This window comes from Phyllostomus hastatus, unplaced genomic scaffold (genome assembly GCF_019186645.2).
Source record: "Phyllostomus hastatus isolate PE091 unplaced genomic scaffold, TTU_PhHast_1.1 phas_contig_1162, whole genome shotgun sequence".
Lineage (NCBI taxonomy): Eukaryota > Metazoa > Chordata > Mammalia > Chiroptera > Phyllostomidae > Phyllostomus > Phyllostomus hastatus.
Window position 1 is genome coordinate 84,089 of NW_025333537.1, and position 71,797 is coordinate 155,885.

Below are 71,797 nucleotides of genomic sequence, written 5' to 3' on the forward strand. Positions count from 1 at the left end.
TCACGCCTGGCCCTAATGAGCTGCTATTTCTCTCCCTTTTTATGATGCTGATCTACTGGAGACCAGGGCATTAATATCACTGTAAACCAACCCCGAGATGGAGCAATTAGCGGCACAATTACTTCCTCTGCTCCGTTTTCACCAGAGCCCAGAAATAGCGTTCCATCTGCATGCCAGCCTAGGGCAGGGGCACCCATTTACCAGGACTAAGGGACGCTCGCTGTTGCCGAAGACGTCATTAAAATAAAATCCATGTTTATTCTGATCAGCTGGCTCTTGCAATGCAAATCGAGGAGCAATTTTTGTGGTGGTCGGATGGAAGGTTGAGGCCGCCGAGGTCCCCTCCTCTCCCAAGCTGAGCAGACTCGTCTCGTCTCCACTCAATTTCTCTCCTTTCAACTCACGCACACAGGCACACTCACATGCACGCACACACACACGCCTGCGGGCTATTTCCTTCCTCTTAATTGAAGTGATACAGAAAAGCTCTTTTTGTTTATCTTCATCTTTTCCATTTTCTTCCTGGGATGGTTGTTTGCTGGTGGATTATTTTCTGAGTGTGTGTGTGTGTGTGTGTGTGTGTGTGTGTGTTTCCTGGTCATTATTTTTCCCAACTACATCTCCACAATGAGTGGAAATCCAACCCTGTTTGGAAAATAAATAGTGCCAGCAGCACATTTGTTAGAACCGGAGTCTGTTGTCAAAAGCAGCCTGGCTGTTGGGCACCCCGTGCGGGTCTCCAGAGAAACAGAATAATTCACCGGGCCCCGTTCCCCGGCTAAGCCAGGAGCCTGCCTGCCTGCCTTCGCTCCTTTCAATACACAGATGTCCCAGCGTCTTTGTTTCCTGGTGTGATGAGAGTTGGACCCCAGCAGGGTTGACAGGTCTAGTTAAAACCACTGCGCTTGGTGACTTCCCATCACGTTAAGAAAAATTCAAGATGTAGGATGTGCTGAGGGTCATCTGTGTGCCGGCAACTGTGTGAGCTCCGGGTCCCCATTGGTCCCGGGTCTCCAGGTAGGATTCACCCAATACTCAGCATCAAATCAGATGTAAAAGGGGGTCTTAGTATTAGTAATAATAGCTAACATTGATTTGCATACTATATATCCTAGGCAATATGTGAGCCATTTATAGAGTATTTATATTTTTAGATTAATATTACAAAATCAGTAAGAGTTGTTTTTGTTTTCATGAAAGTATTTTGAATACACAGACAAGAATAGAGAACATATAATTGACACCAGCTTTGGAAAATCTTAGCCTCATGCTGCATTGGCTTGAGATCTCCGTCTCCTCAAACACGACACCCCAGCTTGTGCCGAGGCCCCTGTACACCTTTTCCAGGCCCAGATTTTTCTCCTCCCATGAGCCTAATGGGGAGTTTATTGTGCCAATTGATGTTTTTAAATGTGTGTTACACAATAATGCGCCCATAAACCTGTTTTGTTATTTACGTGTGTTTTTAAATTTTACACAAAGGGTCTCCAGTGGCACCCATCATTCTGGATCTTGCTGTTTTCTTCCCACCTTGCACAGATTACCACACCTGACCCTCACCGCGGTCTGAGGTGGCCAGCACCATTTCACAGAGGAGGAAGCTGAGGCACGGAGGGGATAAAACACTTACACTGCCGTATGCTGAAGCTAAACACGTCTAGCCTGTGACTCGGCACATCTACGTCTAAACGATGACTCAGCAGTTCTGTTCTGAAGTCTATACCCCCAAGAAATGAGTGTGTAGGGACACCAAAGATCTGCACGAAAGTGTTCATTGGATCTTTATTCCCAAAAGCTAAAAATGTAGAAATAACCCAAGTGTCCATCAACAGGAGAATGGATAAACACACTGGGGTGAAATCACACTGTGGAATATTATACACCCATGAAAAAGAAAAGGGCTCGTGAGAGCCACAACAGCATGGGTGCACTTCACAGCTATCATGCTGAGTGAGGGAAGCTGGACACAAACGGAGCACTCCATGTGCTTCCGTGTATATGAGACTGACAAACAGAACTCACTGATGACAACACGGGTCAGATCAAAGCGGTGACCACTTCTGGGGGTGGAGGGCAGGGTTGACGAGGACGGCCATGGGAAAGCACTGCTAGGCTGTTGGAAAAATGCTGTATCCTGACTTTGGTGGTGGTGACACAAGGCTATGCATGTGTAAAAATTCCTCAGGCTTTGCAGTTAGAGTTTTGCACTGTGTTCTGTGTGTGCCACACCTCCAGGATGACAGTGATGAGTATAAATCACGTGTGTGGAGTCGCACAGGCCATCTGTGGCAGAGCCCATTTGAACCCAGATGGCTTGACCACACTGGGCCACTGCTCTGTGAATATTTACAAAAGGGAAGTGGAGGGGCAGGTCGAGCTACTGGGCCAAGTTCATGAAAAGGAAGGATTACACCTAGTGCTGCCTGACTCTCACATCCTCACTTCTTTTCTCTTCCTCTGACCACTCCCAGGGCTCTCTGGGCATCCCGTTCTCCACCAGGGGGCTGGGTCTTCCACTCCTCGTGTGACTTATTCCATTTCCAGGACGCGTTTCACATCCATCTGCATAGCTTCTCATGGCCAGAAGCCTGCTGGGCAGATACAGTGGAGATGTTGCTCCATTTCACAGATGGAGAAATGGAGGCCAGGCCCAGCCTTGCATCTCCAGATGACTAGACCCCCAGCTTGCTGAGAGGTCCTGTGGATAGACCACAAAGCCTGGGGCAGGGCAGGTCAGACCCATCCAAGAAGCCCAGCTGGGGAGCCCAGGCCAGCCATGACTCTGTGTCTCTGTGTCTTGCTTTTCTCATCTGTCAAGTGGGAGCCGCCACCCTGGCTGTGCAGAGTGACCTGAATATCAATGAGCAGCGCCTGACGAGGACGCAGCACCGTGCCTAGCACTCAGTCAGGCGCCGTCTCCTCTCTGCCTGCCTCCTTTGCTTCCCTCGCGGTTCGGGCTTCCCTGTTCACTGCTTAGAGAACTGGTTGACCTCTGAGCCTTCTTGCAGCTTTAAGATCCTATGATTTATGGCATTTTATGCAAATGTCGATTAAGCACTCAGCTCTACACACTGCAGAGAAAAAGGAGGGGGGATAGGCTGGCATGGCCCCTGATTTCAAATGAGTAACAATAATGTTGGCGGGGGAAGTGACAAGTGTCAGATCAGCGTCCCCTGCTTTTCCCAAATGCACTCGGTATGTGATTGGCTCCTACATCTGGGCTCGTGTGGGATGTGGAAGGGAGGATGCAGTTTAGAATGAGTGGCCCCCTAAGATGAGGGGCCCTGGGGAACTGTCCCCTGGGATGGCCACCCCTCTCTAGGTGGCCTTTACTGCACATTCTACTCCATCTTGGCCTATAAAACCAAGAGGGAAAACAAAAACCTTCCCCTCTCACAGCTACATAAAAATAACCTTAAAAGGGGGCTGTAAATGCGGAGCTAGTAATTATTTTGGATCTAGTTAACCATGCAACAAAATGGAATAAACGCAGCTCCATTAACCTTATTTTAAAAGCACTCTTTGGTGATTCATGTTTATTACACTGTTCACATTTAAGAGTGGACACCCACCACCATTTCTGCTCTGGGACCTGGTACAGAGGAAATCACAAGCATCTGAGAGGAAGGGGCGTAGATCCAACAGAATGCATTTTTCTCTAGCCAGCCCCTGCTGCCACGACACCTCCCTGTCCATTCACTCATTCTGTTTGCAGGTGTTTGCTGAACAGCTGCCATGTCTGGGGGACTTGGTGAGGTGCTGGGGCTACAGCAATGAGCAACACAGCAACCTGCTCCCCAAGGAGCTGAGGTTCCCATGGTGCAAAACCAGGAAAAGCAAATCACTTCCAATGTGGCCCAGGCTCCCAACCAAAACCTCCGCCCAGTCGACTTCAAAGCGTTTAGTCCTAATCCTGACTTTTGGCATTTATGAAAGACAGCTGCCTGAATCTACTGATGTCGCAATGGCTTCCAAATGCTCTGTTCTAACGCCATTATTTCTCCACATGTATCAGCAACTGCCCAGGGCTGAGAATCGCTGCATCTTCTCTTCTACGTGTCTGTTTGTTGAGTGCAAAGGACAGATTCTTATCTGGCCAGTGGTCTGTAATCCGTTACTAAGGTCATAAGAAAAGACAGACTGAAAAAGTGTTCTGAAAGAGCCTCAAGAGGCATGACAGCTACACGCAAGGTATGAACCTGCATTGGGTCTAGCCTGGGAGAAGGGGATGCAGAAGTAGCTACACAGCACGTTACTGGGTCAATGGATAGAATTTGCATCAGATATGTGGTACCAGCTAGCCTGTGGTATCGATGGTGAATTTCCCGATTTTGATCATTGTACTGCGGTATGTGCAAGAATGTCCTTGTACACAGGATATACATACTGAAATATTTAATAGTTGAGTGACCCACCATCTCAGGCTGACACGACACTGAGGGCTTTCCCAACGCTAGAGCTAGGGACATTCCAGGCCCCCAGGACAACTGGCCACTCCACAGAGATGTGCATCAGTACAGCACCTTCGGTCCAATGGCTCAGGAAAACATATCCATTCACATCACACAGCTCTGGAGGCTAGAAGTCTGAGAGCAGGGCATCAGCAAAGCCGTGCTCCCTCTGCAACCTGTGGAGAGGAACCTTCTTTGCCTCTTCCAGCAGGAGACGACCTAGAAATGCAGACCCCAGGACGCCTAGATACAGAGAATCAGCATCTACACTCTACTGGGCTCCGGATGATTCGCCCATGCACTGCAGTGTGAGAAGGGCTAGTCTATAGGACATCTTCATTGGCCAACAGAGTCTTTACATGACCTTTAGAGGTCCTGAGATCTCTGGTTCTGCGCTGCCATCACTCCTTGTTTAGATCCTGCCTGGAGCAGCTGCCTGCAAAATCACCACAAGAACCCTACGAGGAAGCCCCACTCCCAGGCACATGCAAACGCTTCAGGTTACATAACACAGCACAGGTGGCTGAAATGAGATCACTTAAAGTGGATAAGAGGCAGGCAGTTCAGACTGTGTTTTAGAATAGCCACTAGCCCAGGGGAGGAGGGAAGACCCACTCCCCTGGAGGATGCCAGTTGATAACGAGGAAGGAATGGTACAGAATTAGGAAACCAGTCTTCAGCCAGCCCCCGATAAGATCACTGTTTCAGGCAAAATTATTTGGTGTTAAAGTCATTAGGTTATGGTTGAGGGGGATTTGGACCTTTGTATGCACGTCATTTCATCCTCTCAAGGGGAACTACAGAGTCCATGACAGGGATGACGCACTCATCACCCTAACACATGGCCGGTCTCACTAAACACCATTAAAGGGGATCATGCAGAAATCCCGCGTCTCCTGATGAGATGTGACAGGAAGAAGACGATGCTCTCCTGACGGGCTCTAGTCACAGGAGGCTACCTTGAATCCACTCAGCCTCTAGAACCAATGTCCGGTCTCCAAAATGCAGGGGCAAGGGGAACAGGCAAAATGACACAGCGAGGAGGCCACCAGGCTAACCCAGCAGGAGGGGCACTCTGCAGAACCAGCTCAAAGGGGTGAAAGGCAGGGGAGGGGAGCTTAAATGGAGACTAGCTGTTAGACAAGAGGACGTGGAAATGTGGAGCTGGGTAACTGAAAATGCATGCTACAAAGCCTGGTGGGTAGGAATATTTCATTCTGGTAAAAAAACAAACAAACACCTGAGTGGTGTAGCTCAGTGGATTGAGCGCGGGCTGCGAACCAAAGCATCACAGGTTCGATTCCCAGTCAGGGCACATGCCTGGGTTGCAGGTCATGGCCCCCAGCAACCGCACATTGATGTTTCTCTCTCTCTCTCTTTGTCCCTCCCTTCCCTCTCTAAAAATATATAAATAAAATCTTTTAAAAAACAACCATAAATAGATACACAGATGGGAGAAGAAACACTAAGGTATTAACAATGCAATCTCTGGAAAATAGGAACATGATGTTTTTATTTTCTTATTTTTTTCTTAGCTCTATCTTTAATCCCTATGATGTCCATTTACCGTTTTTATAATAGAAGGTATGTGCAGATGTGCTGATGACATTTAATCCCAGGTATCTGCAAGAGGCCATTTAGGCTTTCATTCCTTTATTCACTCACTCATTCCCCCAAACTTTTAATTAGCTATGATGACATTGACCTAGGGATGGAGTTTAATTCATGAAGATACACGACTTCCATCTCTGTCCTTAAGTTGGTCCCATCCTGGCCAGGGACACAGATACATGGTTATGAAGCTGATACTGACCTGCAGACAGCACCAGCAGGGAGGCAGAGAGATGCCCTGGGTATGGGAGGATGGAGACCCACTCCATGGATGCCAGAAAGAGAGGTTTGGGGTGGGGGGAGGGGTGGGAGCTGACACTGAAGGGTTTAATCCTTATCTACCTTTCAGCTTTCGTACTTCAATTCTTCTGACCTTCCTTGAATGACTGCCTCAGCACCTTTGCACATGCTGTTCCTCAGCCTGGAATGCTGAGACCTACCCCCAATCACACACGCACAGTTATACACACACTTGATTTTTATGAATGTTACCCCTACTCACCCTCTGGGTCTCAAGGATGCCACTTCCTCTGAGATGCACTCCTTAACTCTCTGAAGCCAAGATTCCTGTCATTTACCCCACAGCACCTGTTCTGTGCCAGCCTAGTACTCCATCCACCAGTTCATTAATCTATTTTGCAATTCATTGCTCAAACTCACTAAGGCCATTTTATGCCTTGTTCATTTTTGCAAACCTACATCTTAGGACAGAATCTAGCCCAGAGCTATTGCTCAATAAATATTTGCTGCCTAAATGAGTGAACAAATTGTATTCACGATTTGGTTCTGGAAGAGCCCTTCCTCGTGTTTGTGTTTCTTTAGTCACAGCTGATGAAAACAGGAATGATAACAACTGCTGGCGTTTGCCGAGGACTCGCTGTATGCCTGGAGCATTGCTAACTGTTATACATGCACTATCTTGGTGAACACCATCAGCAAACCGTGAGCATTAGTAATATACCCATTTGGCAGAGGGAAAATGGAGGCATCTAGGCAAAACAATTTCCCACCGACTGGCTGGCTCTTTGCAACTCAGTTCACCTCTTTGAATTTGAGTGCGGGAGGATTGTGGAGCCCGAGCGTGCAACACGAAACCCCAGCCCATGTCTGAGACATCCGTGTCTGCGAAGCAGAATAACACCAGCAACACCTCCGTTGCTGTGAGGTTGGCTGTTTGTGCCTGGTACCTGGCGAGCACTGTACACACTTGGACTGGGGGCTCCCCTGGGCTTGTAACTTCCAGAGCAGAATCGCTGGCAGATGGCCATTCTTTGAGATTGCAGTAACCACCAATCACCCCCCAAAGATTCCTGGACACAAGCACCAACTGTATGTGTTGTTTGCCCCTCCCCAGTCCTGTCTTGCAGGGAGACGCTGGACACGGCCACCAACTCAGTGACCTTGGCTGCCAACAGAGGCCAGGTGCAGAAGGGCCCTCCTGCCAACCTTCTGAAAAGATGAGTAAATTCAGCAGCCAGTGTGTCTGGCTCTCCCCTTGCCACCCCTGCATCTCCCTCCGAGTGCCTGGGCTCTGGCCCGGCAGCCCTTCCCGGGCATGTTTGCTCCATCTCAGAGGACAGCCGTGCCAGGGACCGCCAAGTGGCTGGTGGGGACTTAGTGTCTCCCACACCTCAGCTGTCTCTGGAGCGGCTTCTCCTTTGCTGCCTGACTCAGCGTTGCTCAAACACGAGCTGCGAACACCAGAGGCCTGGAGGGGACCCCGACGTTTTTCATTCACTAAGTTACTTTGGCTGGCTTAACTCAGAGTTCCAGGACAGCCCGGGGGGATCACGTTCCAGGTGCCCCACTTTCCTTGGGGCCTCAAGGCACTGGCTTCTGAAAGTGCAGACTGAGGACCCAGGGGGCCCAGGGTCAAGTCCAGGGCCAGCGTGCCTCGCACAAGCCCTTCCAACCCTCTAGCCTCAGTTTCCTGCCCTCGTGTTGAGACAGCAACAGTGTCAGCCTGGCCGGGGTGTAGTAAGGATCCATTAATTCATTGAGTTCTTGTCCTGGTGAGTGGTGAGTGCTTACTGTATACCCCACACCATGGTTACCTGACATAGATCATTTTGTGGAAAGTCAGGTTTTTTACCCCCATTATTGAAAAGTCATACTTAAAGTTCAGAGAGGTCGAGTAACCTGGCTGACATCACACAACAGAGGTGGGGCTCAAATTCGAGCCAGTCTGACACCAGGGGCTGAGCGTTTCACGTGCTGTGTCCTTCCCTGCTCTCAGCTACCCCCGGCTGCGTCCTTCCCGGGGCGTGCCGCGGGCTGCGCGCCGCTGTGCGCCCGATCAGAATCGCCATGGCTATAGTTTGCGTTTACTGAGACCTGACCACGTGTCACATGCTGTTACATGGATTACTCCCTGTACATGCTTTAGTTACGGTCCTCATGCTGATTATTTTAGATTGGCCTGGATCCGAATATGAAGCATCTCCAAAACAGAGGGGGGACTCTGAACTTTGGTCCACAGGGAACCAGAGAAGGTTTGTCCAGGAGACCCTGCCGCGATCAGGTTGGCCTATCTCCATCTGGCTCTGGCTGCTGAGATAAAGGCAGATAAGAGGGAGAGAGGCTAGAGGCAGGGAGGCCAGTGTGGAGGCTGAAGCAATAGGAAAGAATGGAGGCCAAAGGCCACCCTTTAGTCCTTCTCTCTTCCCAGGACATGGTGTATCCCAGAGAGCCCTGCCCCTCCCCCACCCCCCACTGCAGCACCTCAGCTCCCAGCGCCTTCTCTGCCAGCAGCCGGCTTGAGCTTGCTCAGATCGCAGCTCTCAGGTCCCCAGGCTCAGAGCACTCTGCCTGAGGGAGGCCAGGAGAAACTCATCCATACATTCACTCATTCAAAACCTAATTATTGAGATCCCACTGTATACAAGGCACTGAGTGGACAGCCTAGAGCAAGACACCCCCAAAACCAAGCTGGGAATCACAGACATGGGGTTCAAATCCTCCTGGCACCTTGCACCTTTGTCAATTCCACCTTCGGAGTCTCCATGTCCTCTTCGGTGAGAGGAAGCCGTGTTCCTACCCCGTCTCGGTGTTGGTGGGGGGCATGAGGAGCTGTAGAGGGAGAGGCGGGGTTTTAGTCTGCCTGGGGGGACTCGCAGGGTTTACCATCCTGAAGAATCACAAAGCAGGGCAGTCGGGGCGGTGGGGTGGGGTGCGGACAGGGGCCCAAGGGCAGAGAGCTGCTCTTAACCAGGAGTGGCTTTGCCCCCTGGGAACACTAGGAGACATTTTTGGTTTTCACAACTCTGGGGGTGGGGGTGAGGGGCTGCTGGCATACAATGGGCAGAGGCCAGAGAGGCCACTAAACATTTTTTAAAAGATTTTATTTATTTATTTTTAGAGAGAGAGGAAGGAAGGGAGTGAGAGAAGGAAAGAAACATCAGTGTGTGAGAGAAGCATCGGGAACTAGGGCCCACAACCCAGGCACATGCCCTGAGCGGGCATCGAACTGGCAACCTTTCACTTTGTAGGGTGATGCTCAACCGAGCCATGCCCGTCAGGGTACCACTAAACATTCCATAATGTACAAGACAGCCCCCACCACAGAGAATGATGTAGCCCCAAATGTCACTGGTACTGGGGTCCAGAAGCTCACATCTAAGGGGATGCTTCCCTCACTGTGCTGAGGAGGGACCTGGGGACCTCAAATTCAGCCTGTCCATGCAGGGAGCACCCAGCCACTAGCAGCCTGAGACACTGACAGCCAAGCCCACCCACCTGACCCACCAGATGGCTTTCACACCCTGGGCAGAGGGCAGAGGGGCCCCCATCTCCCAACAGACTCCTTCCCTCCCCTCCCCCCCAACTGTATGATCCCTGGGTGTTTACTCCCCCAGCCCACCAGCCCCACCGGCAGCAATCAGCTCCCAGAATCAACTGCTCCGCCCTGGGCTGGGTGTCCAACCTGTCACCGTGCGGCTGTGACTGCAGCCATCCCAGCTCCTGCCCCTCCCCGCTCTGCCTTGCTGGGATCTTTCATGTTGGCTGAGCTGGTGAAATTGTTCCACCCGCCTGCTGGGAAGCTGCCAGCAGCAGCAATGTGATGGCCGTCCCTGTGTCCCCAGCAAAGGGTGCTGTGGCAACAGCTCTCCGGGGCTGGGAAGCATGGGGGGGTGGTCACCTGAGTGGAGGTGGGGGACCTGGCTGTTCTGGGCTGGGAGGGCTCCCAGGCTGAGTTTCTTTGTCCAGCCCTGAGTTTCTTTGTCCAACCCTGAGTTAGCACACCCAGGCTTTGCCAGCCCCTGGGGAAGCATGGCAGAGCCTGCGGGTCTGATGAATTCTTTCCCCCGGGTAAGGAGCCTTTTTCTCCTGCCACTGGAACATAGCCAGGGACATACGACTGGTCCTGGAGTTGGAGCACATCTGTCCCCATGTGCCTCACAAGTCAAGCTGGCCTGAGGCTGGGCCATTGGGAGAGCAGCTAATACAGAGCCAGCACATAGCAGGTATTCAGTAAATACCTCCTCAGTGAATGAAGGCACGCACGAACGCACGTGAGGACACCTGATTTTTACACTCAGCTTTGCATGCGACCTGCCACATGACTTTGAGTGGGCCATTTTACGTGGCCGGGCCTCGGTGTGCTGGTCTGTCAAATGGAACTTAGCATTCACTGCTGAGCAAATCCCAGAAACAAGACAAAGGCCTTCAGGGTCGAGTAGGGAGGCGACTGTAACTGACATCATCTTTGTGAAATAAACCATGAAATCACATTTGTCATCCGTAGGACGGTGGTTTTATTAACATCTACTCCAGAAAGGCTGATCTTAAGCCAGCCACGTCACCTGTATTCATTATCCCCTGCCGCAGAGCAAGTTACCCCAACACTTAGCAATGGAGAACCAGCAGCCTGCGTTGTCGCAGTTTCTGTGGGTCGGGATTCTGGGAGGGGCTTAGCTGGGCAGTTCTGGCTCGGAGTTTCCCAGGAGGTTGTCGTCCAGCTGTCGGCCAGGGCTGCAATCTCCGAAGGCTTGACAAGGGCTGGCGGGGTCCAAGTTCATCCCTGAGGGCCTCGGCTGGAGGCTTCTGTCCCTCACCTGGGGGTCTCTCCACAGAGCTGCTCATCCTATAGCTTTTCCCAGAATGAGGGAGAGAGAGGGAGCAGCTAAGGTGGGAACTGCAGTCTTTTCATCACCGAATCTCAGAAGTGAGATGCCTCATACCCACCACAGTCTATTGGCCACACCGTCCACTCCTGGTATGGCCTGAGGGGGTGTGAGTACCAGGAGGTGGGTGACTTTGGGGGCCATCTGGGCAGCTGGCTGCCACACTGTCCGCTCTGGAGGCTGAGTCCAATGCAGAAGGCATAGGTGAGCAAGCAAAGGCCTTTCAATAATATCAGAATAAGGTTAAAAAGTAGGGAGGGGTCGATTTTTTTTATGTGCCCGTAGGCCAAGCCCCATCCTTGGCTATGCACCCGTATTCTTTTCCATCCCCTCATAGCTAACCCATGAGACGGCCAAATCACCGCCACTTTCCAGAAGAGGACATGGAGATCACGCCGCTGGTAAAGGACAAAGTCAGACTTGGACCTGAGCTGTGACTGCCCGGCACCCTGGGGGCGGCCACACCACCTGTGTCAGAGCCGGCTGCCGACGGAGGAGGCACACTCAGTCCAGGTTTCTGTTTGTTGTCCTAGAGCAGCACGGAAGCCCAGAATCTCCCAGGGAGGGCACGGGGAAGCACTTCGCCATGCCATCCCCACAATTCCTTCGCCGAGGGCTTTCCCATCCATCATGTCTTTCGGCCCTGTGTGTATGTGGGGGACAGGCCCTTGTCCCCACTTTACAGATGAAAAAGTTGAGGCTCTGAGAGCAGGTTGACAACACCAGGACCTCTCCATTCTTAAGCAACCCCCTACCTGCCATGTGCCCCGGCTCCCGTATGATGTCCGATGCACAGACGCCTCCCACCGGTGTCTCCACCCGGGAGTCCTGTGCCCAGCAGCGCAACCTGGCTCACCAGGCCTGACCCAAACTCAGGCCCTCCAGGCATACCTTAACCTGCCCGACATCCCCAGGAAGAACCCCAGTCATTTGACTTTGTGTGTGTGTGTGTGTGTGTGTGTGTGTGTGTGTGTGTTCATGGGCTCCGCATCTACAGATCCAACCAACCCTAGACCGGACATATTCCAAAGAAATGTTGCATTTCTGCTGAAGTGCACTCTACACTCGGGCCTGCGGCGGCTGCACCTGCACTGCACACGCGCAGACTTTTCCTTGTCATTATTCCCTAAGCAGCCCAGTGTGACAACTGTTTACCTAGCACTTATAAATACATTGTACTAGGTACTGTGAGTAATCTAGAGGTGATTTAAAGTGTACGGGAGGGCGCGCATGGGTTTACACAAACACTGTGCCGTGAGCAGCCGAGGAATTGGGTATCTGCAGAGGTCCCGGAATTAATCCCCCACAGAGACTGAGAGACAACTGTACTCACATATATATTGGGAAAGGGGACACAGGGGACCGTTCCCAATGTCTAAAATGAGCCGCAGCCAGGATCACGTCTGAGCATCCGCTGAGAGCATTTTGTTAGCTGGCTGCGTGACCGCGGACTCACAAATCAAGGAGAGGGGCTGAGTACACAGGGTGAAGGAGGATTTTCCCATTGGCGGTCCCTTCACTATCTCTTTTGAGAAGTTTTAATCCCTTAATCACTTTTATTAATCTCATAATAATCTTCCCAACATCGGTTTCATCCGTCTTATCTTGGTTAAGCGTTTTGGTGAACTCAGAGCCTCTTGTCACTCAGGGAATTTTTCCTTCCACTTAAGGCATCTGCTCTCACATTCTCTCTCTCTCTTTCTCTCTCTCTCATTCTCCTTCCCTCCCTCCAGCTACGCTGCTAGAATCCAAAAATCCTTGAGATTCAGAGCTAGGAAGAACTTCCAAGACCACGCAGCAGACAGTTCTCATTTTACAGCTGGGAAAAGCAGGGCTCTGAGATGGTGGCGCACTCATTCACGGTCACACCACAGGTACCGGTGAGCGCCTGTGCGCCCACTGGGAACAACAAGTCACCTTGTGGCCGTGAGCATGTTCCCAGCCTCATCTCCTCTGATCTGCACCTCTCAGGCCGATTCTGCCATTGGCCCCATTTTAGAGATGAGGAAACTGAGGCAGGGCAATCACTTACTCCGAGACCCATTGTGGGAGAAGCAGAGCTGGGAGACTGGAACCCAAGCAGCCGGACTTAAGGGCCCCAGTCTCCAGCCGCCACCGTGTTTAGGCACGGCTCTCTCCTGACAATGCGAGTGGGCCCCTCATCAAATGAAACACACGTACTGAGCGCTCCCAACGTGGCCACTGCTTCTCAATCAGGTTGGGAGCTCTGAACGCTTCAGATGGGGTCCCCACAGCCCAGCACAGGGTCTTCTTGTCTACAGAGCCCATGCCAAAGGTCTCTCTACTGACGTTCAGAAGGGTGCAGTGGTACAAGGCAGGCATCCCAGAGCTGGGGGGCTAGCCCTGGCCACACCCCTAAAACGTTCCCAGCAGAGGCCGCAGCCAATTCATTCTTCCCTAGGTGTCACTTCCTCATCTCCCAGCTGGAAAGAGGAGTCTGCAAACAGCCATCAGCTGCAGGGGCCGCTCTGGAAATGAAATACAATGTGGGTAGCCAAGAGGAAAAGCTCACAAGAGGAAGCCACCAGCGGGAATAGAGGTTTTGAATGGATGGGATAGGTACACTCCCATCTCTGCAAGTCCCCACGGGGCCCCGGAAGCAGGTAGGGCCTCAGACACACAGTGCTAAGGCTACCAAAAGGGATACCTCTGAGTGTATCCCATGGCCGATCTTCGGTGAGCTTAGCAACACCCCCGTTCTGCAAGCCCCGTGTCAGAAGAGAGGCTGGCTATCCGAGGGGCGGAGCCGTTCCAGAACCAACAGAGACACACACTCGGGGACCCTTAGGCACGCTACTCCCCGGTCCCTCCTGACCCCACGCGCCTCTCTGTCCCTCCCCATCACCTCCGTTCTCTCCTGCTCACCCCCTTCCCTCCGTGTCCGCCTGACAAGTAGCTGAGGAGGACGAAGATGGAAAACCCGCCGCCGAACTTAGAACATAAAAACGCCCCAGTCGGCTTTATTAATCTCCTGAAATATGCTGCCCATTGCTGCCCAGCCGAGAGGGCTTGTGCTTTCCCCTAGAACATTGGAAAAAAAAATGTTTACAGGGTGGCTGGGAAAAAGTGCAGTAGATTTTCCCGGTAATGTACAAGGTGATGCAGTAATTGCTATGGAAACTAGTCATTATAATTCAATAAAAAGGAAGAAAAGAAGTTAAGTTCATTGTGTTACCTATGACTCCATAGTCACGTTCTTTACATATATTAGCATAAAATCAAGTCCCACTTTTATTCTCAGGGTTTTCACGGGCTCTGCCTCCACAAAAGGGAGTGGAGGGCTCGGCGAAGCCCTACAGAGGAGAAGAAAACTTACTTTGCAAGAAATCTCTATTTTCCCCCCTGGGTGAAATATTTAATGTTTCTGCATAATGTGCGTGCAGGTTCCGAGGAGTTTTGCCCAGTGCCTGTGCGGAATGGCCTGATTTCTCCACGGCCCCTGAGATGGGACAGAAAGAGAAGGCTTCTTCCTTCGGGAGAGACGTGCCGCTTGCCAACAGAAAGAGGCACAGTCACGTGATCCAGGACACCCCCGAGGTCTGAGCAGCCTGGGAAGATGATCAGAAGAAGCAGGATCTCCTGATCCTTCCAGAGAGGCTGGGGTGGGGTTACTTCCCTTCATGAATTCCCCCCGTTCCAACCCCTACACTTCTCATTAGGTCCTTCAAGCCACTTGAAAAGTATGGCTACATCTCGACCCAAGGCGGTGGCGATCCCAGGAGTGGTGGGAAAAGCCCTGCGCATGAGGCAGGAAGAAGCTAGCTCAGACACCTCTTTCTGGCAAACGGAGATAAAGGAGTGATTCTAAGGGACAGGGAAGCGTGCTGGGGATACTGAGTGTTCGTTACGACGAAAACCATCAGAGGCAGGGGACCAGGACTAGAAGGCGGGAGGACCCTTGTCCAGCTCTGGACATGTCGCTTAGTGAGTCTGTTCACGTCTGACCGATTGTACCAGCTTGTAAACTCGAGTCTCGCGGCTCCAGACCTGCCCTCCCACCCTCTCCCTTCCTGCGATGCTGCTGCGGCTGGGATGTTTCTGCACGCTGCATTTCTGTTTTGCCCTTTGGGCCTATGTTAGCCTCTGCCCATAGAGGGCGCTAGCGGGAGACAAAGAGGGAGGTCAGGGGAGGGGATGCTTCTCCTCTTTTGCTGACAGTTTTTGTCAGCATGTTGGGAGCAGCCGTTCTTCATCCCAGCAGTGGCGGTTGGTTTCACACAATAATAACCAACTTTTTCGTACGCTCCCAGGCAACTCCCCTCCAAAAGTCGGCACCCAAGCTCCAAATGGTCCCTCCCAGAGCTCCTGAGAACCGGCAGGGTTCTGGTCCCTTGTCCAAGTTTTTCTTTTTCTTCCCTCCAACTTTCCCCTTTGCTCCCTGAGTCCAAAGCTGATAGACGTTTCCTCGGTACCCCCCACCCCCAACCACTTTGCCTTTCCCCCCTGTCAATAATCACCTAATTCCCTAGAGTAAATTCTCTGTTAGAAAACCTGGTATGGAGTCTGTTTCTTACCTTGGTTCTCGTTCTTTCTAATCCACGTGATAGCTGGAATGATCTTTCTGACTTCCTGTTGGTCAGGAAGGGGTGAAGTCCTGGCCTCTAGGTTGTCCAGAGCCCCTCCCCCTCCCAAAGCAGATATCCCCAGCCAAGGGCATTTCTCCTGAGCATGAATTTGCCCTCAGAATACTTCTTAACACCTCCCTTCAGGACAGCACTATTCGTGGCCCACAACTGGCAGGTAAAGTGGTATCTGTTTTCTAACCTTGCCTTGGAGGGTAAATCCCATCACCGAGATGTGATCCATGAAAATGAGTTATTAATGTGCCCCATGCCTGTCCAGCTCGGAATGTTAATTATAGCTCAGGCATTCTGCTCACTGTCTTGCCACGTAGAATCTTCAGGGAGAACGCCATCCAGCTAATGCAGTCTCCCATACAGGTAACCTTATATTTCTTTTCGCCAAAAGAGCCCACCTTGCTTACTCGAATCTGCTGTAACACCAAGAGGAATCTCTTAACTGAGACTTAACGAAGTCACCACAAAGACTTCTTTGAGAGTGGCTGAATCTGCTCCCTGGGAGGAAAACGTTACTGATCATTTCAGCCTAATTACACCCAACAAACTTCAAGGGGCACACAGTGCAATTCTGACTTGAATGGCTAATCACGTCCACGTGAAGGCATGGATGGAAGTCCGGATGTGGCTCAGAGTCACGGGCAATCTTCTGGAGTAATCTGGACTCTTTCCCCCGAGTTCCACATGTGGCAATGACTGAAGACACTTTTGGTTGCCAAGACTGAGGGTTGGAGCGCCACGAGCATCTCGTGGTTGACAAGGGATTCAGGGAGTTTGCTCAGTGCCCAACAATGCACAGGGCAGTGCTCTACAGCAAAGGATTACCGGGACCTCCGGTCCTGACTCGGGTTTTCCATGTCGGCTGTGGCATTCTAGTGTCAGAATCCCTTTTTTTTCTTTCTTTTTTTTTTTTTTGCAGAGAAATGTCCCTGTTTATAGCTGTAATTGCCTTGAGTTGGCACAGAGTATTGAGATTTCTGCAGTGACATAGCTGATGAGATTTGTTCCTTCCAATGCATTGTGCAGAATATCTTTCTCCCAGCACCCTGCAATGGTTGCTTTTATGCTCACTCTGGCCCTGTCGTTGTCTCTCTTTCCAGCCTGGCACGCTGCTCCTAGCCAGCTGCCTCTGCGGCGTGGCCACGCCAGGTCTACAGGCATTGGGAAGAGTCTCTGGGTTCAGACTGACCTGAACACAGAGCCCCCGTTGGTCTGACTCACCGGTGCCATGACATTTCCAGGGTTGCGCTAATAAGCTTCTTTCTCGAAGTTGAAGCAGCTCAAGTTTGTTCTATCTAATCCTGTCGCCTAAAACCATTCCACCACGTTCCTCATCCCGAGGTCAAACTGCCTTTAATCTCCTCCGCATGTCCATTCATCCCAGGGTTGTCACTCATTCAGTACAACCTGGCGATGTATACGTGGATGGAACTGGGTGGACCCACCACACTTGCCTAACAAACACACACCCCTAAAGTGTGTTTCTTAGCTCTGGGTGTTTACATACGGGCTTTTTTGAAAGTGAGACACAGACTTACATGTGTCCATTTTGGTGACACTGGATTTTGGGGGGGAAATGAAGAAACAGTCACATCAGACTAAGTGGTCAAGGGCAAATTCCAGCCCCCATCCCCATATAAAGGGACTGCAACCAGAAGGCCTTGTCTCTATCATTCAGTAAACTGTTGACTAGCTTCTCTCTGATCTTACTGAGCTGGTAATTACCAAGTCATGAGATCTTAGCACCAGAGAGCCAGAGAATTTTAGCAATCTTCCTTTGTGGTATTATATTTCTAGGAAATGAGTAAACTTAAATCATGAGATTCTTAGGATCACAGAGTCCTTGGCAATAAAGCTTTTGAATTTTGGAGGCATGGAATGCTAGAATTTGGAGGTCTTAGAATTTAAAAATACTGGGATTATAAAATCTCAGAATCTCAGAATTATACTTGTTTTTTTCCAAATTTGGTACCCTTCGATCTCAGTTTCACAGAATTACTAAAACTGAGGACCATCGAATCCCAAAGCTTAAAGGAACCTCAGGGCACCGGGCGTACTTCCGGGGCTCGACCCACCTCTGACTCCCTTGTCCCACTGCCTCCACCAACCAAAGTAATTGTTCCTTCTACTTCCGGTGCCACCCACAGAGCGGGCATTAGCTATAAAGTCACACGAGTGGAGCTTCTGGCCTCCACACACAGACCCTTACAACCCAAGGGAGGAGCCAAACACTGGGTTTCCCCAGGGGCTAGGCAGGTGGTGTGGGCAACAGATACACACACTAAAATAATGGGGAAATAGACTCCAAGCATTAGGGTCAAGGGGACAATAGGGGAGTGGCGGGGATTGTGGCAGATGGAAGATTTGGGCCATGTAGATAGCCCAGCACTACCACAGCACCTAAGAGATGCTGAAAAGCTACATTTTCATGCAAAAATCTTGAGATTTTTTTGTCAGTATTGGCAAATTATTCAAATGCAGTACAGGCCAGCACTGTGTAGAAATATTGATCAAGAATGCTCTGTGGGCCACTTTGGGCCTGCAGGCCTCCCCCGTCGGCCCTTCCTGCAGTAGGAAGGAAGCATTGAAAGGACCAGACCGCCCTGCGCAGAGCTTAGGAGCAAGGACTCTGCAGCCGGAGTGCACGGTTCAAACTCCTGCTCGGCCATCCACTGGCTGTGCACCTCAGACAACTTATTTAACCTCTCCGTACCTGAATGTCCCCATCTGTCAACTGGGAATCATCATAATAGTACCTGCCTCGTGCTGTTATTGTAAGGTTTACATGAATTAGAAGATGCAAGGTTTTTGGTAAGCATGCGTGCGTTAGCATCTGTAAAGAACTTACTTCAAGTGCCTGATACACGCAAGACATAGGTGAGCGTTAGCCATCGTTCTCAGTACTTTGCAGATCCTCCTCTTGCTGGGAGAGGGGATGCAGGCAAAGGCGCCAGAATGAATACTTCTATTTCGCAGATGAGAAAACTGAGGCAAAGGAGGGTTTTTCGCTTGCCCAAGGCCGTGCAGCAAACTCACAGCAGGATCCAGCTCTCTGGACGTGTCTCTCTCCTCTCGGCCTCTGTCAGCCATGGGGGCCCATGGCCCGGCTTGGCTGTGGATACCACCCCCATCCCAGCCAGCCAGCCACTCAGCCAGAAACCCTGCCACATTGCCAGATGTCCCACACCGCACTCCAGACACAAAATGACAATGAAGTGTGCTTTTTTTTTTTGAGAGAGAGAGAGAGAGAAGGAAGCAGAGAATGGGGGAAGAATTGTTCTCGTCACAAATTCCTCTCTGGCCCTCTTCCCAGATCTGAGGTTGCTGGCACGCCTGGTAAGATTCGGGGCAGGAGAAGAAGACCGTGTGCTGGGCAGCGGCGGGGCTGCCGAGAGTCCAGAACTGGTCGCCCCAGTTTCTCACCTGGACTAGCCTCCGGCACTAGCTCCGTAATGGCAGGGCCAGTACAAAATGACCCCCTTGGGCAGAAACATTAAAATATTTCAAGGGAAGATCAGTAGAGGATTAAACCCAATCCAGGGCCCTTCTGGACGCAGCAGGGCCTTGTGTGACTGCAGAGGTCACATGCCCATGGAGCCAACCCTGACAACCCCCCTCATCTAAGGGACAGCCCCTCATCTAAGGGACACCGTGTTACCCAATGCCATGGGGGTGCTGAGGGTTAACAGGCACCCTCCCCTCTCCCCATGTCCCGGTGAGATAAAACCACCATCGGGAGACCCAGAACAATTTTTATATAGGATTAGAAAACAAAAATCAATATTTAATTATCTGTAAGCTTTTTGTGTCTCTGAATCTTTAGCGCCCTAACAGGGAGCACAGGCTGCCAAGGCAAAAGTGAGTCATTAAAGCCACGGCACCGTCGGCCATCCCTTTTTCGAGCCAGGCCATAAATAGAGTACATTATCAGTGCTCACATGTGGGTATTGTTATTTATCTTTACAATCTCTATTTACCTCTATTTATAGCAGATTTCCTCCATATATTACGAGGCCAGGTTAACTTTAACGGACTCCATGAAAAGAGGTGCTTAAAACTTTGGAACATGCTTATGTGGACAGATGGCGAGGTTTTCAGAAGCTATGGGGCCCAGAAGGCCGATTTGAAGGGTGTTGATTTTTTTTTTCATCTCCTCTTATTGCCTGTACGCTCTCCCATAAAGACTGTCCAGGGCCCTTCATCCTTGGCGTGGTAGCCGCCTCCGAAGTGCCCATGGATGGGAGACAGGTCCTGAGGATCCTGGCTCTGGGCCTTCAGATCTCACCTGTAAACAGGCTTTTGCATTCACCAGGCAGATAACAACGTCGTCTTTCCAGAACTGGAAGCCTTTGCTTTGCAAGGGAAACCCTCCCCAAGGTTTGCACTCAACCATCCTCTTTTAGCCTTGGTCCTACTGGGCAGCCATCATCTGTTCTGTGACCTGCCTCCACCATCAGACCGCCACCGCCTTTGGGACCCAGAGGCAGACACTGTCTGGATTCACCCCGTAGAACGATGATTTCTAGCACAGAGTAGATGCTCAATGAATGTGAGCAATTATCATACAAAGGGAGTTAGAGTTAAAACCGGCATTAAGCTGACATGGCATTGAATGAATCCTCTGGAGCTTACTGCCTGGGGGACTTTGGGCAAGCAGTTAGCCTCACTAAGCCTCAGTTTCCTCATTGTAACCCCCGGGGCTACAACTAGTTCCTGTTTCACAGTGTTAGTGGGCAAAGTCAACGAAATGGAGCAAATGATCTGCACAGCCCAGTGCTTCGTGCGGAAAACACACCTGAGCTGATTGTGTGGTGTTAATCCTACAAGACACAAACAGCACTGTTTGGAACAAATGTATAGGAGTAAAAACGAACAAACAAGCGTGTGAATGAATGAATGAATGAATGTCCAGATGGATGGACAGACGGACAGACGGACGGACGGATGGTTGAAACATGAGGAAGACCTCAGCAGAGCAGAGACCAAGAAAATGTAATCCAAAGAAGGTCTAAAGGTGTTTCTGCTTATTAATTTTTAAAATCAGGCAGTCTAGAAACAGGCCTGAGGATTTATAAAAATCTGCTTGTAATAAAGGTAGCATTTCAACTCACTCGGGAAAAGATTATTCCACAAATAGCACTGGGACAATTGCTTAACCACGAGAAAACAAAATAGAGTTAAATCGTCCCTTCACAGCCATTCAGCAGGAACAATTCCCCGTGGACTGGAGTTCATGGCAAAACAGAAAACTCTATGACCCCCCAGATTTAAAAAGGTGAGCTGGCAATTTATCACTCCAAGCAGTAGAGATGCTTCTAAGTATGCAAACAAAATAAGAAGCTATAAAATAAAACACGGATTGATTAAAGTCTATAAAATGAAAATATTTACAGGTTTACAAAAAATAAAACACATGAGACATTGGGAAAAATTATTTGCTTCACACACGCCAGGCAAAAGGTTAATAGACGTGTTATGTAAAGAGTTCTTGGATGTTATTAAGAAGACAAAGAACAAAAGCAATGTTTTTTAAAAAGTACACGAATGTGAAATTAATCAAGGAAGGCATAGCAGTGGCCAAATAAGCCCACAACAGAAGCTAACCTTCACTCGCAATAAGAGAAATGCAATTTACGGGAACAAAACCAGGTTTAAATGGTCAAATCAGCACATTTTTCTTTAATGATAACGCACACTGCTTGCAAGGATGCTGCGAAAATAGGCACTCTCAAACACCGTGGGTGTAATCTTTCTAGTGCACAAGAATAAATATGTTCTGCTGTTCGCCTTGAGATTTTGTGGATGTTTATTATGTAGCATCCTCAGTGAGTGTCGAGAGAGACAGTTTGAACAGGCTGCTTGGATCAGTTCTCTCTCCCTGGGGTTGCAAACGGGTGATAGGTTGCTTTCTTCAAGAACACCTAGCAGTACCCGTCACGATGTTAAGTACATCCAGCCTTTGACCCAGTCATTCTATTTCCAGGGTTCTCCCTCAGAGCGACGCAGGGGCTGAGAGATACATGGTCGAGGAGGACCCCTGGGACGCTGCTCCAACTAGCAGGGAAGAAAACTGGAAACAACATAATCTTACCCATCCAGAAGGAAAGAGGTCAAGAAAACTGAAATGGCTCTTTTTGTAAGTAAAAAATGGCGACATCTATACAGTTTCAACCTAACAAATCCATATCACAGAATGCTATGCAGCCCTTAAAAAGAATGAGACTGTTTCATACACACAGTATTATGGGACTATCCCGTTTCCATTGTTAAGAGGAACAAGGAATTTCTCCATCATGGTCTCACTTAGGGAACTAAGGTAAATATGTCTACTACAAAGGCCTCAGAAAGCCTGTGGTTTAGGGAGGTGTTCTCGCCTTACTCTGATGTGGACCTCCGCATCAACGTGTGACTCTCTGTTCCACTAGAGTTGGCTTCTATGCCTTGCACGTCTGCCCACCCCATCCAGGCCCCGTGAGTCAGCCTGGGATCATGTCCAAGTACAACCCCATCAAACACACTTCAGGGACTGGCAAGGGCATCATGGGGGCCAGCGGGGTCTCGGCCTGGTCAGCGAGGCCTCCATGTCCTGGCCCTTCCTTCTCCCCCCTCCAGTTGCCACGGGTCTCCACATTTCCACACTGTCTCTCGCTCTGAACTTTTCCCATGCTGTTCCCCACGCCTGGAATGCCCTTCCCTGCCTCTCCCTTCTGGAAATCTCCAAGAAGCTTCAGGTAGGCCCTTCCACTCTGATCTGTGGCACCTGATTCACTGGGCCTAGATTTTTTTTTTAATGGAGGTGAAATTTGCATAGCATAAAATTAACCTGGTGTAAAGTACGCAGTTCGGTGGCTTTTTTAACATCTAGATTCCCGGGGCTCGACCTAGACCTGCTGTATCGAAAGCTCTGGGGTTGGGACCGGCAATCTCCATTTTTCATAAGGTTCCCAGGTCATTCTTGCATGCACCCAAGTTTAATCACCGCTGTCCTAGTACCTTGTCCTTCTCCCTGTTAGCCCATGCCTGCTGGTTTTCGGGCTTGCTAATTTATAAACCAGAGAGAAGGAGACTCTGCCTGAAGCTGGGCAGATACAGCAGCCAGTACATAACTGTGTACACGTCTGTGAAGAAGACACCTATGCACATGTGTGACTGTTGTTATGACCACACTGAATAAATCATATTGCATCCCATAAGAAGTTGTGCAAACCATAAAGCACCATCCAGAGGAGGAGGGGGAAATGGCCCCCCATCCCTCCCCACTGTCAGCATGAACGGATAGCCAGAAACCGAGAACTCAGCCTGTGCTGGAACCTGACAACGCTCTCAGCTGGCGATCTGTTCCTTCCACTTTCTGGCATCGCTGATGTTGACCGTTGCCAGGAAGAAAGCGTCTTGGGCATCCCTGCCGCCGTGGGCTCAGAAAATCAGAGAGACGGTTTCGCTGCAGGGATGTCTCTCCCGTGCTTTCCAAAACCCCACGCAGGGATGTTGCCGAGCAGAGCCCGAAAGCCCAGGATGTTGGCAGCTTCAGCGTGGCTCCCTGGGCTAGTGCGTGGGGACCGTCTCTGATGTGGAGGTTCGGTCTCCGTCCCAGGAGCCTGGTGCATCAGGCTGTTTTCCATCCTTAGCCAAGGACCCGCCGCCTTCTGGGAGCCTGCAGGGTGGAAGGAAGAGAAGGAGAGGAAGAAGGAGACAGCTGGGGCTGGGGCTGGGGACAGGGGGAGGGTGGGAAGGGCCCCTCTCCAAAAGCCACTTTTATCTTGAAATGAAAGCGGGCTGCTTTCATTCCTTGCAAACTGGAGTAGTGCGTGGTGAAGATCACAGTGCGCTGGCCGTGGGCAGGGAGAGCACAGCAGGTGAGAGCATCGGACTTGAACTGCACCTGGTTCAAATCCCGACTGTACCACTTCCTGGCTGTGTTACCTAGGGTGCCTTTCCCACCCTTTCTGAGTCCTTTCTTCATCCATAAAATATGCCTCATTGAATTTCTTTGGAAGGTTGAAGTAAACGTAATATCTATGAAAGACTTCACGCAGTGCTCAGGAAGGGGAAAAAGAAAACATCTGATCAATACTTGCTAATTATCTGCGGGAACATCTCTCTCCTTGAAAGGACAACTTGTTTTTCACGATAGCAAGGTGCCAGAGCAAAGCCAGGTGCAAAGGGCTTGAAAACCAGAATTAGAAACCTGGGACCCCTCTCCGTAACTTCCGCTATAACTTAGGGCAGGTCCCTTCTCTTTCTTCTTCTTCAAATGCCAAGGAAGAACCAGATGGGGTTGGCGGGGGCGGGGGGCGGGGGCCACAGGCCGAGGCCAGGTGTGAGGCCCACTTGACCTTAAGACTCCTTCTGGTATTATTAGTCCCATTTTTCAGATGAGCACGCTGAGGCTCCGGGCGGTAAAGTTAGTTGCATCCAGCCATGAAATGCCCGGGAGACCTGGGATTCCACCCAGGTATGTCTGACTCCTCTGTCTGCGCTCCTTCTACCTGCGTGCATCAGCCTTTCCACAAATACTACCACAAAGTTAACATTTTCCCCATGTCACAGCATCTGTAATTCTCCAGCTCCCAGTTGAGGAAATTTCGTCTCAGCCACTGAGTGGGAGTAGGATTTGAACCCAGGACTGAATCTGAGTCCCAAGGAGATAGATAACCCCACTCCCTTTACTCACTTCTCTCCTTTCTTCTCTCCCTCGGTGACTCGCACCACTGTTACAGCGGCCCCAAACAGGCTAAGTGAATGAGTCGAGACGAGAAACAGCTGTACCTCCCATCTTTCTGCGCACAGGAAGGGAGGGACTGAAAACGGCCGGCAGAGAACGCACAGTGCATCGAGTCTTTCCTCCAGCGCTGACTTTCCACGCGCTTAACCAGCCGCCCCTCGCTTCCCCAGTCATCCCGGTTGGCACCGCGGACCAGAAGTTAACGCCATAAATAAGTGACACAAACGTCACAGTTGCCCCCAGGAAACTCAAGCCGGGAAATGGCTCAGCATATGTCTAAATAGTTAATTGACTTAATTGCGGGAGTTGGGCGATTAGCTCACTTGATCCACCCCAGTGGCCACAAAATGTCCTTAATGGTGTTTAGTTTATTTGTCTGTTAAGCTCCAGTTACTATTACAGGGAACTTTTCAATTGCTCATAAATAGATAATTGTAGTCACAGGATTAAGGAGGCCTGGCATGGTGCCTTGAAAGGCTTTGCAAGGCACCATGGAAGACACTGTTCACTCGCTTGGCAATTGTTTATTGAGCACCTACTACATGCCCAGTCTTCTGTGAGGCCCTAGAGACGAGTCTGGGACACACGAGAGTCCCTGCCCTCATGGGGTGCACATTCCATCAGCAGAAGACAGGTGGTGAGCAGCTCAGTACATGCACGTGTACACTGATTTCAGTGCCGATGGACTACTAAGGAACCAAAGTGAAGTGACAGGGTGGGATGGCTGGGGACAGCTTCACTTGGGCAAGGGCAGTCAAAGAAGGTCGCGCCGGGGACTGACGTCTGGGCACAGGCACAAACGAGAAGCAGGAGTTGCCTCCGCCAGGACGCACAGGAGCAGCGCTGGAGGCCGAAGGGCCAGCAGCAGCAAAGACCCTGAGGCAGGACTGAGTTTATCCCGCCTGAGACACTTGAGGGGGACCGGCGGGCCTGGAGTGTGTGCGACGAGTGAAGACAAGGCTGGTCCAGGCACCAGAGGTGGAGATGGAGGCCGCGGCCAGGACATGCGGCATCATGGCAAAGAATTTGGATGTTTTTCCCAAGTGCAATGGCAAGGCATTGCGTGACTTGTTTCCTGATTAAAGAGCACTCTGGCCTCTGGGTGGAGCGTGGGTGGTCGGTTGGGAGCAGAGAAGGCAAGAGACCAAGAAGTGGGCGGTTGCCCAGGTGGGAGAAGGTGGCTCAGAACCAGGTTGCAGCGGAGCAGATGGAGACTGTGGCTATTACCGGGGATAGCTGGGCCACAGATGGGACAAGACTTAGTTTGGAATACACAGCAACTCCCAGGGTGGCCTTGGACGATAGTGGTGCCATTCAGCAAGACTGGGCACCGGGGGAGGAGCAATTAGGCAGAAAGGTTCACGATTTTGAAACGTGCAACTTCGGCTCGGCCAAAAGGATGACACCAGGTGACCAGGGAGAAACCCGGACAAGACGTGAGGGCGGCCTGGGCTGGGGCGCTGCCTGGGGACGGTGGGTTCTCACCACCTGGACATCCAGCCGAACGTGGGGTGAAGCATCAGCCGTGAACCGAAGTCAGTCCGGTCCCTGAAGTACAATGTGAGACCTGACATAGAGGCCCCGGTCCTGTCACAGCCCGAACCATCGCCCGTGGCCCCACCGTAATCCTCCCGAAGTTGGGTGGAGGGGAGAGAAGGATGGATCCAAATTAGAATTTTATCAAGCAGAAAATAATCTTGGGTCTGGGTTGCACTGATAAAAAAAATAGGCAGAATTCATAATTACCATATAAAACTGTTTATATTTGTGATTATATGTTACTGCCACCTCCAGGTACCGGCCGCAAATAACCGAATTACTTCAGCCTGGAGCCGGGGCGTGAGGAGCAGAGAAGGGTCTTGCTGCCGCCCCCCGCTGGGCTCTGGGTGTCGCCCAGTTTCTGTGCCAGCTTCTATCAGTTGTGGGGACGACTGCCTTTGTCCCGGTAAAGTTGACAGAAGCCAGAGGTGAGGCCGCCCGGGGGAAGCTCGGAGTTCCTAGGGATCGGTTAGGTTTAGGCGACGTGGGCCGGGAAGAGGAGGAGCCGGAAGACGCTGGTTTCAGGACAGCAGGGCCTCAGGCGCTGCGTCGGGTTGGGGAAGGTGTGTGAACTGGCCATCACGTGTTCGGATTGTCCCTCCAGGAGCCGGGGAGCCCAAAGGGGACCGAACCTCACCAACTTGCTCCACAACCTGCCTGCTGGCGCCTGGCATGGAGGAAGTGCCCGTCTGAGTTTGGGATCCCCCAGAAACAGCCAGAGAAGAGGACTACTAGGACAGTAGTTCCAGGCACTGTGTGGGACCAGGGAAGTGAGACAGGCTGGAAGGACACCACTATGGGGTTACACCGTGGGTCGCTGGAACCTAACCCCCACCCAGGGACCTCCGGGACACAGTGGGGAGCTGACTGGGGGAGGGAGAGATGGGGCACGTGTGTGCCAGCTCCCAGGGTGTGGGTTGGAGGCTGCTCCTAGGTGGTGGGGAAGCAGTGGCACCAGGCATGCCCAGAAAGTTCCACTCTGTAACATTCACGGCTGCAGAGAGCTCCAGTGCCCTTGGGCAAAGAGACACACACACGCTGGCAGTTGGCAGTGGGGCTGGAATGTCCTGGGTAGGGAAAGCCAAGAAGGGATGGGCAGGGCACCAAGAGCATCTCCGACTTTAAATGGCATTAAACTAAGTGACTCAATGGATAATGAGTGAACGGTCTATGAGTTTGGGACCCGGACCAAGAATCCAGCCCATAGCCAACTTGCCTTTGGCAGTCCTGACTTCCAAAGTCACCACCTTCAAGCCCTCGGGAAGGTCATCGAACCTCTTTATGCCTCAGTTTCTTCATTGCCAAAATTGTGGTTATTGTATTCACTTTATATATTGTTGAGGACATTCAACATGGCATGCTGTTCTACTCACCCACTAGAGCAAGGCACACTTACTGAGCACCTGCTGCCTGCCCCGCTCAGGGAAGGCTGCCATGGGAAGCAAAGTGTAACACCAGCCCAGCAGGGCACACCTGGCCCATAGGTCCCAGTAAATGCTAGTTTCCAGCCTCTTTCTCCAATTGCAAGGGGAGTGAAGGATAAGGCTGGGGGATGCTGATGGGATCGAGACCTTGAACCTGATACTATTTTAGGAAGGTTTCTCAGGAATGTACTCAAGATCTAGAACCATGGGGAGATCCACAAGGAGCCGCATCCATCCATTCATTTCTGCTGCAGGAGGTTAATGAGGATCTGTGCCGTGCAGGTTCCCTTCCTCACCCCTCCTCCATTCAGTCCGAGACCGAGTCCTGTCCATTACGACAGCTACCGCTCACTCGAACCTGCTCACTGCCTCTGCCCCCGCCTCCCACACCATCCTCATTCAGGTGCGGGCATCTGCCCCAGGTTTCTGCAGCAGCCTCTTCCCTGGTCCCTAATCTTGTGTCTTCTTGACAAAAAGCTGCGATAGCTCCCCAGGGCCCTCCGTAGCAAACTCCGGGCTCCCGAATTCTGGCTCCTGCCTCCTTCCACACCTGCAGGTCCAGCCACCTCACCACCCCAACACACACTTCTTATTTTCAGAGAACTGTATTGAGGTACAGTGAAAAATCCCACAAAATGCACCCATGCAAAGTGTACAACTCAGTGGTTTAGCATATTCTCGGGGAGGTGCAACCAGCACCCACATCTAACTGCAGAGCATCGCACTACCCACAAATAAACCTCACACCCGTGATCCGTCACTCCCCACTTACCCCGACACCGGCCCCTGGCAAATACCAACCCGTGTTCTGTTTCTGTAGATGCCCCCCCACCGCCCTACATTCCGGACATTTCATAGAAGCGGAATCATGCCGTATGCGGCCTTCTGTGACTCGCTGCTTTCACCCAGCGCAATGGAAGTTCATCCACGTGGTAACATCCGTCCACACCTCTTCCTTTTAATCATTGAATAACCTCCCACTGTAGAGACAGAGACCACCTATCGTTTATCAGTTCATCAGTGGAGGGCCATTTAAATCGTCCTTGTGTTCTGGCTCTTATCGAAGTGCTGCCATGAACGTTCATGTACAAGTTTTTGTGTGGACACACGTTTCCGTTTCCATTGGGCATACAGCTGGGAGTGGAATTGTGGGTCATGTTGGCAACTCCAGACTTGACATTCTGAGAAACTTCCAGACCGCTTCGCAACGGACTGTGTCTTTGAGTCCTTTTGTATCCCACCCCTCCGCAAGCAATATGTGAGGGCTCCAACCTCTCCCCATCTCCACCAACACTTGCCATGGTCTTTTCTATTGTAGCCGCCTTAGTGGTTTGACTTGTATTTTCTTAATGACTCATAATGCTGAGTCTCTTCTCGTGTTCTTCCTGGCCATTTGCATATATCATTTGGGGAAATGCCTATTCAAACCCTTTGCTCATTTTTAATTGGCTGACTTGTCTTCTCATTATTGAGTTTTAAGCATTTTTATATATTCTAGATACATGTTCCTTACTAGGCATACAATTTGCAAATAATGTCTTCCATTTGGTGGGCTACCTTTTTACTTTTTTGTGTTGCATTTCTTTTTCATTAAAGTATAGCTGACATAGAACATCATATTAGTCTCGGGTACACAACAATTACTGAGTCATTATTCAGTATTTGTACATGTTGTGAAGTGATCCCCTCAGCAAGTCTAGTTAACCTTCATCCTCATCTTTTAACATTCTTTATGGTGTCACGTACAGCATAAAAGTTTCTAATTTTGCTGAGGTTGAGCCTGTCCATTTTTTTTCTTTGTCTCTTGGGCTTTCATCTTATCTAAGAAACCATTGCCTAATCCAGGGACATGAAGACTCATTCCTATATTTTCTTCTACAAGTTGTATGTCTTCCATTTAGACCAATGACCCACTTGGAGTTAAGTTTTGCTCTTTTGCTTATGGATACCCTTTTGTCCCCAGCACCGTTTGTTAAAAAAAATATTTTCCCCATTTCACAGTCTTGGCATTTTTCTCGCAGATCAATGGACCATAGATTAGTTTTGCTGGACTCTCAGTTCTGCTTCACTGATCTATGTGTCTATCCCTGTGCCAGGAACACACTGTCCATGCCCTCTGGAAGTGGTAAAATATGCTCTATTTACATGCCAGGGTTTGAGTTCTCAGGCCATGCACAGTGGTGTAGGAAATTGTCTTGGTGGTGAGTCATGATCTAACTTCTTTTATGCTGTGTGACTCTGGATCATTTACTTAACCTCTCTGATCCTGTGTTCCTCAGAGCTTTATCTGTAAAACCAAGACCAGTGCCATCTTCCTTCCTGCTTCTCATCCACTCTCTCCTCTTCCCTCTCCTACCACTGAAGACAGGGACTGCGCCTCATTCATCACTGATCAGCACAATGTCTGACACACGGGAAGCACTGAACGTGCTGTTTGCCGAGTGAATGAATGGCCCGTCTTGCTGCCGAACTAGGAAGACAAGGTTTCCAATGTACTCACACCAAGGGCTCTAAATAAACAATGACTCAGCAGCACCCAAGAGACTGGGCTTCCTGCCCCCCGCTGTGTCTTGTTTGCGGGGCTTAACCCCTCGTCCTCATGCCTCAGCCCTGCCTGGAGGCTCCGAGCCGCCTGCCCACTTTCCTGCGAGCAGGGACCCCATGTCACGGAGCAGAGCTCTCAGACTTTCTGGGTTCACAGCGCCCTTCCTGTTCCAGAATTGTTTCACCAAGAGAAATCCCTCACGGTTCCATTTATTAGGTATTTAGGTGCAAACATATTGAGCATTTATGTCCAACCAACTGAGTAGGTGTTGGCAAAAAAAATCCACATGTGTTGAGAGAAGAATATTTTTATTCAGCTTTAAACAGGCACAGCTACTTACTATTGAAACGCGTGCCCCTGTTGGGCTCTGAGTAGCTTCCAAAACCTCCGAGTTTGATTGGACTCTGTCACCCTCGTGTCCTGTTCCACATTGTTCTTGGCACAGACCTTGCTTTTTTATCACAGCCACCACCGAAAACCCAGGGTCATGGCAATATGACGTCATCCAGAGGAAGGCAGTGTGCTCTGACAATGGAACGGTGAATGGCCTCGAGCTAGCCGTTCACGTAATGCTCGAGAGATGTCAAGTGTCACTTTGATTACCTTGATGACAAAAATATCTTGTGAAAAAATAAAAATAATAATAGATTATCTTGCAGTGGTCCTGTGAGCCTGCCCCGGCACCCCTGGGGTGCCTTGGCACACAGTTTGAGAACTGCAGCCCAAGAAGGAAAAAGCACGTGAATCAGCTCTCGAGATTTTTCCTGGGATTCCAGCTCTGCTAAGGGTTCCCAGTGTGACCCTGAGCCAATCACTTCCAGTCCTGATCCTCACTTTCCCTCCTCCCCTGCAAACCTGGGTCTGTGCCGGCTCTAATAGCATCATCATCATCATCATCATCATCATCATCATCATGGTAACTTTTGATAACAAGGGCTCAGGGTGTGTCAGACACCCTTCTCTTCACGACCGCTCTGGGGAGGTCATTATTACTGAGCCCACTTTCCAGAGGAGGACCCCGAGGCTTCCAGGGTTTCATGCACCCGAGCACCACAGGCAGGAAGCGGCCCTTTCCACTCGGCCGTCCGCCGCCCGCCTTGGAAACTCTTCTCCACCCCCGTGTGCAGCAAACACTTTAAGAAGAGTCATCAAGGTGACCCCACGGATTAAGGACAAAGCGCGTGCTCCACATGGACGCTGCAGGAGGGCGGACCCCAGCATCCCTGGGCGCAGTCCACGTGGCCAGTTCCTATGCTTCCAGCCAAAGCTCGCGAGACCACAGCCTGCGCGGGAACTGAGAAGGAGGAAGTCCTGTTCAGAACTGGGCGGCGGAAAACTGCGTGCCTGGCCAGGTGGTTTGTGGTTGGGTTTCTCCACAAAGCCTATGCGGTTTGCTTTGTGACATCGAAAGCCTTCAGCAGCTCCCTCTCTAGCCCCAGGACAAAGCCGAAGTGCACAAGCCTCACGGCCACCTTCATCTCTTCTAGGTCTGACCCCCCAGGCCCACCCTCCGGCTTCTCAGGGAGGCCGGAGTGGACCTGCCTCTCTACCGATGCTGAGTGAACACGTGCCCTAAGTCAGCCACTGTCCCAGGCCCTGGGATGTGGCCAAAAACAAACACTGCAGATTTAGCGCTCCGTCTAGAAATACCGACAGCGTTGTAACTGCAATAAGCATCATGGAGAGGCGCATGCTGAGACCTGATCTGCGAATGCTCCCTTGGTCCCTGTCCCTGCCTTATCACGTTGGGCTGTAATGACCTTTTCAGTTAGGCTATGACATATTTGCCTGGATTACCGCTGGGATCCTAACTCAGGCCTGGCCCATAGTAAGTGCTCAGTAAACACATGCATCAAAGAAGTGGATATGCAGCATAGAAGAAACGCAACAGAGACCGAGAGCATTATAACCCCATCACACTCTCACACACACGCACCCCTGGGAGATGTCATTGTCATCGGTGTGGGCTTGCTTTGATTCTCCTTTGAAGAGCTCATTCATGCTGTCCTTACCCTTGTGCTTCCTTTCACTCAGCTTTGTATCATGCCCGTTCCCCCATACAATGCATTTAATCTCGAGGGCCACGTCCCATCCATGGACAGAGAGTGCCTGCCTGGAGTGCTTTATGGGCAAATATGCAAAGAGAAAGTTGGGCTGTGATTGATTGATGATGTCTGCCCTGGGAGGGGAAATAGGGAATTTCAGGATTGAAATCTATTTGGGGAGCAAGGCTAAGAGCTTAGCTATCAGAACCTCATGCAGACGCACAAGGAATGGAATTCGGCCACATCAGGTGGTGACCAGGTGCCCTGATCAGAGCCTCCCTGTCTTGGGAAGCACATGTGTGAGACGCGCAGGGAGAAATAAATGGTCATGGGAGCTGCTGCAGCGTTCCAACGGGATGAGTCATGGATTCAGTCCCCTTAAAACGTCCAGCATGTTCTAGACTTAGAAGAGCTGAGGGCCAAACGGAAAGGACAGTGTCTTAGTCTGGTTCTCCCTGAAGCAGATTCTGAGACCAGGACCACTAGGAGCGGGAGCAAGAAGGTGAAACAGGAAGGGATTTTATTGTGCATGGCGAGGACCTGGAGCTCAGTTCTCCGGGGAGGCAGTGTGGTCACCCTGCGGTTATCCCATGTCAACCCTGCCTCAATTCAGAGCTGCTTCCGGGAGGATTAATTTGCTGGCACCTCTGGCCTGCCCTCTACACGTGCCCTTGTAGTGCAAAACCAGTCATAGATAATAGGGGAAATAAATGTGTATGTTTGTGTTCTAATAAAACTTTATTTACAAAAACAAGTGGAGGGCCAGACCGAGCCCACATAATTGGATATAGCTGACCCTGAATCTAAGGCTGGGATGATGTTTGTTTACAGTTGGGTGGCAGTTCCAATTAACTGTCTGTGACTGCCGGGAGCAGGGAATCTTTCTAGAGTCTGAGACCTTTCTCAGAAGCAACACAAAAGAGAACAGTGTTCAATTATCGATGTCTGCTTTGGCCCAGGACAAGAGACAACAGCACACCACGTACTGCGCATTTTACACCCCCGGCCTCGGGAAACCTCAGCAGTCAGAAAGCGCTCCGGCAATACGCTTACAAATTGCCTCTGTTATTATGGGGAGGGCTCACCTGGGAAGCCTGGCCTCTTCCCAAACAGATGGTAAACCTCTGGGACCTTTGCCCTCTATACCGTGAGTGACTCCAAGGCAGAAATCGTGTGTTTTGTTCTTTGTTTCTCCATGCCCGAGTCTGGCACAGGGTTTAATGAATGTCTCTTGTATGAATTAAAGAATGAGTGAACGAATGAATGAATTAGAGATTCAGAGAAGCAGCCAACATTTCCTGAATGCCTACTACGTGCTAGGTTAGCACGTTTGCATACCAACTATCATACCTCCAACACAAAAATCATACGAAGCAGGAATCATGAAGTCCAAGTTGCAGGATAAATGACTTTCAAAACTATGACCGCACGAATGTAATGATGATGGCGATGACGATGATGGTGGCTACCACTTAGATCCACGGACCAGATGGGGCACCATGCATTTTGCTTCCACCCTTGCACAAAATCTGTGAGAGAGGGGGTGCCCTTAACCCCCACTTTATAGATGGGGAAGTCAAGGGTCTGATGGGGAAGCCACTGGCTTGGGAGTAAGCAGTGTAATGTCACTGAGCCAAAATATGGCAGCAGCTCCAACTGTCTGCCTCTGAGTCACGGTGCTGCCTGTGTGCTGGGTACGGCATGAATAGATGCAGGGGCTCAGCAGGAATGGCCCTGGTCTGTTTCAGCTGGAACAGGTCACAGGCTGAGCAGGACAGAGCAGCGGGGGCAGGCGAGTGTGGGCAAGGGCGGCCGCATCTCCGCCCGCCGAGGTCCCACCCTGACTCCTTCACCGCGGCAGGCTGGGAGCCCTGGGGTGCCTGGCGCCCCTGTGATTGGCAGGCTGCAGATGGCGGGGGTGCCTTGGAATTTATTAGCCAAGCATGCCTTTCTGAGGGGGCCTCACCGCCTGACACTGCTTTATCGGAAAGCTGGGAATGGTTAGCCGAGCCCATCTGTTAGCCAAAGAGGGGAACTCAGTGGGTGGGGAAGTCTGCAGAGTCATTTCAAAGGAATTTCTCTGATGCTGAGGCCAGAGTAGAAGGTTATCTGCTCATGGGCCCATGTGCTGCCTGGTTTGGGGGTTTGGGGGCTCAGAGGATGTGTGCCTGGGTTTAGCAGGGGGGGGGCTTGCTTTCCTTATTCTAAACCAAAAAATCACTGGGGTCCTTCCCCCTTCTGAGCAAGAACTCAAACTCTGCAGTGATCTTCGGAGCTCAAACCCACCACATTAGCATCATCAGTGTCTCGATGACGAATCTGGGACAGATGGGGATAAATGTAGCAATCTGAATTAATACTGGGGTCGCTAATGAATCCAGGAGCTGAGAAATAATTAGGAGAAGTTACTGCTCGTGCCATGGCAACGCTGTGCTGGGTACTTTCTCCCCTCTCCCCTGCCACCAGCCAGGGTGGCCAGGGGAGAGTCACACAGCCATCCAGGCACATGGGTGTTGGGACACAATCTTGGATTTGCTTTCTGATGTGTTTACGATGACAGGCTGGTACACGGCAGGCGGAGACTGGAGAAGGGCGGCTCCTTCTTCGGGTGTACAAGGGTCATCTGTACTTGGACAAAGCACTGGGCAGGGAGTTTGGAGGCCTGGGTTCAAGTGCAGGCTCTTAGTGGGTGGTCCTCCTGATTACGTAGTTCCCCTCCGATGCTGAACAGAGATAAACCATCACAGAGGGTGACACTAATGTCTTACGGCTCTGGGGCAGACCCGTGCTAAGTGGTTCTCAGGCAGCATCTCATTTAACCCGGCCCTATAGTCCTAGCACCCTCATTCTTTCCTCATTCTTTCGAGGACAGTCGCTTTGGTGGCTTGTACAAAGGTCTACCATTCACAGTACAGCTCGTTTCAAACCCAGAAATCCAGCTCAAAAGTCCAAGCCCTTGACCTCACCACTCCACGGCCTTTTGCCCCAAGAATCAAGGCCATCTTTGATGTTGCTGCTGTTGTCAGGCCTGTAGAATTCTAAGGACTTGCAGATGTCTGCTTTGCCACACGGGGAGTGGGCACGTCCGCGTTTCGTGATTGGCCGTCCGACAAGGCTGGGCCTCTATTCTACGGGATCATATGCTTCACTCCTCCTTTCCGAAATGTATCACGCTTACCATCGAATAATTAATTGAGTATTTAATTGCTTAATGGCTATCTACCCCGCTAGACTAGAGGTTCCATACGGGTATCATCTATTTTGCTCACTGCTGCATCCCAGGTGGCAGGCACATTATATTTACTCAATAAATACGGAAGGAGGGAAGGAAGGAAGGAAGGAAGGAAGGAAGAAAGGAAGGGAGGGAGGGAGGGTGGGAGGAGCTGGGAAATCAGGCTCAGCCCACGGCTGTACTGCCTGACAGAGGCCATTTCATCTCGCCAGAGCTGCTGCTTCCCGGGCAGGGGGCACAGAAGTGGGCTAGCATTTGGCATCCTTGCCTGGGGAGCAGACACTGGTGGGGGCAAGGGGCCGAGTCCAAGGCTCGCTCCCGCCCCGGCCCGCCCCCCTCGTGGGAGCCGGGCTGCCGGAGCCGCTTCATACGGACACGCTTGAATAGCAACCAGGGCTGTCTGGGCGTCATGTGACCAGCCGGCTGCCGGGAGGGCTCCAGGCAGCCGGGGGTGTCGGGGGTCACCTCCACAGTTAAGTCATGTACCTGGCAGAGACAGTGTTTATGGAGAATGGTTCAAGGAACAAAGCATTCCTCATTTTCCTTTTCTTCCCGTTTTCTTATTTCTCTTTTCCTGGCCGTCTGGGTTCAGAACATTTCCATGCCGGGTGGCCAAGGTGAGGGGGGACTCGCAGGCGGGGGGGAGGAAGAGCTGCTTTCTGACCTGCAGGGCAGGCTGTCTGGTGGCCCGGAGCCAAGGTGCTGGACTGGGAGTTCCCGGGTTCAAACTGTGGCTTCTCCTCAACCTGGCACTAACCATGACCTTGAGCTACTTAATCAACCCCTCTGAGCTTTACATGCCTTATCTGTGAAATGAAAGGCATCAGGTTATTTTGAGGGTTCCGCCAGAGACTGCATATAAAATACTGCGCACGTACTTCTCATTGAGCTCAGTTTACGCAGCTGATGCTAACCACGAGAACGAGAACGACGCCACGGATTGTGGAAACAGAAAACTGGTCCCGAGGCTTCTTTCTGCCGGGGATGGGTACACGTTAGGCAGCAGCGACGGCATTTTGGCCACTAGCCTTTCCAGATGGGGAAGCAGAGAGGAAGATGCTTCAGGGTCTTTGCCATTTGCCGTCAACTGCTTGAGCCTGAAAAGGTTCCCGGAGGCCACGGAGTTCCAGCCCCTGGAGAGTCCAAGGACCAGAGAGGACAAGAGACCTGCCTCAGGTTGCAGAGCGGCGGAGGAGCAAAGCCTGGTGTTCCCGTCTCTCTTGCAGACTGAATGAATGCGGCCCAGCTCTTCTGACATAACAGCAGCCTTGGCCAGGGTGAGGGGCTGGCTGGCGGGCCTTGAGGCTGAGCTGAGCTCTGAGCACAGCCTGGTGGAGACCAGGAATGGTGGTATCAAGGCCTCCTTCTCTCTACCCAGCACGCCACTGTGCACAAGCAGGTTTATGCGCAGTTGGGTGCTCTGGTCCCCATTCCTCTGGTTGGTGACTGCTAGCATATTGAGCTGCAGTTTTTCAAGTGGCACAGCCAGGATTCGAACCCAGGCAATATGAAACTAGAGGCTGAGCTTATTACAATCACCAAAACCCTCCTGAGCCGAAAGAGGGGAAAAAAGAGAGTGGCATAGACACTGAGAAATCAATACATATCTGTATAATCAACGCATTAATTAAAAGCAGAGAAAGCACTCAGCATTTGTCCTATTTACCTACTCCGCAGGGTCTCCTGGGCACAGAGCTGCACAGGAGGGACCCCTGTCCAAGGGAACACAGAGACCCACAAGGTGCCCAGGGTTGCTGACTCTGAGACGTTCGGGGTTTTCTGGCCCAGGCCGGCACTTCGCAGGTCGGTACGGCCTGCACAGCGTCGTTGGAAGTATCTGAATCGGCCTCCAGAGTTTGAAAATGAGAAGATCGCACATAAAAATCCAGATTCCTTGTGTAGAAAGTGATTTTCGTCTTGCCAGCGGCTGGCCTTGCTCTGCGTTGCATGTTTCTGGCCGGCCCCTGGAGCCTGAGACCTCCTGGTGTGCGGGGCTGTGGGATGGCTGGAGGGAGGGGCGCTGCGGCACTGGCCCGAGGCTCGGAGAGAGTGCCAGATTTCGGAGGGTTTTCTCAGCCAGCTTGGATAAAGATGACTCGCGGGGGCCCACGGGGGTCTCTGGCAGGGCCAGCTTTCCCTTTCTGCGTTGTTTTCATGGAGCAGAAATAGAAGTTTCCATAACGTGGCGCAACTCCACCCGGCGCTGGTAGGACCTGGGGAGCCTCCGCTGTTGGTGAGTGTCCGAGGGAGAACTGTGGTTGGGAGCCCGCTGTTGCTCAGGGGCTCACGGTGCCGCCCAGCAGGGCAGCAAGTATACACCGACACCGAGGGCTCTGCCTGAAGACAGGGACCCCCCACTGGGTCTTTCCTGGGGGTGATGGTCAGAGGCCGCGTCCCTCAGGCCACGGGAGCGGGGCAGGAGAACCAGGAACCTAGTCCAGGTTCTATGACTAACTCATCTTTCCATTCATCTATCCTTCATTTCACCCATCCTTCCCTCCTGCCACCTTCCTTCCTTCTTTCTGTTCCTTCAAGGCTAGTTTGTTGAGAACATTCTATATGTCCAAGTCCGCACGCTATACTCTAAAGATGCAGGCATGGACCAACAGACACAAACCGCTCGGTTCTCCCAAAGTCTGCAGCCAAGCTGAGAAGCCAGGCATCGAAAAGGTGGTTATAGATGAAGATGAGGGAACAACCCAAGAGCCACTGCTAGGTCAATTAAATGCAGCTCGGCTCATCCTACGATGACAAACCACGTGGCCCTTCGATAAAGCACGTCGTCTCTGTGTGGTGACATAGAACCCCCTCTAGGTGAAAACAATAAAGCGGAGGCACAGAGAGTGACTGCAGCGTGTGTCCATTTGTAAAGAGCCTTGGCCGGGCTCTCATGTGGTTGCGCTCACAGAGAAGCCCCCCCCCCCCGCCCACCCCGGAGAGTCCAGGGGGATCTGGGAGCAGCAGACACCCCGGGGAGAAAGCCCCCGGGCTGCAAGGAGATGACAGCTTTCGTGCTGTTAAGCAGTTTCTTTTTAAAACATACAATGTTTTCTCAAAATGAGAAGGAAATTTAAGATAGAAAGATACACCCATGCAGAGAGGAGAGAGAGGGAGAGATAGGAGAAAGCATAGAGGAAGCGTAGGGAGAGAAAAAACGCCTGTAAGGTGGGTGGTTTGGTGAGCGTTCTCAAGGGAAACCCGAGCTGTCTGCGGCACCCAGAGAAAGCTCCCCTGAAAACGGGCCAGCTGGGCGGGCCCGCTGCGAATGAATAGGAGTTGCCCGGAGACAGGTGAAGGGGCAGACGCACAGAATTCCTTTTCCTTGCTGGGCCTCGAGCGGTCCGTCTGTAAGGGGCAAAGAAGACACCTCTCAGCCCAACGTCTAGAAAACTCGAGGCAACAGCAGTGGCCACGTTCAAATCCAGGCTGTCTCAGCCTCTGCACGGAGTCAGCTGCCTCCCTGGGGCTCCCTCCCCTGTCTCCTCCTTCTTGTCCCTCCTTACTGCAATGGACAGAACTGAGCAACACCATGATAATCAAGGAAAAGAAAGGAGGAACATTTGACTGTATATCCAAGCTCAGGGTCATTAAACTCCAAAGATACGCTCTGCATGTCTCTGGGGGAGGACGACCGCTTGCACCTTTCTCCCCCTGCCCCCCACGAAATAAAGCGCGGAGGCCGGGAAGGGTCACTTATCCACATGGATGGATGCCAGCTCTTCTGCTTTACTGGTGCATTACAACAAGAACAGCAGCTACTTAGTGAGTGCTAACTCCTCACCAGTGTGCAAGACCTCACTCCCTCCGCAAAACAAGCCCAGGAGATAGGTGTCCACATGTCTATCGATCCCTGTTCACAAGACGAAGGTGCTGGTGCTCAGAGAAGTTTAGTGATTTGCTCAAGGTTGCACAGCCCCCCGGTGCTGGAGTGGGGATCTGAATGCAGGTGCCGACAACTCTGGTCTTTCCTCTGAACCCCCAACCTACATTTCTACCTGTCACACGGGTCCCTGTCCGTGCACTGAGGTCGGGGAAGGCTGCCTGGAGGAGGTGCCATGTAGCCGGTGCCTGGGACGGCCAGAGAGCTTTAAAGCCCCCTCTGAAAGATTTTGCTGTCTTTCACAAGGAGATTTCCTCAAGAATAAAGTGCCCTGGAGACATTAAAAAGAAACTCATAAAAAATTCATCTCTGAGTAGTAATTGCATCATAAAAAGTATTGAGTCGGCATGCAAATGCAAATTGGGCCGTATGAATTAATGATGTAAACAGTGGGGATGAGGACCCACAGCGAGACACACCAGGCAGAATGTCCTGCTCCACCCTCTCCCACGTGCCGGGCAAAGGCGGACTGGGCGGCGGTATGCCCCGAGGTTGGAGGGCCCCAGCGTCCACTCTCTCACACCCCGAAGCCCCACTCAGGATGACTCCTTAGCACCTCCTGGGGAGACAGGGTGTGCTTGCCGTTTTCTCCCAATCAGCATTTTTCTGAGCACCTGCTGTGTGCAAGGGAGGGTGCCCCCTTCCTTCCTGTCCCTTCCCGGCTCACCCCACATGAACTTGCTCATCTTGGAAGGCCAAGGTGAGTGCTTCTGTGCGTGTCCACACTGCCACTTATGTCTTGGTTGGTTTGCTGGCAGGTACATCCAGCAAGCACGGACCAAGCACCGACCACAGGCAGGGTGGAGCTGGACCTCAGCTGTCAGAGCCAGTCCCGGGAGGCCAGAGAAGCCAGGCCACGTGCCAACGGGAAGGAGACCAGCAGGGGGCTTGGCCGGGGGAGGCTCCAAGCCAAGGCCTGGGATGTGGGCAGCAGCTCCGGCAAACACACGGGGGACGCGCAGCTCCGGCCAGAGGCAAACTCCACTATGCACATTGGAGAAACCGTGTCAATTGAGTATGGCTGGAAGGTGGGGGGCTGAGAGTGGTAGAGATGAACATTCTGGAAGACCTTGTACCTCACCCTAAGCAGCTGGGACTTGACCCCCAAGTTGGAATAAAAGCAGCCTTTGCTCTGTCCCGGACCCTGACCCTTTACCGTTCAGGAGGTGGGATCTGCAGCATGGGGCTCTCATCGACGTCCAGAGGAAGGTCCCCATAACCGTCCTGTGGTTCTCAAACTGTGTTCTGTGGAAGTCCGAGGTTCTGCCCCTGTGATTTTGGTCTTATGGTGGGGACAAGGTGAGATTTAAGTGGGAAATGATCTGGAACCTCCCCTGCTTTAGCCAAACCAGCAAAAGGGTTTTTTTTCCATAGTTTGAAATTCCACATAAGATTTCATGTAGTAAAGAACTTCCTGCTTAAGTATAAACAACCCCCACTTGAGTCCAAATATTTTGAGATCTGTGGTAATCTAGACCCAACCCATTTCTCCACACCCAGCTAAACAGTGTCCCATCCCCTGCCTCTCACTGCCCTGCACCAGCTCCGGCCAGGCTGACACTGACCAAGCCACAGACCCTCTCTGCTCCTCCGTGCCTCTGTCTCTTTCCTCACCCTGCTTCCTATTTGAGGCAGACCTCCCATTGCTCCTCCTCCAGGAAGCCCTCTCTGATCCCCTCAAGTATCTCCAACATTGCCAGTACACCCTGAGTGTTCCCCTTGAAGAGCTCTGACCCAGCAAGAGTGAGAACCTCCTCTGCTGACCCATCTGCTCCCCTGTCAGGCTGTGAAACCCACGAGGGTAGAATCTGGGATGTGGCCACCAACAGTGCCCAGAACCAGGCCAGGCACGTCACGTGGTCCCCAAGGAATGTGTGCTGAGCCAACATGGGTGCCAGGGAAGGGTGAAGAGTGAAGAACGGGTGGGTTTGGGGAGTGCATGAAGTGAAAGGGCGAGTGGGTACATGAATGGAGGGGAAGGACAAAAGGCAGGAAGGAAAGAAGGCAGGAGGGAGGGAAGGAGGAAGGATGGAATGATCAGAAGATGAAGGAAGGGTGGGTGGAAGGGAGGAAAGGTGGATGGTGGCAGTGCCGGCCTGCAGACAGATGGGACAGCCCCTTTCCCTGAGAGGCCACGGCCGGCAGCCTCCCCAGAGCCCTCTCTGCCCCGACTGCCCTCCCCTCTCTCCCTCCATCACAGAGCCAGCCCCAGACATGCCCTCGCCCGCACAGTGATTACTCCTTGAGCAGCCTCCCGTATCCTGTTCCTGCTCTTCCTACAAGCAGAGAAGCAGAAAAATCCATCCTGATGAGGAGGCAGCAGCCCCCCTCGCCCCCCTCCTCCCCCCACCCTACCCCTGCAGCCTGTAACTCTCAGGCAGTCAGGCAGAAACAGGCAGTCAATTTTTTCCAGGGTCGAGCGCAGGCTGTAAGGCACAGCCTCGCAGGGTGACAGGGGAGGCGGGGGGCTGCTCAGGTGGCACGGCCATTTCTCTTCCATCCTGGAACCGGCACCCCCTGCCTCGCTCTCCCCGATGCTGCCAGCTGTGTGATTCAGGAGACACACCACCCCCTGCCACCCCCACCCCCCGCCCTCCACCGTGAAAGGGGCTCACCTGAGACCACAGCCCCAGGAAACATCACAGGCAGGGCAGAATTCCCCAGGCCATCCATCACACCTTCCCCCTGCTTGCCCGGAAACCAGCCTCCTTTCACCCCAGGTGCCCTGGGTGGCTTAACAGCAGGCTCCCTGGCAGAGGCACAGGCAACTGACGTGCACATACCCAGCCGGGTGTCAAGGGGCCCTTCGCTGGGTGCTGCGGTGTGCCGCCCAGCTCTCGCCCCAGCTGCTGAGAGTGCTGACAGCTCCCAGCTGAGCCCCTGCTCCCAGCACCTGTCCTTAGCCGGAGAGAGCTGCCTTGTCCAAGGTCAGGCCTGCTTCCAGTGGCTGGTCAATGAGGGGGGTGCAGCGTCCTGGCCTCCTTGCCTCCGGGCTGGATGACTTTGAAGAGTCATCTCAGCTTTAGAGCTCCCCAGGGGACCAGCTGAGGTCTTCGGTGAGCCCGGATCACACCTCAATTGCTCTCTGCCTTGGCCTGCTTCCTTCCCTTCCCTTGCAGCTGTTGCCCTCCCCCACGGCCCCCCAGTAAGCCCCTAGCACTCAGTGTCGGAGCCTTGGGGTCTGTGTCCAAAGGAACTAGTCTGTGACAGCCCTTTCTGCTTTTGCTTATTTAATCACTCTGGCAACTCTGCATAGCCTGCCTCTCGTTCCACGTGTCAGGAACCCGAGGCTCGGGGAGGTGCCAGGCCTCTCCCCGGGCCACCCTGAGCGTGTCAGAGCTGGCATTCCGCCCTAGTCTAGCCTGATTCCAGTTAGTCGAGACCCCAGTTCCCACAGAAGACAACCCCAGCGAGGTTCACAATTCCTTTCTGACTTTGGGGAGCCCCCCGAGACCGGGGCTCCCTGCCTCAGCAGTTGAGGAGCCCAGGCGCGGACACACCGCCCCTGCGCCAGGACCAGGCTCCTCTTCCGGGTCTCCAGACCTCAGGGTCCCCTCGAACCATAGGCTCTGGACACTGCCACCCCCTCTCCACCAGCCACGCCCACCCATGCCCCAGGGGCTCACACGATAGAACTGGAAGGGCCCAACACATCTGGCTTCCCTCCTGGGCTCCTGATAGAATGAGTCACTTCACCCTTCCCTGAGCCTCCATGTCTTCATCTTTTAAATGGGCCCTTGCGAGGACTGTGTGAGACAATATATCAAAGACCTGGCCCAGCGCCTGGCACGGGGCAGCTGCCGAGGAGTTCTCGTTTCCTCCCTTTGTGGCTGGAAATAATGTCTAATCTGATAAGGACCATCCGCGCTGAGCGCCGTGGAAAGCACTTGAATGGCATCATCTCATTCAGTCCGAGCAACAACTCCACAGCACAGGTACCGTTTTCGCCCCATTCGCAGGTGAGAAGACGGAGGCTTAGAGGTAAAGTGAAGAATCCACAGTTCTCAGGTGAGGAAGTGGACCTGTTGGGGCTCACACCCCTCTGTCCAGCCCCAAGACCCCTACTCTTCTCCCCTTGGACTCCTTGCTCCTCCTCCCTCTGTTAGCCTCTCGGACCCCCAGCTCTTCCGCGTCCCCTGATCCCGGGTAGCCCGTGCCCCCAAGGATCCCCTGACTCTGCCCAGGGGCGTCGCTACAATTTGGGACCATGCCCCCAGGTGCCCCGATGAGAAAAGCAAAGGAAAGCACGTGTTCTGGGTGTCGCGTTGCTCTCACTGGCGCCTCTCCGTTTTCCAGGCTGAAACTGCCCCTCCCACGACGAGAAAAGCCTGCCCCTCGGCTGGGACCCGCCTTGTAAAGGGAGCCCAGGCTCTCGCAGAGCCTCCGTCTCCAGGAAAGCCATTTGCATTCCTCTGCCGCTCTGATGCCTTCCAGCCTCGGAGGAGAGGGGCTCTCTGGCCCAGGCGGCGGCCGTATACCCGTAATTGAACAACATCTGGGACCATCAGTCTTCATAAACAGAAACCAGAGGAATGTGGAAAATTGTTCACAAGGCCACAGAGACTTCCTCTGTGGCTGGGCCAGGGGTCCAGGCTGCTGCTCACAAGCCCCTTTCCCTGGCTGCCCCTGAGCCCCTTCAGTGTGGGAAGAGCCCTGGACCAGGGGTCAGCTAGCCCTGGGTTCGAATCTTGGCTCTGCCTGCTAGAGCCTCAGCAATGCCACAGAGCATGTGCTCGCCTCGGTCTCCTCCTCTGTGGACTCAGCACGCTACTCCCAGGGTAGCGTTCCGGTGACGTTTCATGAGAGTAGGTCTTTCTTACACCAATGGAGACATTCTAACTACCTAAGCTGTGAAGATGGGCTTCTACCGACGGCAGACAGAGTGGAAGGAGAAGGGACAGAGACCACGGGGCACCCGACACACCCAGACCAAACCTTAACAGGGGTCTCCAAACAGTTCTTCCCGGTTCCGTGAGGGTGGCAGACAGATTTAGGGCTTTGGCCGGCCGTCATCTTCACCTGTCTCCGGCCAGCTCAGAAAAGAGGTTATGGGATTTACGGAGTAGATTACATGGCACTTAGCTAATGAAATGACACCCCGGCCCCCACCCTCCGCCAAGATATTGATCAGCCCCTGGCAACCGCAGGAGCTCGCAGCAGCCTCCAGACAGTTTACAAAGAAAATCAACCATTAATAAAATTGAATGGTTGGGAGAGAGCGAGGGGGGACCAGGTGGGGAGGAGCCGGCCGGAGGGGGTTGGGAACAGACAAGGAAGAAAACAGGGAGGAAAGATGCCCTTCTGATTCAAAACCCGCCAGCAGATGCGTGGGAGGTGGCGCAACTGCCCGGTCCCAGGACAACATGCCAACCACGTAAGCACGCTAAACAGAGCCTGAGGGGCAGGCGCCCTCGGGCCCCAGCGGTCAGAGTCGGCAAACTCAGGGCGGCCCCGCGGTGCATCTTCTCCGGTCCGCACAGCCTTGACTGCAACGGAATCTGCGGCCAGTCTATACTTTAATGGGAGTTTTCACAGAAGAGTCGAGATTTCTGGAGTTTTGTGGAAAATTGGAGCACGTCGTCACCCTTGGCTTGCATTCCTGAGGGCAGCGGCTGGACAGAGTGATCACAGCTGTCCCTGTGGGTGGGGCACCTGGGGACCGGCCTCCTCGACCCCCACCTGGCCCCTGCACTCACTCCCGGGGGTTGCCAGGGCCTTCACGTTGGAGACCCTAACTCAAAATGGAAACTGAATTATGTCAGAAACATATATCTGGGGGTGCACGTGTGAGAGTGATACACATGGACATAGACGAGGACCTGCCAAAATGTTCACGGGGTACAGCTCCCCGAGTAGGACGTTATCTCCTCATTCTTTTGTACTTACTGGTCTCATCAATGGGAAACAATAGACTTGGCTTCAGGGGGAAAAAATCAATATATGCAAAGCCGAGTAATCTGTCTGCTCCTAATGACGGCGATTGTACCAAGCAGGAAAAATAAAATACCAAACTGTAGTCTTGTCCAAACAGGAAAACTGTGGGCCATTGGAGTTGTCTTCGTTCCCTCTTTTCCTCAGCAAATCTCTTTCATATTTCTGATCGGAAAACTAAACACCGGGCATGTGTAAACTGAATCATCATTAACCCGTGTTAGCAGCGATTCCGCGGGAAGAAGTCTTGTTGGGGGAGGGGCCTTGAGCACTCCTGAGCCCCCTTGTCTAGGTGCGGGAGCAACGGTGGCCAGGCGGCAGAGTCACGTCACTCTGTCCTTGACCTCAGAGCCCCCTCTGTGAGAGCAGAAAAACAAAGCAAATTCCCGATAGAGGAAAAAAACAGGAGGCTAGCATTTTTTTAAGTGCCTACGTGCCAGGCACAGATTGGCAGGTTTTCACACACGTGTCTCAGCCTAAAGTCCTAGGGGCGCACACACGGGTCTCTCGGACCAGCTCACTTCCTAGCTGCGTGACCTGTTACAAAGCACGCACCTTCTCAGAGCTCCCTTGTTCTCTCTGTGACACAGGTATCCAACGGACCTCGTAGGGAGGAGGATGGAGTGGAAACAAAAAAATCATATGAGGAGCTCTGTGCCTGGCACAGACAGTCAGAAAAGGTTAGCCATCATTTATATTATCACGACTGATGTTATTAAAACCCACCTACTGAGTGCCTGCCCGTGACGGGCAAGTGTTCCCACGCATCCTCCTGCCAGCCTCCCACAAAAACCCAGAGGTTGGGGCCCTGGAGCCGCAGCTTTAGAAAACTCTGAGGCTTGGGAAGGGGAGGTCACTCATCAGGGGTGTCTGCCTCCCTGGAGATGGCAGCTGCGAGGCTCACAGAGAACTCACTGGCCCCTAGCACCGACCCCTGCCCCTAGGAGGTGCTCTTCAGTGCATCTCTGAAACAGATCCACTGAACACCCTCAGTGTCCTCTCTCCATCACGGCTTTACGCTTAGGCCGGGGCCTTCATCTCTGTGCCTCGGTTTTATTACCTGTTCAGTGGGTGTGCCAACTGAATCCTTTGGACAGTGTAAGGAAGGAGTGATCAGTCAAGACCCTGGTGTAAATATCCCCACTTTACAGCTGAGAAAAGTTGCACCCTGAACCATCCATTCATGCAAGCATCCATCCATCCATTCGTTCACTCATTCACTCCTTAGCCAGTACACCAGAGTGACACATGCTTCATCCCTCCGCCCAGGTCTCTAGCAGTGTCGGCGCCCCTGAAATGCGTGTGCGGAGGAGAAGTGGGGAGCAGGTCTCCCCCATCCCCAGGCCTCCTTGTCTCTCCCTGCCAAGGAGGCAGCTGCAGCCAGACATTTGGAAGCCATTACAAACATCCCTGTCTGATTCTGATCTCCCCTGTGCGTAGCTTAAAGCAACAAATTCCAGGGAATTTTGGCTGAGTTCCTTGGCAGAGGGAGGCTCGGAGGAATGGTGGGGAGCTCTCTCCTCTCCACCCAGCCGCAGACGGGCCTCCTCACCTCAGAGAGTGGGGGTGGGCAGCGGGCCACCGACCCAGGGGGGTGCGGGGTAGAGCCGACACCAAGGGTTGTGAGTCTAAGCCCAGATGCATCTACTCCCTGGTGGAGTCACTTCTCCTGGCCTCAGTGTCCCTACCTGAAAAATGGGGGTAGTAACAGTACACACGCACACACTACCCTTGTGAGGAACCCATGAGTCAATGTGAATGAAACGCCTAACACATAGTAGGTGTTTAAGGAATTCTTTTTCTCTCTAGTTCTGATTTTAAGTTTGCTTTTCGATATAACCAAGAAAGCAAGAGGTAAACTGAGTGAGATCTGGAAACAGAAGTTAAGCCCCTGGCCTGCCGGATGCCCTTATTAGAATCACTTCCCATCCTTCTGCCTCCGTTTCCCCCACCTTCCCCCTCTCGCTGCCTGCCGCAGGGGCTCCCAGCATGACCTCAGCCCAGGCAGCCTTCCAGCCCCTCCCCACCAGGACTCCTGCCGTTGGGTGCTGTGTCCACCAGCGTCTCCGTCACGAGCTCGGCGGGGGCCCCGCCTGTCTCACGGCTCCTCTCTCACCAGTGTTTTTTCTCTTTCTCGGCTCACACTCCCTGTTTTCTTCTGCACTGGGTCGGTGGAGGCTCCTGGGTCCCACTCTGGCTCCTTGGAGTGGGGGGCACGGGGAGGCTGGCTCAAGGAACGTCAGTCAGGGGGCACCTTCCAGCAGAGACCCGTAGTTGTCTGCCACCCCCCACCGGCTGTCCGGGCTCAGCCCGCTTCCCTCCACGCTTGTCTGCCGCCTCCCTGCAAGCTGAAGCTGGGCTGGAGGAGCCGCTGGGCGCTGTGGTGGCTGTGGTGGCTGTGTGTGTGTGTGCGTGCATGCGTGTGGTACACACATGTGTGTATGATGTGTGTGTATATAGTGTATGTTATGTATATATGTGTGGTGTGTGTATTTGGGGTGAGGACAATGTGTGTGCATGTGGTGTATGTGTGTATTCTGTTGTGTGTGCTGGGTGGTGTATGGTGTGTGTGGTTGGGGTGTGTATGGTATATACGTGTGTGTTATGTTATGTGTGTGCTATGTGCTATGTGGGGGGGGATGTGCATGGTATATATGTGAGTGTTGTATGATGTGTGTTGTGTGTGTGTGTCTCTGTCAGGAAGTGGCCCTCACGGCTCCGAGAGCAGGACGGAGGGGCGAGACACAGCTGTGAGGGAGGGTCTCCTGGACCTGACCTCCCACCACTTCCCACGTGTGTGTGCACGTCCACAGGTCTTTCTGCGGGCAGTGTTTGCTGCTGTTTTATTGAGAGACCAGCGGGACCAACCAAGTGCTTCCCGTGCACAGCTCAGTTCACCCACACGCCTGCCCGCCACGGCCTCCTCTTCACAGGCTGGAAAGGCGTGGGTCCTGCAGACCCGGAGCCCAGGAGCCCAGCCTGGTGCTGGCACTCCCGAGTCCCCAGAGAACCAGCCCAGCGGCTCCAGCCCTGCCCCTGGCCACTGCTGGGCTCCTGAAATCTCCTCAATTGCATCTGCCTTTTCCTGTTGGCCTTTGCTTCCAGAGGCTGCACTCTGGATCTCCATCCCTCCCTCTCGTCCATGTCTCTCTCTGTTTCCTTGTTCTCCCTCTTTCTCTCTTCTCTCTCTTTTCTTTTCTGTCCCTTTAGTTACATTGTATCCCCCTGACCTCTCTCTCTCTCTCTCCTTCCTGTGTCATTTTGTCTGTATGTTCATCTCTCTGTGTCATTCCATCTCTTTTCCTCTCTGTCCCCTCCCCCCACTGGTGCCTCTCTCCCTGTCTCTCTCCCTCTCCCTCCCTCCACCCCCCACTCTGTGCCTCCAACCACGTGTCTCTGCCTCTCCGTCCCTCTCTCTCCACCTCCCGCCTGTTCCTGTCCACCCATTTTATCCGGCCTCTCCCAGTCAGGCGCCACAAACCCATGGATCCCAGCCACAGCCAGGGCCCTGTAGGAAGCCGCGAAGTTCCCTGATGAGGCTGGGAAGAGCGATTCCTCCCCCCACTGAGTCATCAGGGCCCTTCCAGACCGCTCTCCGCAGCTCTCACTGTACACTCTCCGTCTGCCCCTCTGGCTTCTCCCCCACCGAACCCCAGGCCCTGCACCCTGCGGATGTCGCTTCTACAGACCGCATCACCTGGCTCCCTCCCCCCTGGCTTCCTGGTGCAGGACCCAAAAAGGCTCAAGGTGTGGAAGGCAAGGTAGATCAGCTATTGGTTCTCTTCAACCCCACGCCCCACGCCTTCCTCCGGTCAGCCTTAAGTTGGCAGCAGCACATTGTCTACTGCAGGCCAAGCCCATGTGGGCAGCCCCCTCCTGCAGCCACTCCCATCCCCAGGTTCCAGGAACGCCCCCTGTGCTCCCTTCTGGTGTAGGGTCTCTAACCCATCCCCTCTGTTACTAGCCCAGAGATGCTGCACCAGTCCTTTAGGCTCCCCAGAACCCTGTCCATACCTGCTGCTTAGAACGTGCTCCCTTAGTTACCCCTCTGCGATTGTAGTGTTACCTGTTTCCTGCCCCGGCGCTGATGGATGCCAGTGCTCCCTTCTGCTGAACCCCTAAGGCCAGCCTCTCCCTTCTTCTCTGATAGCTCCCCACCCGTCTGCCCACACCCACCCTCCTGCCCTGGGCCCGGGTCTGCTCCCCAGCCACACGCGGAGCTCAGCCAGGCAGAGGCTGTGCCCAGACCCCAGGCCCCCTGACCCAGTGCAGTGCACCGAGCCAGCCCTCAGGGGCTGTTAAAATAGGAATTAAGGAGTCGGTGCAGCGGGAGCAGGGAGGTCATGGCCGGCGTGCCAGCCAGTCAGCTGTGTCAGCAGCACTGCCTGGGATGCTCAAGAGTCCACGCTGGGCCCGTTGCCACCCCTCCCAGGCCCTTCTGTCAGAGCTCCAGCAGCCCTGCCTCGGGGGGCCCCCACAGTGGGGTGCTGCCACTCTGCGGCTCCACGAAACCCACAGCACCTCTCTGCGTGCCCCAAACTCACGGACGAGAGGGTTTTCCTGCTCCTGGCGCCCATTCAAGCTGCCTGGTGAACTAAATTGATTTTTTATCGTTGCTCTGGAGCGAGCTTAATGAATCTGTTAGTGACGGCTGCCTGCCCCAAACGCCTCTCGTGCCTGCGCCACCAGAACGGCTCTTCCCGAGGAGGAGGCACTATTTAAGGCTCAGCCGGTGCCCCTGAGAGCAGCTGGGCATCAGCTGTGCCGCGCCTTGCTCCTCCCGGCCGTTTCTGTGCAGGGGAGGGCTCTAACGTGGGTCAGGAAACGGAGAGGCAATGCCGACAATGACCAGCAGAGGTTTAATCCAGTGCAGGTGCTCCTGGGGCCCAACAGTGCAGCCGTCTGTCCGTCCGTGCATCCACTCTTCCATCTATCCACAAGTCCCTCTGTCTGTTCATCCTTTTGTCAGTCCCTTCCTCCCCCCATCCATCCATTCATCCAGTCATCTCTCCATTTTTTCATTTATTTATTCACTCATGTAACATCATATACAAGTTATTATGAAATTTAACATCCTAGGGGGCACCACATAGCTGTCCTCTCAACCAACGGTGTGAGAGCAATATGCATTCGGTGGAAACTGTATTTGGAGTTTTGGGTTTTTATGTTTTCCTGGGGTGGTAATAGGTGGCACTGTCTTGTGATGTTGGGAAGTGGTAGCGAGAGACTTTGCCCCACTGCTGACCGGCGTAAGTGCTCTGAGCACGTTCAAGGTAGGCGGGGCTAAACTGTGACATTCAGTCTGTTACAGGTATTAAACGCATTTCTGACTTACAATACTTCCAACTCACAATGGGTTTCGTGGGATGTAACCCCATGGCAAGTCGAGAGGCATCTGCCTTCACTTGTTTAATCTTAAAACCTACCCCAGATGTCCTATTACTATCCCCACTTTATAGGCCAGAACAAAGGCACAAAGAGGAAGAAGTACTTGCCCACGGCCACAACGTAAGTGGCGGAAGTGGGGTTTGACACCAGGCAGTCTGGCCCCAGAGTTCTTCCCCTTAGCAACTGGGTGAGGTGTGCATCCTGAGGGCAGGGTGGGGGTGTGGGGTCGGCCATGGCCGGGGAGGGCAGCTCAGTGCTTGCAGGTGTGCTATCTTGCTGTCTCTTGTGATCCAACCTGAAGGTCTTTCCAGTTCTATAAGGTGGGACTTCGCTGTTGAATTCCAGTAAATAAATGGCCATGGCTAGTTATCTAGAGATGGGTGGATGGATGGTCGGATGGGTAGATAACTAGGTACATACACAGTTACTCGCATACATAGACAGACAGATAGATCATGCAGCTGGATTGGGTTTTTTTATGTTTGTTTGGGGTTTTTTTGCATGTCAGAGTTAAGGGCTAATGACAATGTCTTCTGTGTAGGGTCTGAAAGACAACCAGACAGGCAGCCCCAGCTCTGTGTTTCACCAACTCTCTCGAAGACCCTGCTTCCTCATCTGTGGAATGACCATGACCCTGCCCAGCTCAGGGGGCGCCCGAGGTCCACCGAGATAACACCTGTAAAGCCTGTACCGTGGTGCCGGCACCCGTGAGCACTAGACTCCTTCTCGGGCCCTGTCCTCATGCCCGTGCCCTTTCCTTGTCCTTCCTCCACCTCCCCGAGCCCCACCCACAGCTGGTCTGTGACTCCCCAGAGCTGTCTCAGACAGCAGGGGTCCCCCAAGCCCCCGCTGCCCCCGAGCTGGGGGTCAGAGAAGTGTGTCTCCCTGTAACACACGACGCCACGCTGGCTGGCAGCCTCCAGCGCCGAGCACAGCTGCCAGGCCGGCACGCCTCCTCCCTCACAGCTGCTGGGATGCGACCTTGTCTATCAGGCGGCCCCGGGAAGCCTGCTGAGTGTGCTCCCAGCTTGGTAGGTGACATAAATATTTTCCAACATGCAGGCAACAATCTGATTGGTGCCTTCCCCAGAGTGCCAAGCTCCAGGCTGGGGACTGCAGAAGCAAAAAGGAAAAAAAAATTCCTTTTTGCCAGTGAAGTCTGGCTCTTTCCTTCACCGAAGAGTTTAACTCTTCCTGTCTCCTTGTTTACTGCGCGCTCTAACCCAAACTGCTGGCATTCAGCAGGAGTTTGGCAAATGCCTACGGTGACTAGGACAGCCGTGGTCCGCCCTCACAGAGCCAGCAGACCCCCTAGGGCAGCCACGATGACCTGAGTGCATGTTCCAACACCCCTTCCCATGGTGATAAAAACGCAGTGCTTATAATTTAAAATTTCTTTCCACAAGGGTCTATATCTCTTAGAGACAGGCACAGAAATATCCAAGGGTGAAATGACAGGGTGTCTAGACTTGCTCTGCAGTAGTGCAGGAGGCAGCAGGTCGGGAGAGGAGGCAAACAGGCTGAGCAAGATAAGCAGTGGATCAGCCACGGCTGACGCTGGCCGTGGGTGCACCGTGGGTCCTTCTGCTCGTGGAGCTGCGGCACAAGCGAATATCAGAGCCTTCTGGAGGGCTTGTGTGGCCGTGGGCACCACCCCCAAGATTCCCAGGCAGCAGATCTGCGGGGGCCCAGGTGTTGCAAGCCTAACAAGCCCCCAGAACATTCTGCCGCTGCCACCACTAAACGGCACCTAGACTAGCACTGCTTTATATTGTGCTCTACATCGGTCTGTTTGAACATTTTGATAATAAAATATTAAAACATAATATTGTAAAGACTCTACCTTTCAAGAGATGCTCACTCAGGAGACCTGGCGTGGGGCTCAAGCATCTGTATTGTAACAGAAATCGGGGTGACTCTGATATAGTTGTTCCAGGGCACACACTCTGAGAAACAGGGGCCAGGGCAACCAGACAGTTGCCTTGCAGTAGAATATGCACCATAACGAGGGCAGCCCCAGAGGTTAGGTGCATGTTACAGCCACCAAGTTGAACCTAGGCTTGGCAGTCAGGGATGGCTTCATGGAGGAGGTGAATCCTAAACTGAAACTCCAAGGAGAAGCTGGAAGTAGATGGGTGATGATGGAAGAGGGAAGGGTGCAGAGGGAACTGCATAGGCTAAGGCTCAGAGGCAAAAGTGAGAGGGATGCCTTTGGAAAATGCAAATTGGGATTCACCTCAAGGGAGTGAGGTGAGGAGAGAGGGGTGTCCAGAGACAGGCCCGGAGAGCTGAGCAGAAGTTGGGTTCTTGTGGGCCAAGAGTTTAGACTTCACCCTGGGGACAGAGGGAGACATGCAGGGTGTGAGAGGCGATGTGGTCACCTCTGTGCTCTGGAATCATCTCTCTGGCTATCCTCTAGACCACGAAGGGGCAGGAGGGGAAGCCAGGAGACCCAGTGAGGGGCCGCTGCTACAGCCAGACTTGACATGAGTGGGAGTGAAGAGAAGGAGAGCTCATTCGGGAGCTGGTTAGGAGGGTGAAGGCACAGGACTTTCCGGTGGGATCCTTTCTCAAACGAGTTCAAGTTGTTAGTGTGAATGCCTAAATCAGAGATGGTTCTAAGAGAGAATAGAAGCCTGTGTGATTCGGGGGAAAGGACCAGAGTCTGAGGTGTATTTTCTGCATTTGTAGCTTAAAATCCACCCACCCCAAACTTGGCTTCTATCTGAAGTTCAAGGTGGCTCCTAAGACATTGGGTCTAAATGTCCGATAGCTGCGCTTGGTCTCGGCCACCTCCGTACATACATGACCAAAGAAACTTTACATAACCTCCCAGGACCTCGAGCTTCCTGGCTATGAAATGGGAAGGTAATGACTTCTCATCTCTCAAGGTTGATGCCAGGCTCAGAACTGTGGAACTTCAAGTAGATGCTCAGAACATGCTTCCCCGTCCAGCACCCTCCTAGCCTGGCTTCAGAGTCTACTTTACACATTATCTTCTCCTACCAGCTCTCCTCAGACGGGATCAGTACCCCCTTGCAGTCCTTCCAAGTCATAGGCGTGTCTCTTTCGTGACGCTACTAACCCTAAAATGATTAACTAAATGCCTGTCTGTTCTAGATGCAGAGCTCCTGAATACCCGCAGAGACTAGCTTAGACCTCGACACATCATAAATGCTCAACAAACTCATTCATTCATTCAAGCCTTATTTCACTGAGCCCCAAACATACACCAGGCACTGGAAATACAGAAGTGAAAACAAATGAATGAATGAATGAATGAATGAATGAATACTTTAAAACTCTATGGAATGAATTACTTTGTAGGTGCCAGCTACTAGAAACACACTTTTTTAATGGATTATTTCACTTAATCCTTGACACTCTTGGTTGTACTGTTGCTTGTAATTTCCAAATGACAAAGGCTTGGAGGGACTGGGCAGGACAAGGCGCCTCAGCCAGGGGAGCGCTGGCAGGGGGACGTGACCCAAGGGACTGTAACTTCAGGGCCTCTGCCCTCAGCCTCTTCCCTGACCGCTTCCCCAGGTGGCCTGGTCCTGGAACCCGATCCAGAAAGTCACGTGCAGGAAGTCCTGCAATTCTCTCTCTGCCACAAACAGAAGCAAGTCAGGGGCTTGGGTGAGACGGGGATTTTCCTGCCTTGAAGTGGAAAGCAGTGGCGTGATTTCTGCGGCTGCCATGGCTTAAGCAGGTGCCCCTGTGTAGCAGCCACCACCCTGGAAAGCAGACCACGAACCGTAGTCCATCGAAGGCTCACAACTCCTTCGAGGAGATGGACGATTCCTGTGCAACTTATAAAACACACAATGCTCAGCAAGGTGCAGAGGGAGCCATGAGGTCACACAGCAGGTATTCTGCGGGGAGTCTGCCTGACACCAAAGCTCAGTCTGTTTCCCCCCATTCATCGGGCTGCTGTAGGAACACGGGCTATAATAAAGAATAGGTAACATCTCGTTGTGGTTTTAATTGGCAATAAACTAATGAACAAAACAGAACCAGAAGCATGGAAACATGGAACAGACTGACAGGCACCAGAGGGGAGTGGGTAGGGGGATAATAGTGGAAAAAAGGGGAAGGGACTAGTCACAGAACACGTATGAATGACCCGTGGACATGGACAGCAGTGTGGGGATTGACTATGGGGGCAGGGGGCGGGATGGGCGGAAGAGAGCAAAGGGGGAACATGGGGACAACTGTAATAGAATAACAATTTAAAAAGAAGAAAGAAAGAAAGGAAGGAAGGAAGGAAGGAAAGGAAGGAAGGGGGGGAGAGAGAGAGAAAGAAAGAAAGAAAGAAAGAAAGAAAGAAAGAAAGAAAGAAAGAAAGAAAGAAAGAAAGAAAGAAAGAAAGAAAGAAAGCAAGAAAGAAAGAAAGAAAGAAAGAAAGAATAGGGTCAGGGAAGTTTCTGTGGAAAAAGCTGAAGTTTCACTAAGACGGCTTCTTGTACCCAGTCTGAGTGAACCTCAATGGCAGAACAACCAAACGTGAATGGATAAAGGCAGGGCTGTAACAGGTGGGTCCGGCGGGTGAGTACCAAGCCCACAGGCCTTGGGACGGTCTGATTTGCTATGAGGTGGGGCTCTGCACCCCTGGAGAAGGGATGCCAGGGTGCCCCTCATTTCCTGGGGGATGCCAGGATGCTGGGCCCTTCTTGGCCTCTGAGAGACCCAGGGAGGGGTCTGAGATGGGGCCCTGGGAAGAGACCTCACTGCGCTAACGCCCTTCCTGAGCTTTAGCAGGTGAAGCGACCTGTTAGGTGTCACATTGCCAACGCTCCCCCAAGAACAGCGCCCTTTATTTGGGGAGGGAGGGGATATCCACCTAGATTCCCACTGTATACAACAAATTAAATTCCAGGGCAATTTTGCAAACCCGGAGTCAAATGTAAAAATAAATAAAATTTGAAGACAAAAATGAGACGTTAATGATGCCAGGGAGGGAAACACATTTCTTAAGCATGAACAACAAAGAAATGAATCACTGAGGAAGGGAAAATTGGATAGATTTGTGTACCGGAAATGAAACTGAAGAAAAAAAAGAAACAACGGTGTGACTAAAGACGTTATAAATGAAATTAAAATCCAGCTGACAAGCTGAGGGAAAATATTTGCTTATAATAAACAAATGGTTAGTGTGCTCCATAGTTTCTACTAGACTCTTGTTTATCAGGTAGAAACCACTAAATTCGAAGAGTGTAAGGAAAGGAGCAGACAGTTCTCAGAAGAAGAAATGCAGACGGCTGATCATCTCATGGAAAAACACATGTAGCCGATCTTCTTAGGAGAAAGTGACCAGTTTGGCACAGATTTTAATGAGTCGGTTCGGTGTTGGCAAGGGGAAGTTGAGGCAGGGTTTCCCTCTTACTGGGTGAGGACTCGCTTTTCTGTAAGATACTTAAAAAGTGAACCTCGCCCTGGCTGGCGTAGCTCAGTGGATTGAGCGCCGGCTGCAAACCAAAGTGTCGCAGGTTCGATTCCCAGTCAGGGCACATGCCCAGGTTGCAGGCCACGGCCCCCAGCAACCACGCATTGATGTTTCTCTCTCTCTATCTCCCTCCCTTCCCTCTCTAAAAATAAATGAATAAAATCTTTTTTAAAAAGTGAACCTCAAGAACGGAACCTTAAGAAAGGGTTTCTGACCCAACAATCCCAATTCCAGAAACCTGCTCTCAGGGAGATCGTAGAGGCAGACAAAGCCCGGGACCATCCGAAGTAGTCACAGGATATTACGGATCACACACGAGATGAACTCCATACCGTCCTTAAGAAACGTCATTCAAGCCCTGGCTGGCATAGCTCAGTGGATTGAGCGCGGGCTGCAAACCAAAGTGTCGCTGGTTCAATTCCCAGTCAGGGTACATGCCTGGGTTGCAGGCCATGACCCCCAGCAACCGCACATTGGTGCTTCTCTCTCTCTCTCTATCTCCCTCCCTTCCCTCTCTAAAAATAAATAAATAAAATCTTAAAAAAAAAGAAAAAGAAACGTCATTCAGCCCTAATGAGTAGACATCCTGTGACCAAACTGTCGCACACAAACTGCATTTTGAAAGTGACCATGATGGGTGTGTGAGCCCACCGAAAGGCGGAAATATTAGTAGAATGAATATTCACCATGAAATTCACCGTGGGTTTGGGAATTGGGGACCATGTTTCATTTCCTTCCTTGTATTTTTGTATGTTAGAAATTTTATGATAAAAACATATTATTTTTATAATGAGAAAAACGCGTAAGCCAGCCCAGTGAGATGAGAAAGGCCGCCCTAACCTGGGGGGCATGAGGGCAGGTAGGAGTGACTGTGGAGGTAGTAAGGCACAGTTCCTCAACCTAGGCACTGGTGACATTCTGGGTCGAATAATTGTGGTGGGGCCATCCTGTGCATTGTAGGATGTTTAGCAGCATTCCCATCCCAACAACCAAAAATGTCTCCAGACTTTGAAATTGCCTCCTGGGGTGCGGGTTAGGCTGGATTGCTCCAAGTAAGAACCACTGCAGCCAGGGGGAAGGAAGGTGCACTTTTAATCTGCTCGCTCTGGGGATACCATTCATCTGAGTTCTCCTCAACTCGCTCATTCATTCAACAGACATTTTCAGGTCCTTGGGCTGGTAACCTGGAGACTCAGATACTGGTGCCCTATCAGACTCATGCTATGTGAGCTCAGAAAAGCCATCTAAGGCTCCTGCACTTATTCGTAAAGTTTGCCGAGCCCTCCCTCACGCCCTGGCTCCGCCTTGGGAAGTGTACGTCTAGGGCCAGAGCTGCACAGCTCCAGGCTCTGGCCTCAGGAGCTCGCAGTCTGGCGGGGATGGCCGCTGAGCAAGCAGCTGCCCCTGTTCAGGGGGATGGGTGGGTGTTAACAGCGGGGTATGAGAGGTGATGGATGGATGGAGGAGAGAGACTCTGTCAGAGATAATGATGGCAATGACCTTCAGGATAGCCCTTTCCATGTGTACCACACTTACAGTTTTTAAAGTGGGTCATCAGGGTCTTGGCAGGAAATAGTGCATTTGGTGGGGTAGCCTAGGGGAGTTTAAGAAGTGGACACTTACTTGGGGAAGGGGGCACGCATCAGGGACAGTGTAGCCCCTGGGTGCAGCAAGAGCAGGAACCCCTTCTATCCCAGGGCTAATGGGCCGGCAGAGGGACTGGTGCTGGATGCTGGATGCTGGATGCTAGAGAGAGCCGCAGCTGCCACTATGGGTCAGTGGCCCAGCAGCAGGCTTGGCTAGGGCAGCGCAGCCTCTACAGACCCAGAGCCAGGCAGAGAGAGAGCAAAGGCGTGGCACACCTCAGCCTTACTCTCTTCTCGACCTCCTGGAGATGGCACCCAAGGAAGGCAGGCTGCAGACACGACTCCTGTGGGTCAGCGGCCTGAGTCCACTACAGGTGGAAGAGAATGAAGAGGTTAAAGAGGGGCACACAGACGGTGTCCAGTACAGGACATCTTCTCAGTTCACCCTCCAGTAGCCCTGCAGGGTGCATTCTATTATCCACCTTTTCTACAAGGGGAAGCAGAGGTTTAGAGAAGCAGAGTGATTTTTCTGAAGTCACACAGCTAGAAGGGATGGAGCCAGGATTGTAGCCATGGTTCGCCTGAGTCTCTGAGCTCCTGGCTTTGCAGTTGGAGAAGATCTGGGTGAAAATTCCAGCTCCCATACTCGTTAGCTTTTGACCTTGGGCAGCAGCTGTGTGTCTCTGAATGGGCCCGTCTGTGAAATGGGGTCAGTGACTCGTGTGCAGTGGGGCTGCTGAGGGCTGAATCACGCGTGTGAAATGTGAAGCTCGTGCCAGGTGGGGAGACAGCAGAGTCAGGAGAGGCCCATCCCGGCTCCCCGCCGAGCCGCTATTAACCAGCGCACCAGCCTCTGCGTGAAGCATGGGGCGATCTGTCTGCCGCCCCTGCCACCTGCAGAATCGATCTCTGTGCTCGGCTGCCTCATTGAGATGCAGGTCCTCAGCTCCGGGACTCCATCCCAGTGTCTGGTCAATAGCTTATATTTTTAATTTGTCAATAATCAGTCAGGACCTTGGCCAGTGCCCCCTCACAGGGCCAGAGCAAGATCACTCAGCCAGCCGGGGAAGGAGGGCAATGTGCAGGGAGGCGAACGGACTCTGAGCCGGGCTCGGAACCGGGGGCGGGGACGGGGGACTGAGTGGGTACCCGCGGCACCTGACTCCCAGGCCGTGGCCGTGTGTCCGGAGGGCTAGAGAGTCACAGATAAGCACACAAGCCTAAAGTCAACAAAACCAGGGTGCACTCCCAATGCTGCTGCTTTAGGGATAGGTGACCTTGACCGAGAGACTGAACCTCTCAGAGCCTCCACTGCCCCATTGTCAGTCGGCCGCGATAAAAACACATCGCTTACACGGTTGTAGGACAACCAAGCGAACCAATACACGAAAAGTGCTTAAAACAGCGCCCGGCACACGGTGAGCCCATGGTACACACTAGCTATTGTAAGTGTCTTTTCAAGGTCAAACAGAAGAGGTGATTGTAAGTCAAACATTGATCATCAGTTACTGGTTCCCAATACGGATAGACGGCCTGACACTCACAGAGGGGACGTGGTCATCCCCACTTTACAGATAAGGAAGCTGAGACTCCGAGAAATCAACTCACCTGTCCAAGGTCACACAGCTGGGGTATAGAGGGGCCCTGACTGCAACCCCTGGGAGTCGATCCCCAGCACTTGTGCTTCTGCCTTGTGAACCAGAGACGCTGCAACCTAAGTATCCAGCACAAACGGGGAAAACGTGCCACCTCACCTCTCCCCCTTCATTCTCAACATCTGTGTGTGTGTGTGTGTGTGTGTGTGTGTGCGTGTGTGTGTGAATAAGTGCGTTGCTTTCTTTTCTCCTTCCTCTTTGACAAGCGAGCACCGTGTGCCCACATGAGGGCAAGGAAGTGAGAACAGCAAGGAAAATCTGTTTACCTCCTGAGCCCTTACCCACCTTGTCACTGAAATATTCCCAGTCCTTTCCCGTCCCGTGCCCTTCCCAATGAAAGAGCCACGGAGAGCCGTGAGAGCGGGAACGGGGGTGGCCGAGGAAGCTTGAGTTGCCCCAGGAGGGAGAAGGGCCTTTTCCGAGGTCAAAGGAGAGTTAGAGTTAGAGCTGGGACAGGAACGCAGGCCCCCCATGGCCGGTCCAGGACTGTTGGGGGCCATCCCTGTCCGCTAGGCCTGTACTCCGCCTCTGATGTCATGAGAGCCCGGTTCTTGCTCCCGCGGTGTCTGTGTGTCCCCACACACCCCTTCCGGTAGACGTCACCGTCAGCCTCCGCAGGAGAGGGCCAGCCCTGCCCGGAGAACCTGGCATGAGCCCAGGCCGCACCCCTGGGTAAGAGCAACGGCACCGGCAAGGCACACTGACCCCTGAGTCCGAACACCTGGCCTTCCCACCTCCTAGAGACGCCATCGGGATGCGTCTCCCCACGGCTGAGGGCCCTGGTGTGCTCACCTACATGCCGAGAAGGGTGACGGCACTGGCGCCATCTCATGGGCTGGAAAATTCTCGGAGACAACCCAGGAGAATGCTCCGACGCTAAGCGGGCTCCTGGGACACGCGCGTTCCGGGCTCTCCCCCTCGCGGCCCTGGAGAGTTCCTCCCGTCTCCATCCCGCCAGGCTCCTCTGTCCCCAGGGGACCTACCTGCCCCCCCCCACCCAGTCTGCATCTATTGAGAGAGACTTTCCCACCAGAAAAGTCCCCAGACATCAGTGGAATCCCCCACAGGTAGACTTCGGAAGCTGTTAACTGCCCCCAGAGAATCCTGAGCTCCGGGGACCGCCTGTGAAGAGCAGATCACAGGCGGAATCTCAGGGAGCCCTGGCGTATCCACACTTGGAGGAGCCACAGTGTCGCCTAGCCCAGTCTCTGCATTGGAGTGTCTCCTTCCTGACGAGCAGTGGGAAACTGAGGTTTGCAAATGTGGGCGGGGGGGGGGGGTGGTGACTTGCTCAAGGGCACAGAGCCGGCTGGTGCAGAGCTGGGACTCTGTTCTTTGTGCCGGCACCCATCCCCTCCTCCCAGATGCTGGGGGCAGTGGGAGGGTCAGAGTAAGCCCATCCTCAGGGCTGCAGAAGGCTCCAAGGGTTCAAGTGCTCTTGTGAACCTCTTAGGGAGGTTCTTGTCTCAGACTGTGGTAGGTGGAAGGAGGGAGGGAAGGAGGGAGGTCAGTGTCCTGCGCTTTGCTCCGAGCTGGCTGTGTGGACCCCGGCAAGTCACTTTCACTCTCGAAACCTCCGTTACTTCATCTCTAATGGGTCCTAAGGAGTCGGGGAAGTCATCAGGAGTAATCATCATCATCATCACCTTCTCTCCCCTCTCCTCCTCCTTCTCTCCACCGCTCTCATCTATTAAACATTTGCACCGCACTCAAGACATACTTCAAAAAAAGATAATGGGAAGCTTAGAAGGAAGGTCTAAATTTTACCCCATTTTCCAGACGGGGGAACTTGGGGCTGGAGGGATTTATTTGCTTGTCCCGAGTCACCATGAGATCCCCAGAGAGGCAACCTGGGTAGTCGGAGAGTAGAGTCTGTCTGCATCTTTGAACCTCTGCCCGCCCCCCTCCCGCATGGAAGGCTGTAACGAGGCCCGGCAAGGTTGGCGCTGATTCTGCCCACGGATGATCTTACGGGTCTTGCAATCCAAAGACGTCACGTCTGAACACTAGCGTGCAGGGTTCGGCCGGTAGGGTGGGAGGGCCAGCTTTGACTCTGCCTGCGCTCCCTCTCTGGGAACAAGGACAGCAGGTGGGTTTGCTGAGGACCCCTCGGATGCGAAATGAGTCCGAGAACAAATGAGAAAGGGGAGCTGAGGGGGTCTGGGTCCCTCCGTGGCTGGGGGTCATCCGTGCAGGAAGTGAGTTGAGTCTACAGATTCCCCACAGGGCGGGGGGTGGCAGCGAGCTTGGGCGGGGAGAGGGGGAGGCATTGTGCCCGCACAGGGTCCCTCCCAGGTTTTCCTTCCACCCAAGGTGTCCGTCTGCTGACTGTGCAGCCCAGGGCAAGCCGCCTTCCTTTCCAGGCCCCTGTTTCCCTACCACCATAACAAATACACTGGAGCCAAGAGAAGACAGTGCTGACTTTCTTCATAATTTTCTACCCACAAAGCCCTGACGTTGGCCAGCGCCTGTTACTACTGTCGACACACTAGAATTACGTGCCCTCAAGTAATTTTCTTAACTGTGTTAATGCCCAGGCACTCTCCCAAACCAACCGAATAAAAATACTTGGAGAAGGGGCTCAGGCATCAATATCGAGGCTCCCCATGTGCCTCTCATGGGCGATTGCTCTGTGCCGTCTCTTGAGCATGCCTCTGACGGCAGACGTAAGCAGCCCCATTTGACTGCTAAGGAACTGAGGCCCAGACAGGGGAATGATCTGCCCGAAGTCACAGGTCGGTTAGTGGCAGGGCCAGGGGTTAGACAGGGGAGGGCGGCCGGGGTGGGAGGGCAGGGCTCTCTGTCCAGAGTGCTGAAATGGGTAGTCTCTGGACTCTGGCCTGAGGCTCGGCCTGTGCCCTCTCTCACCTTCACTTGGATTGTTTTTTCCACAAAAGATGTTTTTTTCTCCTGTTTCCTTTCTACCTGTCTCTCCCCATAATTTCTTCCTCTTCTTGCTCCCCCAACTCACTCTTTTCACCTCTCTTTGTCTTTTCACCTCTCCCTTGCTTTGTTTTTCTCCCCAATTCTCTTGTTCCCTCTTCGTTCTCTCTACATTTCTCTTTCTCTTTGAGTGTCTCTCCATTTAACTCTCAGCTTCTCCTTTCTCTCCTTGACTCAGTTTTCTTCTTCCCAGCTGCTGCTCTCCGAGGACCCTTAATGGGCATCTCTTCCTCCCCACCTCCTTATCCCTCTGGCTTCTCCCCAAAGGCGAACACTGATCTCCAACCCAAGTTTTTCTTTCCTCTCTCTGACCAGTTCTCTGGAGAAGCCCGTTTTCTCCCTGTGCCCCTACATGGAGATTCAGAACAAGTGACATCCCTCCCCTTCCATCTCCCGTTGTAGAGTGACTGCCAGTCCCCACCACTGGGGGAGATGACTCTCCATAATCCAGTGGGCCAGTGGCTCCATAACATCTCCCCCAAACTGGGGACACATTCCTTCAGCAAAAAAGCCTCAGAGTAAACACCTCCTGTATGCTAGATTCTGGAAACCCGGCATTAATAAAGGTGGCCCAAATCCTTCTCTCTCTTTTGTCCAGTGCGCAAGACAGAAAACAAAGAATTTAGATGCTGGTTTAATTCCATATCGTGAAGATAATGGCAATGGCATTGGTCTAGATGGTGACTTGGGGAGAGTTGGGCTGCTTTAGGTTGAAAGATTAAGGAAAGTATCTGAAGAACTGACATTTAATCTCAGGCCTGAGACGTGAGAAGGAATCCGCCGTGCAAAGGGCCAGTGGAAGACGATCTGAGGCGAGGGGCACAGCAAGTGCAAAGGCCCTGCAGCTAGAAAAAATCCAGTATCATCAAGTGACAGGCTCATGCAGCTGGAATGGGAAGAGCAAGCGTGAGCCAATAAGAAGACGAGGTCATGAAAAGCAGGGTCTAGACTCAGAATGCCCTTGGAGGCTGCGGAACAGCGCTTGTGTTTTATTTTCAGTTGCATGATTTGGGGCTGGGATGTGCCTGTTATCTGATCTGGGTTGGCCATTTGTCCCTGAGTATAGTGGGGTGGGGAAGAGTGGACTTGAGAACATAGATGTGGTTTAGATTTAGGGGCTCCTTAAAAGGTGGGCTCCTTCTTCCTCCTCCTTTCCACTCCACCAGCAATTCCACTCCACGGTGGCTTCAGCAAGTCTAACTCTCCTCCCCCTGCCCCCCACCCATAGAATCCAAATCTAAGGCCTTGCTTAGGGGCTGGTGGCCGTTCTCACCACCACCATAATCAGCATCATCACCACCACCACAGACACCATCACCATTATTTTCAGTTGCTCTAACTGACAGAGAGATGATAGCAAAGCAAGGATTAAAGTATCCTTATTGGTCTAGTTCAAAAATTTTACCAAAGAAGTCAGGACAAATGGATTAATTCCACCAGCATTAAAAGAATGTCTACTGTATGCAATACAGAGGTAAACAGGCCCCTGAAGTGGCTAATATGAATATTGATATTAAGAACTGCTACCATTTGTTGGTCATTTGCTAAGGACTTTACGTGATTATCTCCTTAAATCCTTACAATAATCCCATGAGTCTTTCCAGTTTTCAGATAAGGAAATTGAGGCACAAGGAGTTGAAGTGATCAACTAGGCAAATTAAAATCAATCTACTCCATCCCTATCTTTCAGGCAATTGTCGTTTGCCCTGCCTCCCCCCAGCCCTGTTAATAGGTTAGTGTGTTACCTTACAGGAAGCTTGTAGTTCAGTCTGGGGACCCAGAGATCAGAGTCTGTCCCAGTGGGTTCTAATCCTAACCCTTCTGGTCTATTGATACTTTGTTTCTCTCTGAAATTGTTTCTCTATGTGTAAAAAGAAGAGGATAATTGTTCAATAAATAATAACAAAGTGTGGCTGTAATAGTCATTTTAGAATTCATATCCGTGTTAGCAACAGCTTTAATGGGTAACATTTCAATCCCAAGAAATGGCCTCATTAATGTCAGGCACGTGGTCAAGAAGAGAGGGTGGTATGTTTTTGAGTGAAAGTCTAGGAGTGGTGACTGATCCAGGAGTGGGAAGTTTTAATACAGACAACCTGTCCCTCTGGCCTGAGATAAGTTTCTGTCCTTCTCTTAGGGAGACCAAAAGGGAACTACCCATCCCATCCCCCAAACACTATCAGCACCCCCATCCCAAAAGCTATAAACTATTTCACTTCTTGAGTGCATGACTAACAAAGCTTCATGGAAGGCAATATTTAATCATGCCTTGGAATTTAAAGAGTGGATTCACGCACCATATATCACCCCAGCTGCAGGAGATCAATAGTCTAGCAATAGACATTTCATAATTAAAAGAAGATGAAGAAGAGGAGGAGGAGGAGAAAAGGCATGGACCCTGCCAATGGTCTTGGCTTTTCCTTAGCTTTTTGGTTCCCAAGGTTTTGGAGGATTTTCCAGAGCAATAAATCCTGGTTGGAGTTGTCCCAATAGGCTGGCTGGGAAGGCACTTCAGTGAAGACATGTGGTCTGTCCCCTTGCCTTGGGGCTGACTGGGAATACGTGCTGCCATTTAGACATGCTAAAATGCCTTTTACGGTCCCTCTGTTACCTTTCTGCACAATCCAAAGCTGGCGGGAATAGCCACGGGTTCCTGTTTTCCTCCCAGTAGCCGCCTCTGCATTTCCAAGTGAGGTATCCAGATTGTCCTCTGGGAAAATCTCTGCCTCAGGGGCACTTGGTTCAGCCTGGACTGAATTTGACCTGCACAATCCTGAGGTGGTCATGTGTATAAGGTCTGGCCAATATGATTATCCCATTCACTCTCAAGGCTGTAACGACTGGCTAATAGATGCACACGTAACCCAAATGAAGACAATCAGCACCAGTTCTGGGACTTTCTCTTAGTTGAGGCTGCCAGGCTTGGAGGGCAGAAACCTGGAGCTGCTAAGGACCATCTTTTCATCATGGAGAAAATGTGTGCTTTAAGAATGAAGCTAGCGCCCTGGCTGGTGTCGCTCAGTGGATTGAGCATGGGCTTCGAACCAAAGCATCGCAGGTTCAATTCCCAGCCAGGCCACATGCCTGGGTTGCAGGCCATGGCCTCCAGCAACCACACATTGATGTTTCTCTCTCTGTCTCTCTCTTTCTCCCTCCCTTTCCTCTCTAAAAATAAATAAATAAAATCTTTTAAAAAACAGGCTTAAAAAAAAGAATGAAGCTAGCACATCAGAAAAGCAAACCCTAGAAATGGAGGGAGAGAGAGGGAGAGTGAGTGCAGAACCTATTGGACCTCTGAATTCAGCCATGCATGAATCCATGTTACACTTTTAGTTATGAGAACTTATAAATTCCCTTTATACCTAAACTATTTTAAAGGGCTTTTAAAAAAGATTTTATTTATTAACTTTTAGAGAGAAGGGAAGGGAGAGAGAAAGAGAGGGAGAGAAACATTGATGCAGGAGAGAAATATTGATCGGTTGCCTCCTGTATGCGCCCTCACTAGGGACTGAACCCGCAACCCGGGCACGTGGTCTGACCGAGAATCAGAGCAGCAACCCTTGGTTAGGACAATGCCTAACCAACAGAGCCACACCACTCAGGGCTGCCTAAACCATTTTGAAAGGGGTTTCCATCTCCTGTAAATTAAAGAGTCTTGATGAATTCATTAGTTTTTCTAGGATCACTCATCCAATAAATGAGTTCCTTAATGCAAAGGAAAAAGCACAGATGTAGTTAGATCCAAAGTCTAATTATCTAAATACAAGCTATGTGGTCTTGGGCAAATTGCCTGAGCTTTTCAAAACTCAGTTTCTTCATTTATAAAATGGGCATGGTGTTGTCTTTAAAGAGTTGCTGTCAGACAGTGTCTCGTTCCTAGGGAGCATGAAATCCGACAGTGCTTCCTGTCTCCCTGGAGTCTCCCTCTGCCGTGAGAGAGGAATGAAACTGTCATCGCAAAGGCCACCACTGCCACTGCCACCACTTGCAGGGACGACCTGGATCTGCTAGAATGCCCCAGTGTATAGGAGACCTATCTGGCGGCGGCAGCCCCTGGACCGAAGCTGCAAAGCAGAAACTCATAAAGCATCACTGAGGTAACAGTTTTTTTTTTCATGAACAGAATTAGCAGAAGGTAATAATATTGAAGCTAATAAAGATGGCATATCTTTTCTTGCTCATCCAATGGCACCATCCACCTTCTGGGTATGATGTAATTTTTAAAATCCTAAGAGGAAACTGAGGATCAGAGAGGTGTAGTGGCCACCCGGCAGTCACACAGCCCGCAAGCCCGAGTCCAGAGTCTGGCTTCTCAGTACCGAGCCATGCCAGTGCCCAGTAATAATGCCTGGGTCTTGGGTGCCGACCAGGTACCAGGTCCTAATCGAACCTCTTTCTGCATCTTCCCATTGAATCCTCTTACCATCCTTTTGAGAAATGCTCGGGACCCTTTTATAGGTGAAAGGTGGCGATGCTGGGCACCAAAAGCACTTAAAGAACTCACTGCTCAGCCCTGGCTGGCGTAGCTCAGTGGATTGATCACAGGCTGTGAACCAAAGTGTCGTAGGTTCAATTCCCAGTCAGGCCACATACCTGGGTTTCAGGCCATGACCCCCAGCAACCACACATTGATGTTTCTCTCTCTCTTTCTCCCTCCCTTCCCTCTCTAAAAATAAATAAATAAAATCTAAAAATAAAAAGAATTCACTGCTCAATTTGGTGTAAACTTCAATTCTTATTTTATACCTATATATAAACACAATTTAAAAATAGCAAAAAATAACTTTGAAAAAGCACATAGGCACACGCCCTTTGACCCACTGCGAGGAAGAAGCCCCGGGAAAGTCACACTAGTCACCTCACACTGGACACAAGTCGCAGGTCTGTTGGTGTGGTCCTGATGTAAAATCGGGTGCGTGTGTGTGCGTATGAAGTCATTTACTTGTTTAAAAGAACGAAGCACAGCTGGGTGTGGTCATGACAGAAGACATCCAAATGTATTTCTAAGTGAAATGAATGCAGAGCAACAATAAAACAGAAAAGCCAAAAAGCAAAAACCCTTTCCATATCCCATCTCCTCCTCCTTTCCAGCTTCGCCCCGCCCCCCTCCTCCAGGCTCCTGGCCTTGGGAGCCTCCCCCGACCTCAGCTTTGAAGACTTTGCTTATCCATCCCCTCTTTGGAGAATGCCCTTTGTTTCCATATTTTTAAGAGTTTATTTTTAGAGAGAGGGGAAGGGAGGGAGAAAAGGGGGAGAGAAACATCAATCAGTTGCCTTTCTCACACTCCCAACCAGAGACCCAGCCTGCAATCCAGGCAGGTACCCTGACCGGGAATTGAACCGGTGAACTTTCAGTTTGCAGGATGATGCCTAATCCACTGAGCCACACTGTTTCCATGTTCTTGGGTGAGACCCTAGCCAGCCCCATGACAACACTTGTCTCGTCTTGTCATGATGAATCCTCTGATGGCAGCGCCCTGTGTGCCCAGGACGCAGCCCCAGCCTCGCATGGAGGAAGGACAGAGCGGGCATGCGTTAGACATCCAGTGCTATGACCGGTGGGGACTGTGACCAGAGTCAGCCCCCGACCTTGAGCTCTTTCCTTGGTCACCTCCTCCTGACCCGTGTGAGTTCTTGTGAAGTGGATGGCTTGGGGGCCACCCACATAAATGTGACATTGTTCAGGCATCTCCTTGTTTCCAGGTGCCATGCTGGGCATTTCACTGAGATACGATTCCTGATCATCTTTAGTTTTGACCTTTTAGCATCCCTTTTTAGACATAAGGCCACGGGGAAGGGGGGTTGACTCAGTCAAGGTTACCCGCTGCTTGTTGCCGGGAGTAGGGCGCCAACTCAGGTGGGAAGAAGGGTGGGAGGGAGCGGCCGGTGCGCCCGGCGCCACGTCACGCGCCGTGGCTTTCGCACTTAGTGCCCTGGTGGAGTTCTTACGTCTGATCTATAATGTGTCACTCAAGCTCCCCCTATAAACAAGGACTGGCCGCTGGCGAATTGACCCATGGACGACTCCTCAGTCACTGTGGGAAGGGATGTTCGCTTGTTAGGAAGCCTGTGGGCCGTCCCGAGAGCTGTCACCTGTGACAATATTGACAGAGCCCGGGCCCGCACCTCGCAAAGCCCCAGCGTCCCTGCGTGGGCAAGCAAGCCCACCCTCTCTCACGGGAAGAACAAGTGCAAGGAATTAAGGAGACTCTGATTAAACAAACAGATGTTTTTCGTCCGCAATAGAAGTGTCAACATGATCCTAATTAATGAATGTGTTAATGGCTGTTCTCTGTTTGAAGACAATAGTCACTGCTTTCTAGACGTAGCCACAGTGACTCACAGGACACACACACTGATGCACGCACACACAGCCCGCGTGGGGCAGATGTGCAAACTGATACACACCCACAGGGAGCATGCCCTGTGCTCACCAAAGGGACACACAATGGCATAGAGTCAGCCACAAGGAACATGCATGGGTTTTGCAGCGAACATGCAGGAAGGACACTTTGGACACAGGGTATTGAGCACACATGTAAGTACACACACACAGAGCACAGGCACTGTATACACAATGCACACACAACACATCCAGCACACTGCAACGCCCGTTCAACAAATACAATACTAACACCACACGTGCCACCCCCCAGCAACACGCAATGCACACAGAGCACCCACGTCCCCCACACAGCGCCCATGCAAAGCACACACTGCACATGCAGCACTCACAGGATACATCCACACCATCCACAAAACACACAATGTACACACCAAGTACATGCATGCAACACACTCACTACTCAGCACACCTACTCTGCACGCACACAGCACACACACAGCGTGCGCACACATGACACATGCAATCCCAGAAGAGCTCCTGGTTCACAGTGTGCTAGCCTGATCCACTTCACACTCACCCACATATTTAGTGCCAATAGTAATATGCTTGCTGTGTGTTCCCGCTGTGTACAAGACTCAAAACAAAAAGACATAAAAGCAATAAAAACACAGAAATGAAGAGGGTAGACATTCCTCCCTCCAGGGTATTCCAGGCCTAATGAGAAGCCTGGGTACCTCCTTACGTGAGGCTTCAAGAGAACTTCTCAACATTGTGTATGTGTTTGTGCTCACCCACATTTTCGTGCATTTCAACAAGTCTCGGGAAGAGTCTGGCTGTGCAGAAGAAGTGCTGGACAACATCGCTGTACCCACTCGGCGGTCTTTTTAATGACGATGTCAAGGGAAAAAACATTCTGTAACTCTCCCTGCATTTATCTTTAGCAACAGCATTTTTATTATCTCAAAGACTGGGAAGTGTGTAATTGAATGTGTCTTCCTTTTTACCTTGGCTGCTAGGAAGCTCAGAGCTAAATTTTTAACCTATGCATCGTAGGAGTGTTTGTTTTTGTAGTAAAAACTTCTGACTGCGATATCTGATGCTAGTTTATGGTCCTACATGTATTTGGTATTCTAATTTTAAAATATACTTTTAAATGACTAAGTTGTTCCTGGAATAATATGAGGATAGAAAGATATGTTTTAGTTGTATTTATGTGGGCAGGATAGCCCCTGTAACAAAGAGCCTCCAGTTCTCAATGGCTCAGCCCATCAAAGGTTTATTTCTTGCTCATGGCCCACTCCACTGGGGGTCAGCAGGAGGTGGGCCATTGCTGCACGGAGTGGTTCAGGGACCCAGAGTCCCTTCCATCCAGTGACATTTGAAACATAAGGGGAAAAAGTGGAATTGTATCCTATGAGTGTAGCTATGTCTTTCTCTTGACACACAGTAGGACTTCAGGACTGACACACAGTAGGACCCAGGGTCACGTCCAGAGGAGGGAGTGCTGGCCCCCAATGGGCAGGAAAGAGAACATGCCAGGTGGAAGGCAGCCTCCGAGCTGGGCGTTGAGAACGAACCAGCCCTGGATCCGTGGAGGCGGTGAAAGGCCAACGGACGGGCAGACCCCTCTGAACAAAGTCACAGAGGAGAGAAATGGTGGGTAGTTTGTGGAGACCGTCGGGGTGGGGGGGCTCCTTCTAGCAGAAGAGTGTCCTTCGATGGTGGTGGTGGGCTCTGATGGTGGGAAGAATGGCAGAGCCTGACCCCAGAGAGCCTTGAGCATCAGACCCCCCAGTGATCTCTGAAGGCCACGCTCTCTTAACTACCCAGGAGGTACTGAGTGCCGAGAACCCTGGGGAGCGCTTCCCTTGGGACTGTCTTATCAGTTTCCACAGCAACACTCGATGGCCAAGTACCACAGGGACATGCATTTTGCAGGAGTGGACAAAGAGACTCAGAGAGGTTAAGGGACTTTCCCAAGTTCACACAGACAGAAAACGGCAAGGTCCAAGGTTGAAAAGACACTTTTTCTAAGATGCTACTACCCCTGGGGCCTCCTACACAAGGACTTTCCCCGGTGTCGTGGTCAGACCGGGCTAGACAAGGTTATCTGAGGACAGCTGGACAGGGGTTATCAGCGCAAGACTCAGAGCTGATAGCGACTCGAAAGCTAATCCCCAGCCCTGTGTGATGCACTTAAACTTGAAGCCTCAGTGTCCTCACCTGTAAAATGGGGCTAATGATGCTTCCATTGCACTGCTGTTGAAAGAACCCCACAAGATACGACATGCATGTCCCCTGTCCCGATGCCTAGCACGTGGTCAGGGTTGCGTAGACAGCAGCCGCCATCCTCGCTGCAGCGGCGGTTGTGTTCAAAGAGGTGGAGGCGTCCTGGGATGGGCTGCCGAACCCGCCAGGAGACGAATCATTTGGGAGCACTCTCGCGGGGGCTGCAGAGAGGGACAGCTGTGAGGGAGATTAAGGAAATTCACGCGGAATATATGTGCGTCTGCTGCGTATGGCGCTTTGGCAGAGACAGAGTGGGGACGGGTGCAGCTCCCCCAGACGGATGTGAGCGGCATTTGGCGTCCCTCGCACTTCCAGCCAGGAGCAGCCCTGTGTGTGTCTGTGTGTCTCATGCAAATGTGGGCGCGTGTGGATGTGAACGGCACACGGCTCGGAGACGCGGGGTGCTTGGAGAACAAAGAGGAAGCAGACGCCCCCGTGGAAGAAACCGGGGCACCGGGGGTCCACAGGGCCTGGAGCTTGCATCTGAGTCCTCTCTTCTTCCACTTTGGGCCAAAAGTGGGCCCTTGACTCAGTGCACTTGTCTGTAAAGTGGGGCTGGGGTCACTTTTCCTGCATTGACATGAGGACTGGACTGGATCTTCTTTTGAGGTCCCTTGTGGCTCCAAGACCCCAGGACAATGAGAGGGGGTGGCGTTCAAACAGGACAGGAAGGACAGCCCTGAAGTTCTGAAAAGGGACTGTGTCCCTCTCCACCGCTTCTGTGAGAGCATTCCCAAGTGACTCGTCCCCGGCTGGTATGGCAGCCTGTCCATGGATCCTCCATCCCTTTGAAAACAATCACAATAATGATGGCGGCTGTTTATGCAGCCCCTGCTCCGTGTCAGACACTGGGCTCCTCGGAGTCGGGGAGGTGAGGGAGGAGGAGGGGGAAAGATCCCCGGGATCCCAAGGACACCAGCAAAGCGAGGAGATGAACTCTGAGAGATGCTCAGAAAAAAAAATTCAGAGCTTTTTCCTTCTCCTCTTACATCACAACCAGCATCCTCTGTCACCGTGTCCCTCCCGAAGGTGTCCTGGCC